Genomic DNA, 62,238 nt, shown 5'->3' on the forward strand with positions numbered 1-62,238 from the left:
CAACAGCGATTTAACGCTCCCACCCTGACAGTACTCCAGAATCAACACTTCTTGACCCGTCTCTATCTAAAAAGTTTAAAATTATATTGATAGTTGTATTTTTTTATGAGAAAGGTTATTTGGATATTTTTAATTTTTTGAGTTTATGCCAAAGACTGTTATCCTCAGAATAACAGTATTTGGCCTAAACTCAAAAAATTAAAAATGAATAAAACGTCAATTAATTTGCAGCAGAAAACAGATCTAAATAAAACATTATTGTAACATTCAAACGTCTGCGTTTGTAAAAACAAACTGGATGAGAGAGAGAGAGAGAGAGAGTCAGACAGAGAGAGGGAGAGAGTCAGGGAGAGAGAGAGAGAGAGACCGAGAGAGGGAGACCGAGAGAGGGAGAGAGAGTGACAGAGAGACAACGGGGGAGGAAAGAGACAGACAGACAGACAGGACAGGACAGGACAAGACAGGACAGAGGGACGGACGGACGGACGGACGGATGGACGGACGGACAGACAGACAGACAGACATATGATTACATCAACACTTACGACTTTTTCACACGCAATGAGGTGCATAACATTCTTATGGTTCAATGTTTTTAAGAGCTTCATTTCTCGGATGCGAGCACGTTCTATGTATGTCGAGTTGTCAACGAAAACCTTGACAGCCACTTGTTCACCATCCAACTGAAAAGAATACGTTTATTTAAAGCTTTCACGTATAAGTTGGAACTCATTGAAAACTTTTCAACATTTTATCTACTAGTGTTTGGTGAAGAAAAAAAAGAACTTTACTGGCTTAAAGCTGCACTCTCACAGATTGAACGTTTGAACAGAAATATGAAAAACTACGATCTGATTTTTGTCAGCAATCTTATATCATTTGTTTGAAGATGTTTACGCATAAATATGCTCTTTCCAAGACAAAAATAAAAAAAAGTTGTAAAAAATGGTATATCTATGAGAATACAGGTATATCTATGAGAATACAGCTTTAAACGTTTTGTTACAGTTAATTTAAACCGATTAAAACCCGTTTTGAATACATGTCTTATTTTTACTTTTGGTTTGTATGAAAACTGTTTCAAAGGGTTTAGAAAATGATAAACATTTCCTGGAAAATATATAACTGAACTAGATAATTCTTAATGACATGAACTCGTATTTCCGAAGCAAACTGTATCACTTGAAGGATGTGCCGTGGTAACAGTTTCATCAGGGCCAATAATCGCTAACGTGAATAGTTTGACTCTGAGATTCAGGGCCAGTCTCAAGTCTGAATTTTTGACTGAAGACTCAATATGGTAAAACTTCATTTTATCGTAACTCTCATTCTAGCTAAGCATTAATGGTAAGGTTTGCTGAATGTATTACTATTTCATTGTTGTACTTTTATTTACATATATGTTTGTAAAAGAAATGGAATAAATATGATTGTTTGACCCTTCATAAAAACCCTTTCAGAGTATGAGTCTAGCTTTGACTTGAGACTGGTCGTAATCATGGCCCCAAATGTTTCAAAATATCTATGATGTAACATTTTTTGACACAATGCCTGACCGCAGACCACGTTATTTTTCACAGATACAGCAACTTTAAGCTCGTTTACAACACAGCTAAAAAATCTTTTTCGAAACATAAGTGTCAAACACAGATTCGAGACAGAAATGAATAAGCGACCAGGTTTATCGGAAAGAATATTTTTAAGAGAAAAAAATCAATTATATCATTAAAAAAGTCCTACCCTCGATCGTGCAAGAAACACACTCGCCGTGGCCCCCCTGCCCAGACTGTCAGCCGTGTTATAAACATAGTTTTCTGTATGATGCAGAGGACTGGTTGTTTCCGCTTGTAGAGGACAGTGTGTCTAAAAAGAAATACGTTATCTTGTAATTCAATTTGAATAGCATGTTCCCTTCGATTAGTTGAAAAATAGTACAACTATATAATTATATAACATAAAATAACTCTCTGATAATACTTTAACCGTTATAAATCATTTTAGAACGTGTATATGTTGACCAAGTTGTTTTTAAAGATTCAAAAATACATGGGCTGCTTTCAACTAAATACCATAACATTCATCAATAAGCGTAAATATTTGATGAATTTCTCAGATCACACACACAGTGCGTGCATAACATGTTGCTTCCGATGATGGCATAAAACAAAGATCTCTTTTTTTCTTCACAAAAAGGCCAGTCTATGTCGCTTCTTCGTTTGATTTTTCGGCGTTTGATTTAATAAAGTTACCTCAAATACTTCGACAACGTGATTCCACAATAATGTTTTGACAGTGCTACATCAGCAGTGTGCACGTATACCACGTGATAAATTGCGTCATAAATGCTACGTCGGAAGGCAATATCTTGCTTCAAACGAAGACTTTTAACAAAGATAACTTTACTTTTTCTTCACCGTTTTAAATGAAACAAAGCGCAGTCTACGAAACTTACAATGCCCCGCCTTCGGTCTTTTACCAGAGTTTGATTGAAAATTTAGTTCCTTAAAACACTTTGACAAACCATTTCATAATACGGCCGTCTGACGGAGCATTGTCAAAATATAAGGTTGGTCGAAGTGTTTGATGAAACTAATCAACTTATCAAACTCCGGTAATAAGGCGATGGCGAGGCTCTTTAAGCAGCATAGACTGTTCTTTGTTTTATTTAAAGAGGTGTAGAAATAGAAAAGATATCTTTGATTTAAGTCTTTGTTTTGCTTAAAATGTTGCTTTTCGACGTAGCATATATGACGTAATTTATCACGTGGTATACACACACTGATCAGGTGGCGGTTTTGTGAAGCGGTTAATCGAGGTGTTTTGAGAACCATTCAGTTAAACTGTGGGCAAAGATTTAAGACGAGGATATATAAGGGGCGTAGGCTGCGCCATTTTTCATTATGTTATCAAGCAGCCGGGTTACATCGATACACAGGAGCGCAGGAAGATCAATGTGGCGGATCCGTGGTCTAGTGGTAACATACTTGACTGTCAATCCCCGTCGCATGACTAGAAATACTAATCGTCTTTCGGGAGGGACGTTAAATGGGGATCCCTTGTGACAGTGCTATACACTGGTGCACGTTAAAGAACCAGGGTAGCTCTAACCAGGGTTACATTCCGTCTGTTCACTATACCCCAAAAACGTAAAATGACTATTTAACAATCTTATCGGAGCACTTGCAGAATGGGCAAGGCCAGAGTGTGAGTATGAACTAGAGATTGCTATTTTGAAAAAGCGCTTGTCTCCCCTATTGTGTGGTCGTAGGTGAGAAAAAATAAATGATGGACATGAAATTTGTAACTTTGGACTGGAGACAAACCAACAGTGAAGTTTGGTTTATTCGATTATATTAAATAGTGAAGAGAAGAAAGTGTTGTTGATTAATCATGGAAAATGTAAACGAAGTTTGCATTGTATGAAGTTCCTGGGCGCAAGCGTTATTCAATTATTGATCGGAAACCATTTTTCAGCTCACAGTCATCGTGACCATGACCTTTTACCTACTGATCACAACATCAATAGGGATCATCTACATAACCAACTTGCATACCAAGTATTAAGTTCTTGGGTGCAAGTGTTCTTTAGTTACTGAGCGGTAACCATTTCTTCAACTCAAGGTCATGGCAACCTTGACCTTTGACCTACTGATCTCAAAATCAATAGGGGTCATCTACTAGTCATGACCGACTAGCGTACCAAGAATGAAGTTCCTGGGTACAAGCGTTCTTAAGTTATTGAGCAGAAACCATTTTTAAGCTTAAGGTCACCGCCAACGTATCATTTTTTACCTGAAGGTAACCTTGACCTTTGACCTTTTGATCTGAAAATCAATAGGGGTCATCTTCTAGTCATGAACAACTAGCTTACCAAGTATGAAGTTCCTGAAACCAAAGGATCTTTAGTTATTGAGCGGAAACTTTTTCTTCACTTCAAGGTCATGGCAACCTTGACCTTTGACCTAGTGATCTCAAAATCAATATGGGTCATCTTCTAGTCATGACCAACTAGCATACCAAGTATGAAATTCCTGGTTGCAAGCGTTCTCTAGTTATTGAGCGGAAACAGTTTCTTCACCTCAAGGTCACGGTGACCTTGACCATTGACCTACTGATCTCAAAATCAATAGGAGTCATCTACTAGTCATGAACAACTATGAAGTTCCTGGGTACAAGCTTTCTTTAGTTATTGAGCAGAAACCATTTTTAAGCTTAAGGTCACTGCCAACATAACATTTTTTACCTGAAGGTAACCTTGACCTTTGACCTTTTGATCTCAAAATCAATAGGAGTCATCTAATAGTCATGAACAACTAGCATACCAAGTATGAAGTTCCTGGACCCAAAGGATCTTTAGTTATTGAGTGGAAACCGTTTCTTCACCTCAAGGTCACGTTGACCCTGATCTTTGACCTAGTGACCCCAAATTCAATAGGGGTCATCTACTAGTCATGACAAACTAGCATACCAAGTATGAAGTTCCTGGGTCTAAGAGTTCTATAGTTATTGGGCGGAAACGAAGTGTGACGTACTGACTGACTGACTGACAGACTGATGGACTGACTGACGGACAGGGCAAAAACAATATGTCTCCCCATGAATGGGGGAGACATAAAGATATTACACGCAAATGATTTTTACATGGAAGGTCACCACGACCTTGACTATTGACCTTGTTACCCCCAAAACAATTGGGATCATCTAGACATCATGACCAACCTCACTTCAAAGTTTGGTGAACCTAGATCAAAGCATTCTCCTGATATTGCACGGAAATATTTTTTTACATTAGAGGTCACAGCGACGTTGACCTTTGACCTTGTGACCCCCCAAAATATAGGAGTTTTCTAAACCTCATGATCAACCTCCCTACCAAGTTTGGTGAACCTAGGTCAAACCATTCTCAAGATATTGAGCGGAAATGTTTTTTACATTGGGGGTCGCCGCGACCTTGACCTTTGACCTAGTGACCCCAAAAACAATAGGGATCTTCTACACCTCATGACCAACCTCCCTACCAAGTTTGGTGAACCTAGGTCAAACCGTTCTCAAGATTTTGAGCAGAAATGTTTTTTATATTGGGGGTCGCCGCGACCTTGACCTTTGACCTAGTGACCCCAAAAACAATAGGGATCCTCTACACCTCACGACCAACCTCCCTACCAAGTTTGGTGATCCTAGGTCATGCGGTTTTCCAGTTATCGATCGGAAACGAAGTGTGACGTACGGACGGACTGACGGACTGACGGACTACCGGACAGGGCAAAAACAATATGTCTCCCCCAGAGAGGGGGAGACATAATAAGCTTACACACCACCACCACCATGTTTCAATGGATATCATAATATATCGTATCGTATAAAAGATATCTTCGTTCAGTCTTCATTTATAGCAAAATATTGCCTTCCGACGTAGCATAAATAATTTATGACGTGATTTATCCCTAGCCTGGGTTACCTGCCCTTACCATTTCATTATCGGTACTCTTGTTGTGCTGAGTTTGCTGGGAACCAGACAAGGTTTATCCCGCGGTATACACACACTGACACAGAGACATGCGATTAATCCGTTGACTTGGAGTTATAAATGTGTCATTAACTATTGAAATAAAAAAACACACATACCACAGCACTCATATTCAGGAGTTCCGCTTTTCTTTCAGGCAAATACGCAGCTAACTGAAAGTACATTTATTTTATCTTATTAGCTTTCGTTATCAATATCGTTCAGTTCTTATAACTGCAAATGTCTGCGCTGTTTATGTTAGCGAAACTAAAAGAAACGCTAATAGAAATTAAAAAGAACAGTGTATATTTAAACAATTCGTAATAAGTATTATAATGCTTTAAATGGTCGTCTCTAATAACTCGATATTGACTGTTTTAGACGAGCGCGTTTAGAACAGGAAAGACCAGAACACAATATTTATCAGCCATTAGGTCATAGACCCGTGTGGCAGATTTTTTAAATTTTATTTCATACATTTTTTATATAAATAGATAAATAAACACATTTTCTATGTTAGCCTTAAGTCTTGTTATGTAAAACATCAAAACATATCGACTAATAGGTTTGAGGATATGAAATTGTAACAACTAACTTCATACCAAGTCTGTATATAAGCTGAATAAACAAGAGCTATCACAGTATGTGACGAATCCTCCCGAATGCGACATTGGCCTTTGAACAATGTCAGTACATACAAAAGGAAGAAACTAGCAATGAAATGTATGGATAAAGCAAGGAATGTTAATGACCAAGTGAAATATATAAAACACTAATTACCTCTCATTGATGTTTTAAAACACCGCATGAGACCCTTGCGTGTGTTCACTGTAATGTGTCAGTACGTGTTGTTGTTGGTCGTATACAAACTAAACCAGAGAGAAACATGTGGTCATGTGTCAAGTTATTTTAAAATATGTCCATACAAGACAAAGTTACAGCCAGGGCACGTCCTTAATGCGCAATGTCCTTATATGCAGCATTCCATAGTAAACAAACTCTAAGTGTGACCTTGACCTTAGAGGTAGGAATACTGGTTTTGCACGCGACACGTCGTCATGATATGTCAAACACATGTGGCAAGTTAATTTAAAATATTTTTTTACAAGAGAAAGTTACAGTCCTGACAAGAGAATTTGAGCCGAACACACAGACGGACTTACCGACGGTGCAGTTATGTACTGAAAATTTAATTAAGGAGTAAATTTAATAATGTAAATTTATATAATAATCAGTGCATACACAGTGTGTGTATACCACGTGATAAACTACGTCATATAGGTAGCATACCAGAAGTCAACATTTTGCTAAAAAAGAAGACTTAACTACAAAATAACTTTTCTTTTACTAAACCATTTTAAATGAAACAAAGGGCAGTCTATGCCGATAAAGAGCCACGCCTTCGTTTGTTTTATTACCGGAATTTGATAAGGTGATCAGATTCATCAAACACTTCGACAAACCAGTTTTCAAAATAATGTTTTGACAGTGCTCCGTCGGACGGCCGTATTGTGAAGGGTTTGTCGAAGTGTTTTAAGAACTTATACTCTCAATCAAACTCTGGTAAAATACCGAAGGCGGGACTCCGTCGGCGTCGTAGACTGCGCTATGTTTCATTTAAAATCGTGAGGAAATAGTGAAGTTATCTTTGTTTTAAGTCTTCATTCGAAGCCAAATATTGTCTTCCGACGTAGCATTTATGACACAATTAATCACATGGTATTCACACACTGATAAAACGCGCGACAAAGCATTGGACAGTTCATCATCAGCGTATGTGAAACAGGTAGATTTGTTGTCCTTATTTATTTAATAAGACATGTGATTAAAAGGATCTTACACACTTGATCATATAAAACACAATTTGATTCAGCTCCTGCAGTATAGGAAATATGTTAATAATCTTCATGAACTTGTTCAATCAAATGTGTACAATATGACGACTCTTGACAGATGACGACTACCGATCCGGTTTATCCTGCCTACCGTGAACTGGTTTCGATCGGTTTCATGTAGCAAGAAATGTTGAAACCGGCTAAAACGACCGACAAAAACAGTACACTTGGGAAGACGTCAGATTATGAAAAAACTAATGTGTGTGTGTGTGTATGTGATGGCAAAGGTTTAAAACCAATACAATTGTATGGCAGGGCATGAGAATCTGTTAAAAGTCTTAATTCCTATGTTGTCTTGGACAAAATTTAAAAGACCTGTAATAAAGAATGACATTACTAACACAGTTAAAATAATTAGTAAACTTTACTATTAACCGTCATCACAGTAAAATTTGTTGCTGTCACTTTTGTTGTCGGCATCAATATCGCAAATGTTGTGAACATCTTAGTCATTATGCACCGGTGAATTGTAACCACGCCCCAAGGTCCGGTGAATAGCGGGGACTTTGATTTTCGGACCAGCCAAACCCGGGTAAAATTCACGCCCTGCGTTGACACACTGCTGTCAAAATCCCCGCCAAATGCCCCCGCAACCCGGGATACTTAGATAAAGCCCATTCCCCGCTATTTTCGGAGTGAAAACAAAACCACCGCCTTCACTCAGCACTGCGGGGCCACCTGGAAGGTAAAATCACGGCCCATTTCTCCCGCTATCCCCGGTATACCCCCGGACCTTGGGGCGTGGTTAGAATGGACTGGTGCATTAGTTTTAACATCGTTATAAATGGCTATAAAGCGCGAGTTTTGCATTATTACAAACACGAGCAGTGATTGTTTTGGTATAATGTATTGCCTTCTCACAGCGTTTTTTTTTTTTCATTTTCCCCAAAAATTCGTGATATTTATATATCACTTTATTACATATTCTATAAATGAATAAAAATGCATTGAATTTATTTAAAACATAATCGAAATCTTGATAAAGACAAGTCCCTTTACAGCATAACGTATGCATAAAGAAGAAATTCATGTTTATTTGCTCTTCAAGCATGATTTTGTGTTTTTCCCAAAGTCAAAATAAGTCCCAATTTTGAAGGAACAGACGGTGAAAAAAAATACCAAAAAAAAGACAGAGAGAGAGAGATGGATGGAGGGAGAGAGACAGAGAGAGTAAAAATATCATAATCAGTACTCTATTTCAATAGTCGTGGTACTACTCAAATATGTAAGTCAAAAAAGCACTGTGAATTTCTCCTCCATCATTTAGTGAATTTGCAGGAAATATGTATTTTGTGATTTCCAATCTATATTGCAAAACTTAATAACTTGAACAAACGAAATTCAGCCTTTACCTGCAAATTCAGACAGTCATTTATATCCTGAAAGTATTAGCCTGTCAATAGTCAATTAGTCCGTAAACAACATGCAATTCCCATTAAAATATACTTATAAGTGTATGTTTTAAAACCGCCGCAATCGCGTATGACCCTTAAAGCCTTTTGCCATGAAAGTATAAATAAAAATTAGACTTGACACATTCATACTTTTACATAAACATTTTAAAACTTTTGCAACACGCTTTCCCCCCATATGAATCTATATTTGGCATGACACATTCACGTCAATTGTGCTAACATGTACAAGAGAAACATCGCGCTTCAACTACCGTGACATTCGCAATTCTTTAGTTCGACAAAACAACAGATCAAATGAAGGCATACTTTTGCATAATATATTTCACAAACTGGAAACATTCAAATTTATTTAATTAATTAGCATTGTACTTACCAGAAGTCATAACGATATTCTTTCCCAACATAATCGAGGACTTTCCATCCCTGCTATTTTTAGAACTTGTTGTTTACTATTACAGGTCACGGGTAACTAGGACTTAAATGTCAAACCAAATTTTGTTTCGCTCAACGGAGTTACTTACCTTTCCTTTAAGATTTATTTTCAAGTGACCGATATCTTCCATTCCACAGTCAAACAAATGCCCACCAATCAAGATAATGATTATATAGGAAATAAAAAGGTTTTGTCTTTCACAGTTGTTTTATTTGTTGTTGTTTTTTTTCAGTGTTGTTATTGTTGTATTTATTTCACCCCGCTCGGGTAAAATCCGTAAGACATTAATATGGTGTGTTCGGATCGTGTTGAGTGGTTCATTTATCATTTTTTAATAAGGTGTATTACTATGGGAAACGCCGGATTCGTTAATGTACATGTGTTTGTGCCTATTAATTGTTTGTTGTGGCAATGAACCGTTATGTTTCAGATGCATTGCTTTTTTCCTATTCTCGTTTTTCTTTTATTTTGAAAAAAAAATACCGGGATTCTGTGTATACTGTGTATTGTTATTAAAGAGAATCGTCCATGGTGTGTTAAATCCCCTTTTTACCAAATTTTTTTTTGAAAAACGTTAGCAACAAGAGTCTTTGCGTGATAGGTTGATCATATTATAACGTGATGTTACCAATGTAGTTGATTAAGGTTAAACATCAATCCAATGTTGTATCAGTCTTTGTGGCCGAGTGGTTCAGACGTTGGGATGTTTATAATTTGTTTCTGGATGTACCGCTGGGATTCGCTCCAAACTAAAGCTAAATATTTGGTTTTGTTCTTTTATTGTATTTTATTCTGAATATTCAGTATCAAAGAGTAAAAGTATTATAAAGTAAGTGTAACAGATGCATTTTTTGTAAAACTTAATTTGGGTCCAAAAATGAACGATACCCTTCAATTGGCCGTGTAGTAACATTCGCAAAAATTCACAAGGATGCAATAGCATATATACTTGTATTACTTAAAATGAATGAATAGTACATTTGATTTGGTAGTTTACCAGTTGAACAAGAGGCTCGACCCCCCCCCCCCATTCTTGATGCGCTGCGTAGGTCCTGGGTGAAATCCCCAACCGCGTCATGCTAAAGGGCGTTGTCAATGGTACTCCCTTGATGGCCGTGCACAACTATCAAAGCACAAGACAGCTGTATTCCGTGTATATGTGATTTATACCGACAACGTCAAATAACCAGGTATAATCAAAAACAACTCAGTTTGTTTCTCAAACAGCTGTTATCTACTTTACATGCCTTTCGACCTTCAAATTCACTAATGATGGCACATGGGTCGATTGACAACGAAACCAGACCTTCCATGGTAAACTTTTAAAAACAATCTTTGTAATAGTTGGATGGCATGAATTAAAATCTTAATTATTAAGAATGGGCTAAGTGGCGAAGCGAACAAGCCCTTTTCTTAATCAATAAGATTTTAATTCATGACATTCAAATGACTTAGAATATATACAACCTTATTGGGTAACACATTGTCAACGCGACATCTGACGCAGCGAGGGTGTATCAAATGAGTTGCAGTGGGCGGACCTATAAACACCCGCAAAATTCTTAATGATTAAGCCTTGAACTTATGATTCCCTATCTGCAATTGAATTGGCTATACACGTAGATTGAATTCTAAACACCATTAAACTAACGAAAAGAATAAATCTTGTTGAGGATACCAGTTTCAGTTTCAGTTTCATTTTATAGGCAATATCAGCCAATTCATTCCTTTGGCCAAACACAAACATTATCATATATACACACAAATGGCCACACAGAAGAACAATTAAACATATTTATATCTGACGAGTATCTAAAAAATAAATGGATATTAATAAATAAAGCAGGTAGGGATTTGTACTGATGGGATGTAACCTACTGTTGACAAAACCATTAATCGTGGACAGTTACTTCCCTTTCATATAATAATAACCAGGCTTTCGACATGGAATGTCACTTCTGTTATGATTGGTTTTGAAATCCTTTCTACGACCATTCGCACTGTACCACTGCCCCTGGCATGTACAGAAGTTGTCAGTTCCTTGCAGGGGCGAAGGCACCTACTACTGGTTCTGCCCAGGATAGATGTGCGGTGGTTGAACTGTCACTCTGGGACCCTTCAATGTGCTCACGCCGGGACCCGGAGTATAAACTACTAACACCACCACCACATGGAATGTATTCAGGTTAAACGTTTGCAATTAGGATGTCTAAAATTGATGTGTTTTCACTGTAAGCATTTAGCTGTTGTCTTAACAGAAGTGTTTGAATAAACATTTGTATATATATTTCCAGTAAAGTCTTTAGTGAATTATTTTCAGGAATTAGTTTGACAAAAAAGTCATAACTCCCTATCTACCCTATATTTTATTTTAAGTGACAACAAAAACCTTTTAAGCTTAATGATGTAACACATTGTTTACAGAGCAGAAAATCTAAATATACTTATTCCATCCAGAAACAAAATCAAATACTTTAGAATGAATTTAATACTCTTACCATTTTTTTTAGATCCGGGATTCTGTACCAAACCGACAAATCACTATTGTACTAAATTAAATTGTACTAAAATGGTAGAATTTGAACATGTTCACTCAAAAAATGGAGTTTTAGGAAATTACGGGAAAATCACTACTACTAAATGTGTAGGGTCGGAAGGATAAATAGGGCCGATCTAGTTAGTTGAAAACATGTAGGCGCATTGAGCGATGTATGATATGGCTATATTGCTTTATTTCAAGCTGCACTCTCACAGATATACCACTATTTTATTTTTGTCTTGGAAAGAGCAACTGTTTCCTTAAATTTCTGCAGACCAAAAAATCAGATCGTAGATTTTCATATTTCAGTTCGAAAATTAATATTTCATGGCTTAAACCGTTAAGAAAAATGCATAAAATATCTTCTTTTTTAACTTAAATATAAAAATCTGCAATCTTTTTTGTCAGCAGTCTTATATAACTGTAATGTCCATGTATGTTCGCAAATATTGGCTCATTCAAGACAAAAAATAAAAAAAAAGTTGTCAAATCGTTCAATCTGTGAGAGCGCAGCTTTAATAAACTTATGTTATTTGATACCAGTATTTTGTAGGGATATCATTGTAAAAGATGCACTCTTACTCACAAATAAGGTTTACCACAATTCATTTAAATGTTTTAGTATGCCAGAAAGGACGAATACGTGTCGAAAGCAATTTCCATTTTATTAAGGTGCAGAAAACTCTGTATTTCTACCTTATGAGACTATAGTAGATCACATTTTCTCCCACCTCAGATAAGTATATCCAATAATTTAACCATGCTAGATATTCTTATCTTGCCCACGGGCGAAGATAAAGTGCCCGGATGGAACTCCTTTTCCATGGTCAACACACTGTAATTACCCCCCTTGTTAAAGACTGTCGTCTGTAGCATCAAGGAAATCTTGTCTTATGGTAATATTTAGAACGCTTATTAATTATTTCTGGCTTCAAATGTCGCCATAAAACAGTTTTCACGCACTATTAAAGAAATAATGCTTCATTCTCCTTAGAACTATTTAAAAAGACCGATTTCACTATTAACATTAACTGGATCACTGCGCGCATATCCATGACAACCACGTGCTATCGCATATCCATACGCATTTATGTTCACTTAACACAAAAGAGTTCCAGCAAAAAATACATTTTTACTTAATTTTGTTTAACTGAGGTGGGAGAAAAAGCATCTATCATACCCGAGCGTAGGGTGTTTTGCGGAAACGAGGTTTACCGAGTTTCCGCAAAACACCCTGCGCGAGGGTCGGGATGAACCTATCTTACACTCTCGGCCATGGAAGATACTTATAATATCTTTCAGCACCCATCATTTAGTATTTATGTGTGTCCAACTATTAAATACACAGTTTCAATCATTTTATCAGTCATTAATAGTTTCAAAAAAGCATTTTTAGTAAGTAGTTAAAGGTTTATCAGTCAAAATTTATATTGGTTATATAAACGTAGTCGTTGAGCTGCATCCGTTTCCGGGGACGATCGTCTCAAGACTGTCCTGGCATATTGCTGGCATAACCGTCGCCCATTTTAAAGGAATTCAAGTTAGTTTGTCCTAATTCTACCTTGAGCACTGAACGATGCTTATAAGAACAAGTCTTTCAAAAAAGATTATTATATCTAATAAACCGTTTTGTAACAAGGGATAAATCAAGACAAAAATATCAAAAGACTATAAAATATTCATTCATCAATAAATCAGTACCTAGCGATCTATTACGCTTCAGTTTTAACAGCAATATGAAGTTCATTGACAGTTATAGGCTGGTCCAGTTCATGAAATGAATCATTGATAAAATTAAAATCATTCGTGCTACCAAAATTGAAACATTAAAAAACACTACTTACCTAAAGCTGAAAAATATTCTTTAAAAGTTTCATTTGATAAGCTATTATATGTTGATATAGAATAAGATTTAAAACATTTCCATCTAGGTTAACGTTTCTTTAGATGTTCTATTTCTTGCATTTTTAATCTGAATGCAGCATTTTTCCTATTTTTACAAATACTTTATACACATGCTTACATTCTACTAATAACAATCTATTTTCAAATTATTTTAATTTCGGTATTAAATCAGGGGGACAAACGTATTTTGTGTTTGCCGAATTTTTAGAACAGAACAGATCATTTATATACCAGAAGATCATAGAACCATGTGGCAGAATATCATACATATATGGCGAACATTACAAAACTTTTGTAAATATATATTTACTTTCGCACTTTCGTGAACTACAGACAACATCAAAACTTACAAAAATCAAAATGCTAACAATAGAATGAATGGTATGTATGTGATTATATTTGATATGCATATATATAAACATAAACACAACATATACACATATTAACACACACACATTCTTATGTTGGATATAATGCAGCATTTCTAAGTTCCAAAGACTTGTATATAAACATACTCAGATCTTATTAAAGATGCACTCTTACTCCCAAATAAGACTTATGATAATTAATATTATTGTTTTCATTTTTCAAAATGGGTTGATAGATGTCAACAACAATGTTTCTAATGAAGGATCTTGAGTTCAATTTGCTAATTAATAAGAATGAACATAAAACATGGTATTTCTGCCTTGTGATACTATAGTAGACCACAGTAAATCTTTTAGCAATCACCAATCATTTAATATTTGTCATGCTTTCTGCTATTATAAACAGGGTGACAAGCTTGTTATCAGTAAACGTTATTTCAGTAAATGCATTATTTAGTAAGTAGATATTGTTATTTCATTAAATTTGATGTGTGTTATAAATACAATTATATGTATTGATTTCAAATAAGAGTTTCACTTTAAAATAGTTTCATTTTCTGTATTGATCAAGGCAATTAATTTATACAGACTAGGATGTTGTCTATAATACCTAGGTATAAATTTCATTCTAAGTTCATTAAATAATGTGCATTCTGGAAGAAAATGGTATTCATCTTCTAATAAGGAACAGACAGTGCATTTACGATCATTTAGGGGCGTTGATTGCGGTCTATTCCATCGTTCCATTTCAATGCTTTAAGTGAGGGAATTGTGTGATGCGGAATAAAATGGCGGTGTTCGAAGACATTTTGGTGTTTTGGGAGGATAATTTCACTTGGTAAGTAACTTTTATCACTTTTCCCGCAATATGAATACGCCTACCCTACCCGAGGCCACCCGTGGAAATTTCTCTCAGTTTTTAAACCTATGCATCTTGAGGCAATTACAAAAATGTTATTGAATGTATAAGCTGAACAAAGTGAATATATGAAATTGCGTGACTTGAAACTGTGTTTTTTAGTCAAAGTGCACCTTTCTTGTACCTCTTTTAGCTATTTTTTGTTGAATTTTTGCATATTTTTTTAAACACCTTTTATGTTGGGCGAGGAAGTATTATGCAGTTTTTGTGTGATGCAAAATCAGAATAAGCGTGAGTGTAATTTAGACTTGGGCTATGAGACATGTTATTATTTATAACCATATTCAATTTGATTTGATGGATCTGAAAATCCCCACTATTCAAGACTAAGGGGGGCAATATACAATTTGCTGGTGCATATAAGCATTTAAATGACCATAAAGGTAGGTCAAATGTAGGTCACTAGGTCAAATCTAAGAAAAGCCTTTGGAACAAACTAGAGACATTTAAAATGAGCTTGAGAATAACACACACTGAACATGATCAACAGGTACCTTAAAATGTCATTTTCCATTATTACTGTTATCACTTCAGACATATCTGAACGTTCACTTTCATATCATTCAAATTCATAGAAACTATTACAAATGTTACTCTATATACAAAACTTTTATTTCAAATGATTCCAAACGAACTCAAACTTATATCCAACGTTCATAACGGTCCATTTCTCTGCAGCCATATTACATGTTAATATATGAATATTCCACCTACTTTTCATTTCCAATCCATGAACTTTGCCTAATCAGGCGAGGGATATCAATTCAACGAATTTGCTTGTTCTTTTTGTTTTGTTAAGCACATGCCATTTCATTTCCTGGGATAATAAAAACAAAATTTTAAATGTATATGGAGTCTGAATTTTGATAGTGCCTGTGTAAAATATCATTTTTAACACATCCGATATCAATCCTAAATATGTCTAAATACAGATGCAAATGCAGTCGTTTCATACTTTTTCCTAAAAGCAGGGTTATTTTTGGACTAGGGCACTTGTGGCCTAGTTCATAGCCGTAAACGCGCTATCTGCAATCTCAAGCCGCATCTGGGGGTTCACTGACGTAATGTATTCATACGCTGTATTTTGATTGGATTGCCGTTAGCGAATTTGAAAAATCAAAGTAGTACCGGAACTGATTACAATAAAAACATCCAATAAAAATAGTTCTCCTAACAATTCAAGCTAACTGTATGTTCTATTAATGAAGCACAAGAAATTCATACGTAGCGAGTGAGTTAATCGGGTAAACCACATGAATGTTCTTGCATACGGTCAGATTATATGCAATAAGAATATGAACATATTGAAAAAGTACGCATCGAAATTGTTCCATTCAATGCTCTGTATTGATAGACTGGTACCCTCTTTCTCTTTTATCCGAAAAGAAACCAGTATCAGCTAACCGCGGTGCTCGTCGCGCATTCGAAATGTCTTATGAATTCATACGTAAAGCGAATAAAGCGTGCGTTCTAAGTAGAAAACAACTAGGATAGTTGGTTTAAAAAAGTATTGTTATCCTTTGTATACAATGTTGGTATTCCGAAGTCAGTCCCTGTTCTTTTTTTCGACATACAATAGTGTGCATGTTTCCGTGATATTTTCTTTTAGATACAAAGTTTCATCGCATGGCACTTAGCACTTTTTTAAATACAACATGATTTTTGGTATTTATTGTTAAAATACTATTAATGTTAACTAAAAACCATATGCCGCGTACCTGTATAACTTTATATTTTTTAGGAAAAGTAAATCAGGGTACCAGTCTACTTTTGACCTCAAAATTTACTCTGATCAGAGCGGCCGAATGATTAAGACATGTATGTTATCATTACTTCCGGATGCTGATGATGTGAATTTCATAGTGTTTTATTGAGGAAATTTATCAATAAAGCCGCCATTGAATGATTACCACTATCAAACGGATTTATTTTCATCTTACCGTGGGTAGCATTTTTAATTTGACACGTAAATTTTCAAGCAATACAGTACAAGTTCGTTTGAAAAAATCATGAGATTAAAAACATCAAATATGCGCATACTTATTTATAAAGTTTCATTCTAAATGAAGCCAAATGTATGAATATGTGCACAGCATCTGTGAATAAGATGATTGTTTACCTATGTGCAAAGAAAAGTCTTGGAGTCACTCTCAGTGTAAGTACATGACATTGTGATAAACCATCGCCATTGTCGGGCATTGATAAAACAATCTTGCATGCTCAATTTTGATTTCCTCTCTTATAATGCACCAGTCAATTGTTACCACGCCTCCCTCGGGGATATACCAGGGAAAAGGGCTGTGTTTTTACTTTACAGGTGTTCTCGTAGCTAAAGAACTTCAGCAAACATATTATATTACCTTTTTGGACGTGTTGTATTTGTAAACATCAAAAAATAAATATCAACATTAAAGTTATGGAAGCCAGAACTAGTGTCCTCGCAATGCCGGGTGATTGCGGTGGTTTTGTCTTGCCTCAAAATATATCAGGGAATTGCTCTTACCTTAGATCCGTGGGGTGCGGGGTTATTCAAGGGATTTTACCACCAGTTCGTTCTCGAAGGGCAGGGATATTACCGGGAATTGGCTGGACGGAAAGTCGGTGTGGGGGAGGGGGGGGGGCTGGTTACAATTGACTGGTGCATACTTTACAAGTTCTTTTTTCTGAAGACGCTTTGTGCTCACTTTTTGTTTTCTAGCCAAGAATGAAAATCAAACATCAGTCAGAGATACAGTATGGTGATGCATTGTTGTTGATAGATCAATAGAAATTTCTGAAATATTTGAGGGAAAGGTATTTGGTTAAATAATTTACAAGCGTAACTTTTGAGTTTTATTTAACAATGCAGTGCCGAATATTGTGGAGATAGAATTGAATTTGTATTAATTAATCGGTTGACTTGTGGCGTTTAGGGAACAAAATTAAAATCAAAATATTCAATAAGGTTCCCTTATCACCCAATGTTGTGGAATAGTAAAGTAATGAAGATTTAATCTCACAACAGTCTTTCTCAAACGCTGACCAGGTTTTTTTATGCTTATGAATAACTAACCACTCGATGTCAGACCAGAAATCATCTTGGCATGAGATTGGATCACTATGGATCATTATACACCAGTCAATTGTAACCACGGCTCCCACATCCGGGGGTATACCGGGGATAGCCGGCGAAATGGGCCATGTTTTTACCTTTCAGGTAGCCCCACAGTGCCAGGTCTTCCCGGAAAATACAGTGTGGATGGGGCTTAAGCTAATGTCCCTTGGGTGCGAGGCATTTCGTGGGGACTTTACCATCAGATTATCTCCGCAGGGCGGCGATTTTAGCTGGGGTTGGCTGGACCGGAAGTAAAAGTCCCCGCTATTCCGGGACCGGGGGGGGGGCGCGGGGGGCATGGTTACAATCGACTGATGCATTAGCTTGTGTATTCAGATAAAGTTAAGAATATATATTTATTTATATATGTTATACTTTGCAATCTAAATCAAAGATTTGCAAAAGGTATCCTTTATCACTAAATGCAAGTATACATAAATGACTGTGCAAATCTTTATGTATCCTCCAAATATGAGTACCTTGCAGGGTGAATGTTATTTGTAAAAGTTATACTAAGTGAGCTTTCAAGATCACCTTTCCAATCGCATACACAATGCAGTTTGAAACCTGGATAATTAAAACAAATCTTGGTTATAGACCATTTCTATTAAATATCTTTATAAGTCACAGACATTATAAGGTACAGATTAAAGGGGCTGTACTCAGTTAATGATGAAAAAGCAAAAATTTAAAGAAAATTGTAGAAAATTGACATAAACTTGGTATCGATATGTACTATTAATGCATTGAAACTTAATGATGATCCCCATAGTTTACAAATGATTTATTAATAGCAGTTATTTCGTGTTTTTCCATTAAAAAAAGATTACTAGGTATGTCCGAGTAGAATTCATTCCTTATGCGTGATCTGCCGTTGATGTTATCACATGATATAAGAGAGTTAGGTATACATCTGGAAAATTCCACCCAGTAAAAGTAAGTCTTCATAGCATAGTGGATATAACACTTCACTGCATTTTTTTTGATTCGGGTATTTTATTTACAATAACGATATCAAAGAGTAAAATATTTTATTAAGTGCCCTTAGATTCGTTACAGGAAAAAAACAACTTTTTGGTGTACAGTCCCTTTCATAAACAACAAGTGAAGCCAATGCCAATTTGAGACAAACAAAAACAAGACAGCACAAAGTTCAAAAGTGTGACCAATGTGAGAATACCTTACATAATTTATAAATTTTCATGAGATTTAGACAATTTTAATGCTAGAAATCACAAAAAAATCATTCCCTTGAATTATTCCTGTCATAGTTTAAAGCTACGCTCTCACAGATTTACCGTTTTTACAACTTTTTTTTGTCTTGGAAAGAGCAAATTTTTGCGTAAACATCTTCAAACCAATGATATCAGATTGCTGACAAACAATCAGCTCGTAGTTTGTCATATTTCCGTTCGAAAATTAATGTTTTATGGCTTAAACCGCTACTAAAAATTTAAGAATAATGCTTAAAAAATCAATTTTGTAACTTAAATATAAAAATATGCCATCTAAATTTTGGTCAGCAGTCTTATATAACTGGTTTCCATGGATTTTCTCAAAAATTGGCTCGTTCCAAGACAAAAAATAAAAAAAAATGTCAAAATGAGAGTGCAGCTTTAAACTCATAATAAAATTTCAATGCACTACATTTGACATAATTTAAAACTGATGAAAAAAATGTTATTTTTAAAAAGCACAATATATCCTTTATGTGACCTTACATTATAATGAATTTATTCAGATCATAATTAAGTGACTTTTCTTGCACTTAAAGGTGAACAAGAAAGCGTGGGATTGAACACTAAATGAAACAAGAATGAAATTGAATGAATCACAAAATATCATCGAAATTATACACACAAATGTTCTTTGATATACAAAAAAATGATTTTTTTCAGACTTTCAAAAATTTAACATTTACTAAATAGGGTTATATAAATTTATGAATACGTTTGTAGGATTTGATATCCTACTAGATGTAACTCGGCTTCGTTCATTTTTCGTAACTTTCTCTCAGTGATGAGGAACAAATTTCATCCACTGCAGTTGTTTTCTAAGTTTATGAAAATAAGAACAATTGAAACAATTGATTAACTACTGTTGATCAGAGCAGATTGTGGGAGGTCATGGTTGATTTCAATTAACCACCAATAAGCCCTGCCAAAATTGGATACTGATTGGGCAGTCAGGTGCTTTTGGTAGGCATGATTAGCATGAATGTAAATTTTAACCATCATTTATGAATGTTTACACAATCATTGAATATGAAATATGTGAAGTATTCAAAAAGAGACCATTTTTTTCAGCTTGTGTAAAAAATGAGAAAATTGTGAAGTAAAATTATTTATTGTTTATCAGGAAACTGTTGAAATCTCATGTTTAATCCTATAGTGATCATACTTGATTGCTATGTTATTGGCACTTATTGCAATATGTTTTATTCATTGCAATATTTATGTAAAACATTAATTATTATGTTGACTTAAGTTTGTTGATAAGAACTAATGGTATAGGTGGTGTGAGAATGATCTCGTAAGTCTTTAAAACCCCTTTTGGTATTGTGAGTTTTTTTCAAAGTAACTGCAAAACAAGTCCAGCTGTATAGAAAGACTATGTCAAACCCTGACCAGATATAATTTCTTGTCTTTTCAAATTACCAACTTGGCAATGGTTTTATCATAACATAGGATATTGGTTTTAAAGAACATGTTAGTGTTTTTGTTTGTGGAATGAAATATCATAAGTGACACTAAATTGAACATAATTTATAGTTCTCATTGATATTACACATTGTCCCAAGTACATGTTGATCTAAGATTTAAGGCTTGGATGGAGTCAGGGCAAGAAAAATGCATGTTAATACATTGTACTTTCCAACGCAAGAACTGTTTGTTTATTCAAGAAAATAAAGCAATCCCCACACCAAGGAACTGCAGTATTACATAACCAGCTTAATTGACATTATGAGTTGGAGTTCAAATTGTGCAATTAAAGGCACATCTAGTTTTCAGAATTATTCAAACTCTGATTTAGCAACCTTAATATAGTTATATGAACTACTTTTGCAAAATGAAAACTTTTTTAGATTTACAAGGACGGGTGAAAAGTATTTGCCAAATTTACAGCAACACCTGATACCTGTTGCCTAGGAATCCAACAAATCCTTGGCACTCCAAATGTTACAGTACTATTCAATTTGGAGTGCCTGGACAGAAAGCTTCTTGATTCTACATTCAACATCTTCTTTCTGTATGACATATTGGACCTGCATTTATTGAGTTATCTAATGCATACAAATTAAGATGGAGAAAATAATTCTTATTTTTTTCCAAGCTACTTCCTTAAGCATCTTGTACATGTATGTAGTTGTCTTTTACAATGATTGTTCAAAGTTACAATGGCCCTGTAGGTTAAAGATGCTCTGTCCACGGGGTAACATGTTTTGTACATAATAGGTTTGTAAGTACTGCGTTTTGATCCAGGAGGTTGTATTCGACTCAAGTAGATTTTTGCAGATTCGGATTTCACAAGGCACAAGCCGAGCAAAATCAAAATCTACAAAAAAAACTACCAGAATCAGATATGACATTCCGCCATATCCGGATCAAAAAGCAGTACTTATAACCCTTTTATTATATACATTACTGATTAGATCACTTAGAAGCCACATCTTTGCATAATAAATTTCATTTTAAGGATGCACTCATTGGCTTAATGACGTCAATTTAATATTGCGCAACATACTTGTTATGACGTGACGTGACGTGACATGGCCGTATTGCAATGGAGCGGAATATCGGTTAAAGTATTTTGTGATATGTATTGCATGTGGATTGATGATGGGTATAAAATAAAGAATAAAATTATGTTTGGTATTCCATTCTCACTAGCAGTGTGATGAACTGCTGACACCATGTTATGAAATTTGATGGTCAAAGTATTTAAAAGACATTTCAATATTTCATACTTTAAAAACGATATTCATCTCATCTTAGTCTACTCAACTTGCTTTGCTATGTACAAAAGTCTGCAGCAGTAATATGAATAGCATTAGACAAAAGGGAGTGCCTAATATTTATCAACAGCACTAAGTTATCATGGTAACATGTTATATGAATTGAATACCAAGCACAAATTAAGAGGGACAAAATTATTCTTCACTTTTTATATAAAAACTACTTCCTAATAGCACTGTGTATGCAGTCTGACATAGGTGTACAATGTAGATGTCTTTTACAAAGATTGTTCAAAGTATGGCCCTATGGTTTAAAGCTCCCCTGAAAAAGAGGTGACAGGTTTTCTATGTAGTATATAATTACATAACTGAAAATCTTCTCTGAAACTGCAAATAACAGTCCTTTGATATAAAAGGATTTGATCAAAGTAAAGAAGTATGTGTGTCAACCACGTAAATTAATTTGTACAAGTCTGATTTAACGACTTTGAGAAATTCAAAAGAACTATGACTTTATCTGATTTAACGCTCAAGCCCCTCCCCACCCCCTCATTCTACACACACTTAACTAGATTTTTCAAATTTCCTTTTCAGATTGCAAGCAGTTTTAGTCTAAAGTTTAAGCTTACCCATTTAACAGTGACCTCTTGTGATGTGAACCGATTTTTTTCAATGCTTAGAACATGGTTGTCAACATCTCTGAATGAAGCCCTAGTCCATCAGTGCATTCAGCACTTTGATTTTATAAGGAATGATCGTCATCATAAATACATTTTAATGAGATTAGAAATTTGATTTATCCATACAATGTTTGTACACGGATGAATAAATAGTGTCCGACATTTTCCCAATGTCCATTAGAGGTTTAATTCAAGATGGCATTTCAACGGGTTTAAGGGCAATTATATTGAACAATCTTTCCCATTTATATTGATTATAAGGACAAAAATCGCTCTTCGCTCGCTTCGGGTATAATAAAAACTGACAAAATTGTATTTTGATTTTTTTTCGCTCGCTCGTTCCAATGTTTTTGGCAAAAATCCGAGGAACGAAACATTAATTTGGTGTGGCCTAATCTGAATCACTGCGCGAATATCCATGGCAACCACGAATTATCACATATCTATACGCATTTATTTTCACTACGCATGTACGCACAAAAGAGTGCCAGCAAAAAATACATTTTTACTTACTTTTGTTTAACTGAGGTGTGAGAAAAAGCATCTACTATTGACGATCGTATAAGATAGATTCATCCCCATTGGTACGCTTCCGCAAAACACCCTACGCTCGGGTCGGGATGAACCTATCTTGCACTCTCGGCTATGGAAGATACTTATAATCTCGGGATGGTCACTAGTTTATTCTCATTGCCTATCTCAAGGATAACTAGGGTCTTGATTTATTTTGAACGTCTGTACAATTAGAATGGCATTTTTATGCTAAATTGATGCTTTACATATAATATATGTGTCAGCCAATGAGGTAGAATTCTTAGACAGTTAAATGACCTGAATTAAAGTTTAAATAATTAGGGCTCGTTCACTACTCTCACTCTGCCCATTCTTGATCATTAAATTGATAGTTCATGTCATTTAACATTCTTTTACTTAGAAGTCATTCATCGTGGCAACAGAACCTTTATTTCTTCTCTAAATTATTCTCTTCCACTTTGTATATCATACCCTAGTGTGAGTTCATTTCTTTTTTAGGATTTAAAATTTCTCTTTTAAATTGCACGGAGGATCGATGATCAGCCCATTACGCATCTAAAGGGTGGGGGCAGGCAATATGAACACTCAAACCATCATCTGCATATTCTCGCATATGTTAAAGTTGTGCTTTAGTTTTAGTCCTAATTGAGCTGGATGGTGATCCTTTAATTATAAACGATATCTAAACATCAATGTTGACTGTGTTTATTGCACAAGTTAATTTCTGTTTTGTTTTAATTCAAATGCCCTTTGATCCATGTCTGCTGGGCTGATCGCAATAGAATCTGCTACCTTTTATAGCAGATAAAATATTGCATTCAATCATGGTACAGTTCTCATTTTGTATTTGCTTCTTGGTTAGACTCTTGTATTTTAGATACTCTAGTAAAAATAAAGGGCGTCGGAACATCAATAATTCGCCCTAATTTGCGAGAGGAGGATTATTTCCCAGTTGTCACACTAGCTAAAAGCTGCTGGCCTGCATTTTCGCCTAAAAGACCACTCTATCTTAACATAAGAAGCGTTGTCAAAAGGATACGATTGAAAAGGTTTTTTTTTTGTGTGTTATGTGTGTAATTTGGCAATTACTTAGTGTAACATCGTAATAATTATATATACTGCCTTTCGAAAATGCGCAAAATACCTTACTCAAAGTTATTAGTACAATCAAAATGTTAGTTTATTATGCCCAGACTATTCGTTTTATAGTTAAAAAAGTTTCAAAAGTACGACGAAATTTTACAGAGACGTAAAACCTTCTCAAAATGTACTCGATGTTTTGCTGAAACGCATGGAGCAGTATGCTGACAATCTGGAAGGGCTAGTTGAGGAGAGAACGCAAGCTCTACTGGAAGAAAAGAAGAAATCTGGGGAGCTTCTTTATCAGGTTTTACCAAGGTATACAACAAAAAAGTAATGTTTATTGACCGACGATCATGGTTATTATACCGAAATATTGTAACCATTTTTCATGTTATTCTATTTTGTATGGTGAAAATCCGACTCGAGGGCGCGTGCAAAAGTGTTCACTAGACTTGACGTGGGTCGGAATTTTACATTTTCTGTCTGTAATGCTTGACATTGCACACGGCCTAACAAGTGTGTTTGAACTTGATTGTGTCACATTTAATCTTAAAATAACATGTCCTATGCATCTCCAACACCTGTAAAAAATGTCACCTTGGTGTTGTCTATATTGTCATATGTTACTTCAGAATCTTTTTTTTCTGTATTGTCTGCAACAGCCTACATATGTATTCAATGTGTGTACTCAATCGCTGTTTAGGAAATCTGTGCAAAGATATTCCCTTTTCTTTGTTTTGTCTATTTGCACACCCAACAACAAATACGCTATTTACCATTTCACAAATTTTACTAAAGAAAACATGTATAAACTGACCATACGAAGACCAATGTATTGAATTTACTACTGGGGGCTTATCAGCAGCCGAGCGTTCTTGCCCCCACTAAATAATTCATGAGCTGTTCAGTCAGCCATGGTCTTGTGTTTGAACTTGATTGTGTCACATTTAATCTTAAAATAACATGTCCCATGCATCTCCAACAGCATTGCAGAATCATGGACTTTTATGGGAACGCTGATGGGTTTTATAATGCACAAGAACATTTTGATAATTCAATTCTTAACCATTCCTATGTGAAGACTGCACATGAGTGTAGTTATCAAGTTTGTGAACAGAGTTGTAAAAACAGTTTAAAAAATCAAGCTTGATGCGCCTACAACCTTTCAACGCTTTCAGTATTTTCATGAAACTATAGCTTTCCCTAAAATAAATTCCAAAATATTTTAACCGGCATCAAACTATAACAGGTAAGTGCATTTCATAACCTAAGAATTGATTTTGTAATTGATTAATTACTATTACAATTAGCTAGTTAGTAACCTATTATCCTATGTACTAGGATGTAACATCATTGCATTCATCTGACAAGTTAAATGCTAATGTAAAGTTTATTAATTGAAACCCGATAGGGTAAAGACAGTGTCTTTTAGCCAACATGTTTCCATTTTCTGCGAAATTATCTATAATTCTAATTACAGCTTAATGTAAGCAGCGTTATCGCGGCGCACATTTCCTTTTACCATACAAGTTTATGCTACCGTAACCAGTCTATCACTATAGAATCTATCCGATGACGTCAGAATTTACCTTGTTACCTCCCTTTTCTTATACAACTTTCGAGAAGGTTGCCCGTACATTTTTTCTCCAATTTGTTTTTAATTTTATGACGGCTTTATCGCCTTTGTGTTTTAAATTAATTGTCTCATCACTTGTTTAAACACCTTATATTTCATTAATTAGACCTGATTGAGCGCAATTTAGGTTTTTATTCGGCGATAACAACGGATTTAGATAGGTCCCTATTTTCGCATTGTGCCTCGCCATGGCCATCGTAGTCAATATTTAAATGATTGCTTGGGTCTGTTATTTTTTTACTTTTTTTTCACATACCAGTTTCTCCTCAACTTGGTTTAAGATTAATAATTCCTCGTTTCTTTTCATATACTTTTCAATGCATCGTGTGAATTTGCGGAAACGAGCCCCACCTGGAAGCCATGTGGCCAGCAGCACGCGCCCGTACCTAGCGGCAGCCCAATCTGTGGCAGCATCGAAGAAGTCGCGGGGCCGTGCAAAACCCGTGCCAGCGGCGCCTGTCACCAATCTTCCCGTCTACGGCACTACAAGCCATCCAAGCACAGTACTAAACAGTAAACTAAACTAAACTAACTAAGAGGAGCATCCACTACTCGCGGCACCTGGTCAAGTAGATGTAGTATCAGCACCGGCAGCGGAGCAGCCCCTACTCGCATCACCCGGCCAGGCAGAGTCGCCAATAGGGATGGTGTTGAATGGTCAGCAACCGAGTTCAGTGCCACAAACCGGTAATTTTGACAAAAAATATATATACAGTTGGTAGAATTCACAGATTTGTATGTTCTTTGGGCTATTTAAATATGCAAAAATGAAGTAAATTATCATAATGTTGCTTATATGCTATAGATTTGTTATTTGTGTAATACATTAACTAGGGTGTTTTCTATTATTTTATATAATATATACAGAATGATATATTTTTGTTGCAGCTTTTGAAAACTAGTGGCGAGATGAAATCAGTGCAGAAGGAATTGATAAAGTTGAAAGAATCACTTTCAAGAAATGAGAGGTGTGTGTATATTGTGGTTAAAAGTTAATATGTTTTATGTCTGTTTTGACTACATTTATGTAGTCCAAATATAATATACTCATTACTGTTAAATAAATGTGAAAGTTAACAAATACCATCATTTTCAAATATTAATGTACAACAATTTTTAATTGATACCCATCTATTTTGGTTTGGTTTTGAAGAAATATGTTGCTTTGAATCACGGTGTGGTATGTTTACTGATTTCCAATTCGAGAGGTGAACACCACAAGCTCTTTCATTAGAGGCCGATACCAATAACACTTGAACACTCACACACTCTTACATGTAAATAAGAATGACCGCCAATGTCAACCAATATGTGTAATTTAGTCGATTTATTACAACTTCTACCGCTCAACAGTTTATATTTTTGTTTAAGGGACAAAAGAGTCAAGATTTTGTCTCTTGAATCCTACTTGGAGAAGCTCAAATCGTCAGAAAACCTTATGGAATCACACCAACAGAAACGAAAGAACCACAAAAGATGACAGTGTTCTAACGTTGAAGTGTTTTAACTTTCAGTTGTTTTAAAGATATTTGATATATAATGTATTAGTAGTTATGTTGTGTGGTAAATTATTTCAAAGCTCGTTACAATATTTGAGTTCGCAAAAAGCTCGTTTTGATAATAAAATTATTGTTAAACCTTGTTTTACTCATTGTATGGGGATATGATCAATACAAACGTATTTTAAACAAAATTGTGATAAAGAAATCCTCCTCCATTCAATTTATTTATAAAACTGTTGGCGCTTATAAAGCAACACGTTTCAAACTCCATTCACAACAGAGTTACTTCCCTTCAGTACAGTAACCACCTTGTAAATCACGTGACTAAGTCACCTGACGCATACAATATCACTGTTAAAATATTATATCGGTAAAGATTTCAGATTATCTGAAGTATGTATCACCCCTATTCGAAGAAGAGGGGGTATATTGGTTTGTACATGTCTGTCTATCGGAAGGTCGGTAGACCAAAGCTTGTCCCAGTGATAACTCGCCAATGCCTTGAACGATGCCCCCACAAAATTGACATGGAGACTGGGCCTGACCAGTAGATGAATTCTATTGATTTTGACGTAATCATATCAAATCAGCTGGCATTTTGGTCCATGCATATTGTATTTAATTGTCCAAATATTTCTGACAACATGGCACTCAGGCGGGGCTTAATGTTTGACAAACATCTCTTGTTTAATTAATGTTTTTTTTTTGTATTTTAACCTCAATGCACCTTGAATATTTGAAATTTTTGATTATAAAATCAACGATCCAATAATTAGAGATGAAAACGCATTTAAAAAAAAATGTATATACATGTAAAGCTGAAATCCATCTTTACTCGTTCATTGTGGCAGGGATCTAGTCTGCTTGTCAGGGGAGATCAGTGCGTAGGTCATTGAACACATTCGTCAGAACCGAGTGCATACAATCTGTCCCGTAACATTTGATCGACTCAATTTAACTTCATGCAACATGGCATATAGCAAAGGATATAATGTTTTACCCACAAAAACTGTGCCAAAACCTAAATGAAAAAATGAAGTTTGCAAAAGTGAAACAGTTTGTTCTTCTGATGCATTACAAACCCCACTGTCCCCACACCAGAATCGATAATGCAGTACTCTGTACACTAAAAATAAACAGGCATTCGTTTTGACACAGTTATTTCTTTTTGAAGCAATTCCTTATCAAACATAAACATGTGTCCTCTTTTTATTTTTTGTAGTATTGGTTAAAACAAATAACAGAATTTTATATTATAAATTATTTGCATTAAACTTGGAAGTGCCGCAAGAAAGAAATGCTTGGTAATTATATTTTTTGTAACCAATTTATATTTCTTATTTGAAAATAAATATACTTTTAAAGGCATGGAGACTGAAGTATTTTGGCACTGCCTTTTCGATTGTGGAAGGATTTTTCCGTTCGAAATCTCTGATAAAAGCTTGTGCCAAAAAACTTCAACTCAGTAACCTTACTAACCATTGTTGAATATTGTAGCTACAAACATGAGGGTGCTCAACGGAAACCAGAGATCCTAATCAAGTACTAATGTTCTGAAATGAAATATGAATACAATACGACTATGTTCTTTATGAATTACCAAAATCAACAATCTGTTGACCCACTTGAAAAGATAAACGGCGTCATGTGCAATGAGGTTATTAAACTTAACACAAATATTGGTGTCTATAAGTGGTGTCAATTAATGAAGTCAATCAGAAATAAAATAAACATGATACTTTCGAAATGTTGTCGATTAATGATAATTCATTAGAAAGCAATTCATGATTAAGCTTTAATATATGCAGTTTAATCTGTATTTAAGAGCTGTGCAAATTTAAGTCAATACTTACTACTACTACTACTAGTACTACTACTACTACTACTACTACTACTACTTATATTTAAATTATGTTATAAGAATCTTGGGTAATCCGAGCATAGCCGAATTTGTATCTAAAACAGTATTTCCGAATCGTTTATTTGGCTGCCAAGGTACGACTATTTCAATAATCAAGGGTTTTAATCATAATATATGAGTTACTAGAAACTCTGTCTTCAGGCATATGAAATAGTTTACACACTAATTAATACATTTTGAAAAATTGACAATATACAGTGGTAATATATCGAATTCACATAAGGCCACATAATTTATTACAAAACTCCCAACTTCTAGAATTTTTAGAAATAATCAAGCTGTACTTTTTCAGTTTCGTTATATTCACTGATACCCCGAATCCCTGAACCAAATGCCAATATAGGCGCGACAAAAGGATCCAAATGTTTGAAAATTTCAGTGTAATTAAATGTTACAAATGATAGATGATAACTTTAATAGAAACTTTAGATTTTCTCACCTGAGTTGCTAACTTGGCTTTAGTCTAGATCAAGATAAAGCTGGGATGAACAGTAAACCCATATAACTTTACGTCGTGGTACATCTTACATTATTTACCATTACATTTTTAATTTTCATATCTTCGTTGTAGTCGTAGTCGGAACAAAGGTGAAAGAATTTATTTAATTTTTGCTGAAGATTTTTAGCGGAACATTCACAATTCGGAACATTGTCCGCGTATAATTAACAAAATATATGAGGAATATCTTCTGAAATGAAATACATTGGAAACAATTGTATGTAAAGATGGTGTCATAGGTTTTCAATAAAAAGAATACCGAGTAAAAATATTCTTACCTTGTTCCTATATTGCAAATGAAGTCTTCCGAAACAGAGACAGGATTTCTAATTACGCCATCATTTACGTCATAAACTAAACAATCATTAATATATTTTTACATGGGCTTAAAGTTTAGAGTACATAGCTATAAAAACATTGACAAGTTTACACGTTATTCCTTTGTTATTTTATATTTGTGTTTTTATAATGAACGACGGAATAAAATTCATTTTGCTCTGCTCTAGGGCCAGCTTGTGATTCGTCTATAGCATTGTAATGCTTAGCGATAAATCGGTAGGTTGGTTTAGTACCAGACTAATGTAGGGATATAATATACTAATGATTCACTCTAACCTGCAGTTATTATGTAGTCTCATAGTGTATATGGATTGAATGTTTAAGAAATAAGCAATTAAATAACAACTGATGAAGTAATAACAGCACCGTACTTTTCACAACATATGGTCACATATTTAAAACGGATAGTTTTAAAGAGTCTTGATCATAGTTCCTTGAATGAAATGAATCGCTGTGCGGTATATACGCAGTCCTTTTTTGAAATCGTCGCAAATATTACACATCATGCAACATATACACAGCACATTGGTAAACATGTGTTGTTTGTAGTTCTTGGTTAAAGGTTCACGATACAAACGTAAGATAGCTTCGGAAAGTGTCACACCACACTACTGAGCTCATCAACCAGCCAATAAGTCTTCATAAAACCTTTCCCCTGAAACATGTTATTGTATGCTTTAAAATTCAACATACGTCATATATAAAGGTAAAAAAATCATATAAAATCTAAAATGCAAAATTAAAACAGCATGCGATATTTCTTTAAGAAATCGTAACATACTGACGTAATGATTTGTCAATTAATTGTACGATGAAAACTACAGGGACGATATCAGCAGTCAACGCATATCTAATATAAAGTCTAAAGGCAAGACTAGGGTATATCACCCATGGCTCCCGTGTATATACGATGTCATTTCAGAAGCACTAGGCGTGAGCCCATTGGAAATGAACAAAGTGTACTTTCATGGGATGTCTTAGATCGCGATAAAACATATCAAACATACAGGCAGTCCCCATATACAGTGTGTGTATACCACGTGATAAATTGAGTCATAAATGCTACGTCGGAAAGCAATATTTTGCCTCGAATTAAGACTTTAAACAAAGATAACTTTCCTGTTTCTCCACCATTTTAAATGAAATTTAGCGCAGTCTACGCCGCCTACGGAGTCCCGCCTTCGGTCTTTTACCAGAGTTTGATTGAGAGTTTAGTTTTTTAAAACACTTCGACAAAACTTTTCGCAATAAGGCCGTCTGACGGAGTACTGTCAAAACATTATTTTGGAAAAAGGTTTGTCGATTTGTTTGATGAAACTAATTACCTTATCAAACTCCGGTAATAAAAAGAAGGCGTGGCTCTTTAAGCGGCTTATACTGCCCTTTGTTTCAAAAGTTATCTTAAATTTAAGTCTTCATTTTAAGCAAAATATTGCCTTCCGACGTAGCATATATGACCCAATTTATCACGTGGTATACAACCACTGATATATTTTAATCAAATAGTCCTAATGTAAGTAGAAATTCCTAGATTATCGACCTAACTTGAAATGCAAATGGAAATGTACCTTGATATCAATTTCTCCCCTTTCTTCTATAACGAACGTGTTAAACGTCGTCAACAGTCTCGTTGTGGCTTCACTTATGTGTATCTTCATTTCTAAAATTTGATATGATGATGAAGTTGTTCTGCTAACTGTGTGTTGGGTTTTGTTTTGTTTAATTGACACAGGTAACGTGTCGATTCATTCGCTTCAGAAGTGCCTGCTTTTCGTACTTTTCAAATCGTCACACTCTAGCAAACTTACTTTATAATAGGAAGCCTAAATGTTACAATTTAATATATATAAAGAATAAAGTGGTGTGTAACTAATCAACAAAAACCCATATGCGTTACATCAGTGTTTGTTAACAGTCACGGAGGACACAACTAGAATACAACGCATTGCAATACGTACGTTCACCGTTGGACTCCATTCTACTGGCAGTGTTGACAGTGTCTCCAAACAGGCAGTATCTAGGCATCTTACGACCAACCACACCCGCACATACGGGACCTTTAGATAAACAGTTTCTTTGGAGTACTACATGTACTTTGGCTTAGATTCTACCTCCAAGCCATTGTCTAGTTAAAAAAACCAGGCTGTATGTCGGAATCTTATGTTTAACTGCGCCAGCGCATACGGGACATATACACTTAGACTAACTATATTATTGTTATAGTCATTTTCTGCTCAATGTCACTGAACATTTCCGAAAACATGCAATAACTTGGTTTCCAACGTCCATCAGCGACCAGTACACACTATTAAACATTCACATAACTATGGTCATGCATGGAGTACTTTATATATTATTATCCCCTGCCGAGGGGAGGGGGATATTGTTTTGACGTTGTCCAGCCGTCCGTCTTTCCGTCAGTCCGTCCTTCCGCCCGTCAGTCCTTCCGTCTTTCCGTCCGTACGTCTGTTCATTCGTCCTGAACCATATCTTCGTAGACATTGATTAGAAAATGTTCAAACTTAGTCAGAATGTTCCCCTTGATCATGTCTCGACAAAAGTGAGTCACATGAGGTCAATGCCTATGTCACTAGGTCAAAACTTAGAAAGATCTTTGGAACAAACTAGAGGCTTTATACATGATAAAATATTCATGAAACTTAATCAAAATGTTTTTATTGATGAACTCTTGGACTATATAAAACTGGGTCACATATGATCGAAAATTAGGTCACTAGGTCAAATCTTTCAAATTTATAGAAATTATTAGAATTGTTACTCTATATACAAAACTTTTATTTCAAATAATTCCAAACAGACTCAAACTGATATCCAACAGTCATAACGGTCCATTTCTCTGCAGCTGTATTACATGTTCATATAGGAATATTCCATCGACTTATCATTTCCAATTCATGAACTTATCAGTCTTATCAAGCGGGGGATATAAATTCAACGAATTTGCTCGTTACTATTATTTTACCCCATTATACTTATCATTTCAGAAAACCGGCAAAACCCTGGTATTTTACGTTCCTTAAATAATGTATTGAGATGGACGTATCGTGGCAAGGCTAAATCAAACCGTTTAGCGGGTTTTATTTGCCAATCGAATGATAAGGAATCAAATATTATACAGATAGGACCAATCTTGATGGAGGAGGTTAACTTCAAGAAAAAAAATGGAAAAAAAGACAAAGTTTTCATTTTAACGTGTTTGAGGTAAAGTTCGCTATAGTATTGTGTTTGGGTTTCGAATACGAATACCTAGTACACAGTGTGTGTACACCACGTGATGAATTACGTCATAAATGCAACGTCGGGCGGCGGCTATGTTTTGCTTCAAATGAAGACTTAAAACAAAGATATCTTTACTATTTATTCCAACCATATACAATGAAACATGGCGCAGTAAATACCGCTTACATATCCCCGCCTTCTGTCTTTTTTTAGAACTTAGTTTCGTTAAACACTTCGAAAAACCTTTTCACAAAACCGCCGCCTGACGGAGCACTGTCAAGACTTTAGTTTGGAAAAAACAGGAATGTCAAAGTGATTGAGAAAATTAATCACCTTATCAAACTCCGGTAAAAATGCGGGGCTCTTTAAGCAACATAGAATGTCCTTTGTTTCACTTTAAATGTTGAAGAAAAAGAAAGGTTATCTTTGTTTTAAGTCATCATTCGAAGCAAAATGTATTCTCCCGACGTAGCAATTATGACGTGATTTATCACGTGGTTAACAGACACAGGTATATTGACTAAATATATACCAGAATGTAGTCCGATGCGTGCATGGAGAGGCGTGTTTGGGAGATGTCGTATTACAAATGTTTGCAGGCTGTCAAGTATGCTGAGAGCAAGTCGAGCAATCTGCCCAACATGTTCGATCCCGTTTCGTTCTGGTAAGCCAGATACAACCATGTACGCATCGCCTATTGTTTCTACCTGGAAACAATTACAGGCATTAAGTTTAAGCAATTAAACATATTTAAGAGAATATACAACCATTTATGACACGTGCTCTACTCTGAGCAAACAGGTGCTATTTTCATTTGTTGAGAATGTTTGCAATGCAAAAAATGTTTTTCAATCCTTTTCTTTTCTTGACAATTACTCAATAATCAGCAAATATTAACTCAAACTTATCCTTATAATCTATGAGATCATAACACCGCTAATTGGTGGCAATGTGTTTTCGATTATATTAATATTTTTGGAACTGATTAGTTCAACCTTTCTGTCTTCAAAAATGTCTTTAAAGATATACTATATAAGCATCTTATAACCATGATCTACCTTGTAAACATCGTAGTGCTCTATGATAGAATCAAAGCACGAGTACAAGTCATTTAAGAGATCCACGACCTAAAACGTAGAGGGTTAAAGTTATTTTTTTTCAGTTATGGTAAATTGTACTGACTAATATAATTTATATTTAAACCAAACATTCCACACAGCTCTTTCAAATCGATTACATTCTATTTTATAATTCGTCATCGCATCAATATCCTAACATGCGTTACTTTTCTCTGAATTTAAACAGTAATTTACATTTAAACATAATGTTCATTGGTAATAAATCTATTTTGAAGTGAAAAATGGCCTTTCCTGGAATGGTGTGCTGTTTGCAGATATGTTAGTAAACCCGACAATGTCGGAAAAGTAGATGGTCACACTCTCATACGACTCCGGACAAACAGGATTGCCAATACGTAGCTGATTGGCTACACTTCTGAAAAATAAAGAAAACTACAGTCTTGAATAGAGATCGAATAAGATGAACAAATGCATATACAAAATAAAATCTTAGGCCTCGATTTGTTTACACTGAACATTCGCAGCCACGATTTGCCAATTAATAATACGATGGGAATTACAGGGAGAAGATCAGCAGTAAACACAAATCCATTACAATGTCCAAAGGCAAGGCTATGGTATATCACCCATGGCTCACGTGTTTTTGCGCAATCATTTCAGAAGAACTTGACGTTACCCCATTGGAAATATATGAAGTGTACTTTAATGAGATGTCTTACAGGAGTATAATGCAACCACAAAAATATTGCTGTAATTCAGCTTTGTGTTTTCCTTATTATTTTGAATAGCTTTTAAAGACTTAATTATGCAATATGTCATTAAAGTTCGATTAAAACACGTTTTGTTTTCATAAAGAAAAAAATCAAGCATTTTGAATGGCGTCACGTCATTTTGACAGTCATCACGTGCTATGCTTGTTGGTAGTAAATACTGTACGGCAAAGATAAGTTCCGCTTTATGGAGTTCGCCATCATAAGATAAAACAGTATAAACTATTGCATCGGCTTCAACGCTATTATATTACAGGTACAAGACGAATTTGATACAGAATATCAAAGACATAGACCTTAAGTGTGAACGTATACTTTTAACCATAAGTCGAATTAGGGGAAATATCAGTTTAAACATTATATTAAGTGATTGAAATAAGCAAAAACATGATTGAATTATAACATATAAAATCAATGTGCGTTATTGCCTGGAATGGACTTAAACACTGTGTTTCTTAGTGAGAAACCGATGGGTAATAGATTATTATAGATAACTTCGTAGAAAATGGAAATGTGTTGGCTAAAAGACACTGTCTTTACCCTATCGTGTTTCAGTCAATAATATTTACATTAGCATCAAACTTGTGAAGTGAAAGCAATGATGATCAGGTTTCAATACATAAACTTTACGTTAGCATTAAACTTGTGAGGTCAAAAAATGTTACATCCTAGTAAATAGGTTATTGGTTACTAACTAGTTTATTGTATTAACAATTAATCAATTACAAAACCGATTCTTAGGTTATGAAAGGCACTTATCGGTTATAGTTTGGGACCGCTTAAAATATTTTGGAATCGATTTTTGGGATAGCGGTAGTCTAATAAATGTGCTGAAAGCGTTGTAAGGTTGTAGGCGCATCAAGCCTGTTTTATTAAACTTTTTACAACTCTGTTCACAATCGTGATATCTACACGCATGTGACGTCTACACATAGGAATGGTTAAGAAATGAATTATCAAACTGATTTTGTGCATTATAAAACCCACCAAAATTCCTATGAAGTTCCATGATATTGCAATGCTGTTGGAGATGCATGCGACATGATTTAAGATCAATTGTGCCACAATCAAGGGCAACAACAATTGTTAGACCCTATACAATGTCAAGCGTAACAGACAGGCCTTTAAGGTGAATATTGTCATGCTGGAAAAATACGCGGGGATTTCACAACACAAACATGGATATAAAGATCCGACCAGCGGCAAGCCTCGTGAACGGCTTTTGCACGCGCCCTTGAGTCGGATTTTCACCATACAAAATGGAATAACATGAAAAAATAGTTACAATATTTGGGTATAATAACCATGATCGTCGGTCAATAAACATTACTTTTTTGTTGTATACCTTGGTAAAACCTGATAAAGAAGCTCCTCAGATTTCTTCTTTTCTTCCAGTAGAGCTTGCGTTCTCTCCTCAACTAGCCCTTCCAGATTGTTAGCATACTGCTCCATGCGTTTCAGCAAAACATCGAGTACATTTTGAGAAGGTTTTACGTCTCTGTAATATTTCGTCGTACTTTTGAAACATTTTTTAACTATAAAACCAATACATTTGGCATAATATACTAACATTTTGATTGTACTAATAACTTTTAATAGGGTATTTTACTCATTTCCGAAGGACAGTATCGTCGATATATTACAACGAGGTCACACTAAGTAATTGTCAAATTACAAATACAAAGTAAACCTTTTCAATCGTATCCTTTTGACTATGAGTCTGATGTAAGGAAAGAGTGGGCGTTCAGGCGGGACTTCATGCCAGCATCTTTTAGCTAGTGCGACAACTTCTGGGAAATAATCTTCCTCTCGCAAAGTAGGGCGAATTATTGATGTTCCGACGCCCTTTATGTTTGCTAAGGTATCTACAATACAAGAGATATAGATGATGGTTTATGTGTTCACATTGCCTGCCCCCGCCCTTTGGATGTGTTATTGGCTGATTTCATCGATCCTCCGTGCAATTTAAAAGAGAAATTTTAAAGCCTAAAGAAGAAATGTAATCTCATCAGGGTATGATGTATAAAGTGGAAGAGAATAATTTAGAGAAGACATAATTGTTCTGTTACCACGATGAATGACTTCTAAGTAATAGTTAGATGACATAAACTACCATTTTAATTATCAAGAAAGAACAGAGTGAGCGTAGCGAACGAGCCCTTCTAAATCATTAAAATTTTACTTCAGGTCCTCTAACTGTCTAAGATTACTACCTCATTGTCTGACACATTGGCATAGCAAAAACTGACGCAGGCAGTGTGTTTCAGATTAGTGGCAGTAAGCGGACCTTTAAACAACCGCGAGAGTGGAAAGTTTTAATGATTAAGTCTAGCACTTAATGATTGCCTATCTGCAATTTCATTGGCTGCAAATGTAGGTTCTATACTAAAAGTTAACACAGCCGAAAAGAAGAAAGAAAAAAGACAAAGGGACATGTTTCCGCCACACGGATGCTGCTTTGCGCCATTACAATTGGTTCTATGATATCACTGCAAATAAAAAATCCAAAAGGATGACTCAGAAATTTTCTTTCGCTTGTTAGGTGCATGAAGCTTACCGTCAAGAGATGTATACCACATCTCTGACACGTAAGGTTCTGCTCTGGTGCATATCTCGTACAGGATTATTGCAAAGCTGTAAACATCGCCTGTCTGGGATTTCTGGCGTGGAGGGTAGTTCCTGAGGTGTTCCGGGGCCATCCACAGCATTTCGGGTAGGCTTACTAAAAGGTATAGCAAACTCGTATGCACTTCTCTTCAATTCATTCATTCCTGAAGAAAATCTAGCAGGTCAACAATATGTACAAATACAAAGCAAGTTAGTTAAAACTCTGTGTTATTAATTTAGTTCAAAAATATATCATCACTAAGAACGATTTATCGATGGCGGAGGCTTGGTGGTTAGCGTATCAAACTCTGGCTTAGAGTGACAAGGGTGCAAACTCAATACTCTATCTCGATGCTAGTACTGCCTGGTTATCAGCAAGGAAATGCTAAATGGTTATCATTTACATTGCATATTTTACAAACTGTACACCATCACTTCGACGTATAATACATCTTACCTTTTCGAATACTTTGGACCAAAAATGAAATTACGACACTAATAAAGAATCACAATATAAGTCTAAGTGTACAGAGGTAATAACATGTATTATTACAACAATATCATACCTTCGTTTAGTATTGTTTGTGAGTTCATTTACAGCTGCTTTTTGAACAATAAATCATTTGTATATCAGGAAAAGTTCACATAAGATATTGCCTTAATATATGGTGTCTCACCATTAACATTGTCCTGGTGCTCTTTCCGGGTGTTGGTATTGTTGATAATGTTAAGTCCAAACCCTGTAATCTTCAGGACAAAACGGCCGTCAATCACACAACGAGAGCTAGTAAGGCGGCCGTGTACATTGATGGAGCTTGAGTGTAGGTAGTACATACCCTGAAATGACATTATAATCTTAAGAAAACAAATTTAAGATCATCTACGTGCATCCAAACGCTCGTCCATTTTACCGGTGGTCGACAATTATGTGCAACATTTATGCCATTAATATGGGCAAATGCACAATATCAACGTTACATATGTACTGAGTTGCACGTGCATATCGATCAATATATGGAACGGTGTCGGGAACTGGTGATATTTATCATATTTGGATTCATTCATCGAACAGCGAATAATCTAGCAATACTTTACATTTTATCATGACGATAATAATTATGTGTTCCTTGCGCATAGCAATGTTAATATACGAATGTAATAATTGGTGTTTACATCTTTTTAAATGTGTTTCACCTTTACGTATTTTATCCTCAACTACCACGAGCTATGGGAATTTGTTAAAAGTGTTTGGTTTTTCCTTTTCATTTATTGAAATTCCTTAAACACTCATATCACACCATATATACCTCAACGATATCATTCAAAAGGGAGAGCTTGAAGTCCCAGTCCAGTTTTATGGATTCATTGTGCAAAATGTCCTGAAAAAAAAACGAAACAGTTCCGCATGTTTAGGTAACAAAACGAACTAATATCAACTTGACATATCCACTTCAACGCGAATTACTAACAGTTTTGGAATACTTCTGACCTAACATTTACGACGCTGATGATTGGTCAAATGACGTTTGTTTGCATTAAAACAGATATGACGTCGATGAAACTAGTGACGTTATTGACAATTCCGTTTGTACAGCCGAATTATTACAAAGATCAATTTCCTTGGGATATTTATTTGTCAGTTTTGTAGTTAGATTATCCAGGAGAAATGTTACAATCAATAAGTGTAAAACATTGCATATTTCAGAATTGCTTTTCCTCTCAGTATGAAAATATATTCGGAAACTGTTGGTCAGTGCACCAATGGAAAGTACGGTAAAAGTCAAAAGCACAACGCACGTTTAGCGATAAAGAGTACTGTACTGTTCACAACTAGCTAGTGAGGTTCTCCGCTCACTCCTGTCATACAAGAAGATTAACAAGTTGCAACTCACCTCTGCAGACATGGCAGTCTACTTCATGTCGTTTGAAAACAAATCGCATTTTTTGAACGGAATTTTCTTATTTAATGACGGATTTATAACAGGTTATAATTTCCTTTTTCAAACCTGAAGGCTTCCCCTTGAGCAGTGTTCTGTGAGAATAGTCACATTGTTGCTGTCTGGACAAAGACCTATTAGTCGTGTCAAATTCTGGCATGTAACGTCACGCATCTAAAACGATATAATTTACCATTACATTTATATAGGTTTTGCATAGACAATGTTAATCAATGTATGCATATTCCATTATTTAATATCCACAATCGTGTTAATGGACACTTTGTATTTATTCATACCCTATACAATAAAGGAATTCCGTTGTGTGAAAGATGTGTTGATGCCAATGGAAATCCGTATAGCCTGATGTAAACTGAAGCAATAATTGATAAGAAAATCAACTTCTTACACTATAATGGAATAATTTATGCAGTTAAGGCCTATATGAGGCATTCTAATCTTGTGCTCTATGTCTTTAACTTTGTAAAATGTAGTTACCAATGTATGAACACTTTTATAAACCCAATTTTGACAGGAGAAAATGTTAACAAATTTCTTTACAAAATCTTAGTTGATAATAATGAAATTCAAACAACTCAACACAAATGTCTGTTACAATATGAAAATGTCTATATTAATTGTAAAAATGTTTATAGTTGTGCATTTAGGTGAACGAAGCATTCTTTTATGAAATGGTAACAGTTAAGAGTTCTACATAGAATATTACCAACCAATTCTTTATAATATAAAATGAAGCTGGTTGAAAATGATATTTGCTTCAGATGTGAATGCTGTGAAGAAACCCTTACCTATTTATAAAATAAGACGGTATTGCAGGATATGATACATAAGTTGAATACTACTGACTCAAGTATTGACATAAGCAGTATGCTTGTATTGTTAGGTTCTGGGAATAATAACAAAACATTGATATACTTTTATTAGAAAATAAGAAATATATTCTTCTGTGTAAAAGAAAGTGTGTTTCAACAGTAATTGGTTTCAGAAATAGCCTTCAGTTAGCATAGAACATTTATAAAAATACAAATATCTCAGATAAATTTAAAATTTAATTGGGCAATTGTAAGAAATTTGTTTCTGTAACTACACTTTTCAAAAGTTGTTTGTACACAAGAATATAACAATGTATCGAAATGAACAATTATATCATTAATATACATGTTTTATTATTTATTTTGCATTTTTTTCAGTCATTTTTGGTCTAGATTGCTTTCTACATTCATAGTATTTGAACTTTTATTGGTACATAACTTAACTGCATTGTTATATCATGCTTGAAAATTTGTATTATTTTATGTCATACTATGTTATGTAAAACGCAAACATATTGGTTTAAAACAAAAATTTCAATATGCAATTTACAATTTACAAAAACATCATGTACAGTCAAAAGCAATGTAGCAATTATAAATGAAATCCAGACAAGTGATGTATGCACATAATACAATTATCTCAACAGAAATTAAAGGGTATAATGTAGTAAATGACAGAGCAAGTTGGAAGTAGGCGAACAGGTTAGGTCATTATCTCTTTGATCTGCAGTTGACGATTAAAGGCGGTAATTATCGAGTTCAAATACCATCATTATATTCATTACACCTCAACATCCGTCCATAACAGGTATGTCACTAGTTTAACGGTACATAAATAAAGGTGTCTGTACTTCACATGACTCAAGAGTCATACTTTTGCCAACCCGGCCCCGATTCCAGAACAGTCTTAGTCTTGAGGCTTTAAAATGAACTCTATAACAATGACGATTCTTTTAATAAATCACATGTAAACCCAAAACGTATTTACCCTATTAACCTTTATTGTCAAAATAGTACAACATTGTTAGTTTACTAGTGTATGCACTTGCTGAGATAATTTTCATTCATTGCAGTGCTATTGTTACAAAGGCTCAAGTATATCCCTAATAATGAACAAAACTGCAACAGAGATAAGTCCAGGAGCCTGGGATCACGTTAGAGGGTCAAGGACGATGGTCAAACAAAAAACCCAAAACGAGAGGCATACAGCGTAAAAGACAAAACATATCACACAATTATCGCACAATGTGATATCGTTTTTAGTAAACAACACATACTGGTTGACATGGAAAGAAAACCTTAGATGGAGTATAAAATCCATGCGAAAATTTATTGAAAATTATTAGATTCTTACCAAACTATTTACACATTTTAAATCTTTTGTATATTGTCAATAGAAAGGAAATGAATCCTGTTTCTGTTATATTTTGATTATTTGTTTATTTCCAAATTCTATAACCTATTTGTGCATGTAAGCTCTCTTAAAAAGTGATTAAACATGCAGAAAAAAGAAGAGCATGTACTGAATGTTTTTGAGTGATTCATTCAACAGATAATAATCATTGCACTTTCAGTCAGCAGTTCATTTCTACGAGTTGTAACTATTATATACCTAGTTATATATATATAGTATGTATGCACTGTGCTGCTTGTGTAGTTTTGTGCTGTTCTGTTATGTTTCTTGTTTGTGTATTTATGTTCTATGTCTTTGGCGTTTATCCAGTGCCATTAAACCGGGTTTATGTGTAAACTTTTCGCTACTGGGCTTGTTTCTGTAGCTTTTCGCATAAATATTAGTAAAATGGTACAGAAAACGAATGGCAGAATCAGAACTGGTAAAACTGACCGCTGAGAAGTGTTTAAGTACGTTGTGGTTTTAGAATTTAGTAGGGATGACACAGATATTGTATATACGCAAATGTGGTGAGCGCTTTACAGGCTAAAATGGAGGAGTTAAGTGGTTGCAACAGGCCTTTAGCTTGTGTTGAGGACCGATACTTCACAATCGGTGAATACATTAATGACGAAATAATGAAATGTTGAGAAATAAGTGACATTGATATTCTTACTGATTTACTTCATGAGAGTGACGTTTCTAAGATAGAGTTTCAATAAGCTTCCCATTTCCATCCCATAGTATATATAGTTGCGATGGTCTAGGTTCCGTTGGTTTATTCTTGTGCGGTTTATGCTTACAACTTGTATCAAGAAAAAGTTTTATATTATTCCATAATACTCGTTTGAATTGGAATAAAACAAAGACAAGTTTGGTCTCCACTTGACCACTCTTTGAAGATTTTTTACTACTGCTTAGAACAAATACATACATGCATACTAAAACACTTACTTGCTTAACACATTAGTTAAGCTCTTACTTGCTGTGTTGTGATACCTTTTTGAGTTCCAGCAGCAGAGTTCTGTTTACGGGCAGAGATTTAATATGCGGTTTCCTGATGTGAACTTGAGTACCCTAAAACAAGATCAGCAAGTAAAAGCTTAAGAAAAAACAAACCCATTGGGTATATAGACAAATCCGAATCAGACTACATTCCTTAAAATAATCCTCAGTTGTTGAAGTTAATTTCATACGTAAATGCCAATTAACTTTATTATTAAAGACATATACGTAGTATTCGTAACACAGAGACAAAATCGTTAATTATTACACGTTGAAAACATAAAGGAAGGACAAATGGTTCTACCTTGTATATGCCGACAGTTTGGAGGCAGGCGCCGTATGTCGCCAGAGATAACGATTTATCATCATCCAACTGTAATATTGCGTACTGTTTCAGTAAATATTTACTTTATAATGAGTATTTGTTCTGATGCTGTCATTGTTTAAAACTCGTTGAAATATAAATCGGTGCTTTGTTTACAGATGTAGATTGAATAAAAAAGAGTTATACACAAACATTTTGAACACTAACGAAGTACTGCAGTTCTGATAAATTACTTCTCGAGCTTGCTTATCAATTCCGGTATTTGTTTGAGTCAGTTCTGTGAATGCACAGTATTCATTTAATCTAATAATACGTAACGTAATGGCTAATCGTGGTATAACTCCTGAACCAACTGAACCAACATTTTAATCCGTAGCGAATGAAACGTTAATAAATACCTTGATACAAGTACTTGTCTAACTATGAGTTAATGTGGACTTTTAGCAAAACACTTATTATATAGCTGTAATCCGACAGAGTTAGTACGTCCTAAGGCTGATTATAAATTAACTCCGGAGAAGCCGGAGTACAAATACAATAAACATGATTCTCTTGCATCCCTTACGATACAATATTCCGTCCATCAAACAAAATACGATTCTGGCCACAGATAGCAATACGACTCTGACAGCGTGAGTACTTACTCTGTTGCGACTTGAAAAGAAGGAAGACGCCATTGTTAAAGAAATGTCCTCGGCCTTGACCCGCCACCACTGGCTGTGTATGTCCGCCTCGGCCTTCATATGTCTGCATACGAATGGTGGATTATATAGGGTATAAAACATCGAATGTATAGATTCTTAACATTTCGTATGCAGAAGTATTGAATATTGCAATACAAAATGCATGTAGGTTTAAAAAAATGGATTTTAAAACAACATTTAAACGTATAATCAAAATGTGAATATAAATGAGCTAGACTTACAATGGCAAACAAAAATATAAATACTTTCGTTTCAAATACCACATATTGATTTAATATTTACATGAAACAGAAGTACACTCTTTATTATTTTGAACACAAATGAGACGGAGGTTCGATAAATCGAGCAAAAGTCCCCGTCTAAGTCGAGATGGGTTTTCCTTTTTCTCAAAACCCACCAAACCGTTTATGGGGTTTTACTTTTCTGGCAAAAAAAGTTTACGTTCAAAACCAATAGCAATCGATTTCTGCTGGACAAAACAGAACAAACAGTCTCATAGCGATACTTTTAATTCGATCGTCCAAGTTGGCTACGCATGTTTTGGTATGATGAGTTACGGGGTTAGTAGTTGACCCGATATGGGTTATGGGGTAATAGTTCCTTCTCCTGTGGCAAGTATTTCTTCGTTAATAATCCGATTAACGAGAAATAAATTGACACCTTGGCTTTATAGCTTACCTATAGATGAAGCAGCCAACAGCTATGACGAGCAATATCGCAGCACTCATACTTATCCCCACGATGGCCGATGATTCCAACTCTGTTTGAGAAAAAGATATATCAAGTAATTAACTCGAAAAATCTTTCTTGTGTGTATGTCATATGGAATATTTTCGCTTTTACTCTTTTATATTAATAAAAAACAGATTGCTTTGAAACTTTTTGTTTGCTCAAAATGTGTGATCATACAAAACAGCTGATTCGTTATATTCAGCTGTTAGACAACGTTTATGAGCACGGTATCTGGTTGATTTCTAACAGAGGGTTGCTATACGACGTGTCTAACAATATACTTAATAAAACAAACTCGGTTGTTTGTACACAAGTTCGGAGCAAACAATAATTTAAAACGCCGAAGAGTGATAAACTTAAATCATGTAAATATTAGGCACACACTATTTGTCAAATATTAGATATAGTTTATTATACATTTATGTATTCCGATTTCTGAAGCTGAATCTGAAACTCAGATTCAAGACGATACGGACCCCAGTTAAAACATCAGAGCATATGGAGTCGTTTTTCATACCGTTTATGAGTATTTCACCTCTCAATGTGAACATAAAAATAAATAACCGTAAGCTATAGGCACAGGTATGGCTTAAGAATTTGCGTTCAAATAACCTTGTCCCTGGGAAGAGAAAATGCTTGTCTATAACTATTTGAAACAGAACGACGTCTTAAATTGGTCGTATTAGTAAGCGTAACAAATTAAATTATATTTCAGCAATCAAATCGTGATGAAGCTTTCGATCAAAACTTATTATAATAGTCCAATATGACATGCGAGATCAGCAGAAGTATACTTGTTGGAAACATTTTTAAAATTGATTCAAATAACGACGTTTATGACAAGTATACAATAAAGTGAAAAATGAGCCGTTCATCACCATTAGGTACAGTGACCTCCAGAAATATAATACACTAAAAGGTTACAGGAATTAAGCAAATAACAGGGTTACTTCATTTAGCTTAAATTGGTCGTAATTCCTTTAGGAACCTAATATACATAGGTTAATTCTAATCATTATAGCTTAGTTTGAAATAAAATTCATTGATATTCTAATGACAGGATTATTTGTACTGGGAAAATTTGATATTAAGATTTAAGACCATTATCAACAAGTCGTTAATGCCAATCATCATACAGCGCAATTTAACTAGATATGATAATTCAATCAACTTAAAATGCCGACAGAGGTCGTAGAGGACTTAGAGACGAATTTCGCCTATGGTTTGTCATTTTGCCGTATCTTTTTTCCACAATTCTGTATCTAGTGTTTTGCAAATGGCCATTTTCTCTGTTATTCGTATATGCGGTGAGTATATATGTCAATTTGTTTCGAAATCATTTCACTAGCCCTCCTTCACATTTTTCAAATCAACTTCAGTGAAATGTAATTATTGTAGACTTACTAAATCGCACACACAGCTCGCCCATAAATCCACACTCAGGTTTGTTTGGTGGGGCTGTGTTACGCCGTGGCCAGTGTACGGGGACATCTGTGATCAACTCGAACGTTTTGGTCCAACCTAGGTACTGCGCTACTGTCTGAGTAATCATGAATTTAAAAACTTGTGTCAGAGTTCTCTATCGTGCGGCTTTATCATTCGAATTACATTATAGAAATTTACGTCCCCTAATACATATTTTACATTATGCATAATCATGTTTGCCACATACAACACACTTTATTCTTTAAAGTTTGTAGCAGAATTGATTTTTTCTAATGTTCTGTATTACATTCAAAACAGTTTTAAAAACACAAACAGTTTTCTAAATTTTATGTTAACAGACTAATAAAACATATGCGAATGTTCTTTGACAAAAGAATTGTACCCGGAACTTTCCAGTGATAGGGTCAAGGTCAAGGAGAGTAAAATCTGTGTCTCGGTCTCCATTTTCGTTGACAAACACCGGGCCTCCAATTCCTGAAATTACTCCTGCTCTGAGAAAACCCTAATTATAATTCAGAGATAGCCATGACACCACAATGTAAACTATATGCTTTAGCATTAAAATAACACAAGTACAAAAATGTTTTGCTTTCGACTTAGCGTCTTAAAGTTAAAACGTTAGAAATACAAATCAAATAAATCGGCTCAATAAGCCTTACTTTAAAAACCGATACACCTGGTAGATATATTTAGGTAAACAAGTTTGCTAATCGTTACCAGCACTTAATATTAATGTGTACAACACTATTTCGGCCGACCTGGAAATGTTCTGTTCCACATTCGTTTAACAATTTGTTTTCCATTTCGGGGGTTCTCTCCGGCAGTCAAACTTTCATTAAGCGCATGCGCATACAAGATAAAGGAATCGTAGTGTCCGATGTTGAAAAGGCTTACCTGAGTAAGAATAAAGAATTAATTCATACCAATGTTATCATTTGTACATGAAGTAAATACGTCACAAACAAACAAATAACACAAAACCCAAACTTGACTGATCTTGGAATAACCATATAAAACTCAAGTTTTACTTTGCAAAACATGCTTTATGTCTTTTACTATTATTATGGAAGTATATATGTACATAGCTGTTCTTTTTTCAAAGCAGTCTGAGATTATTTTAGTGTGTTTTTTTCACCCAGAACAACACTATCTTTCTCACTCTTCTTACTTTTTCTGTAAGTAACCTACCTTTATATTATTTCAACACTCCCCTTTCTCAACAACAATTTAAAATATCATTCACGTAATCTGCATATATACATGTACTCGTATATTACTGATATATCATTCGTTTAATACTATTATGAGCATAATATTTTACTTATGTAAAACTGTATACAAAAGTTAGTTTAAAAAGATCCAAACCGCAAAAATGACCACTCACTTCAGCCCCCTCACTCCATGTATAGTTGTACTCTGTCTTTGCTCTTTCTTTCACCTCCTTTTCAAATCTTAAGAACTCATTGGACACGGGACGTCTTGGCCGTATCACCATCACAGATTCATACGCTAAACGGGCTTCCTAGAATACAATATATATAAATACATCTTTCACTGGCGATTCCAGAGATTGAATGTTAAAAGGCAACATTGGGTATGTGCAACCTTTACTTATCCTGATAAATACATATAATGTCATGCCTTGAGTTCGGGTACTGTGAATTGTGAGCATTGTGTATTTTAGTCGTTTGTGATTATTTTTTTCTACCAATTTGATACAATGGGCCTAACGTTAAGATCTTTGTTAAAGTTAACAACGTGATAAAAGAGATCGTTAAGTTTTAAACGTGAATTATTTGATGATATGATCATATATTTCGATAAACCAAGTAATGCATATAACATGTGCAGCATCTGTAAACTCGATTTGAATGTAACGAATGAAAGAAATGCTTCTTACTAAAGGATAACATCAGTATTCTGTGTTTGTATTAAAGGTTTGAATTTAAACATTACTTTATCTAGCGAGTCTCCTCTAAACCAATCAGCAGTGCCGGTAGAGGGATCACCATCTCGTGAAAGAAAGAAGATAAACACGTATTCGCCAAACGGAAGTGACGCCATTGCTTTTGTCAGCAGCACAATTTTCCGTAACACATCACCGTGACATGAGACTATAAAAACTGAAATGCAGAGTATATACTGTGTGTTGCTTTCTGATTGGTTGTATTATGGTAAAACTATTCACTAAACTTCAGTTTTTCATGCCAGAAGTCCAATTAATCTTTATAGGTGTTAATTTTCTGAAATATTCTTTATTGAAACAAAAGGCTATTGGAATCACGCAATCCTTTCCAGAGAGATTGTAAATCCTGGTAAACAAGTTTCCAAATTCATAAACGATAACTCAAAATTTACGTTTCTGGATTTTTATTTTGTATTTTGTCTCTTGACAGATGAATCTGTATTTGAGTTATGGAAGAAATGCATTTTAGTTTCAACTATTTGTTTTACAACGATTAAGAAGAACATTGTATTAGCTTAAGATTAGTCAGGCCTCTTTGACTCGATAATGCGCAGGTATGCGGTCTTGTTTTATTGGAGGAACACCGCGATAACCCATTTGTCCGGCTTGGGGACCAAAATTCAAACTCACAAACGCCCGAACGGGAATCGAACCCGGGTTGCCAAAGTGAGAAGTGCTAACTATTAACTGCGCTAACCATTCAACGGGAATGCATTTGAAAACCAAACAAACCCCTACTTGATAAAGCCTTGTCGCAATTTCAACCGAATCAACTTAATTGAAAGTCTTAATATCGACATGTTTTCATAGATGTCAACTAAAGATGTCAACTATGCATTGTAAACATAAAGTCAGTGAAATTAAATTTGAAATCTAGGTAAGAGTAAAATGCCTATATCTGTTCATCATGTCAGAGAAAGAGGCACGGTTCTGCATGTCTTGAACTGTCCTCTCTCGTACACAGTATACATTTTATTTTTCGGTATTTCATCCTAACCTACATCTCAAAAACAGCTTGTGATTGAGAAATTGTAAGTGCGATACTGCCGGTGACACAGGCAGGTACAAGCTTAACAAGCAATGAAATGAAACTATAAAACCGGCTTACAAATAGCAACACAATTCAAACTTCCAGAGACAAGCACAATCGAAAAGTCACTATTAAAACCAAATTTTAAAAAGCCATTTGACAACAAAGAAATAAGACTTAACAAGAACAGAGCATTTTTAAATGGCCATACTTTTAGAGAATAAGTGAAGAATATATTGCTGCTGCAAGAATGGCATGTTCAGTGCATCTCAGGAGGACGATTTCGGGTTTCGACATTTTCCAAAATAAATTATCAAAATTTAATTGGTTTGTAGGGTATTCTGGTCGCATAACTTCTTTAAAACACAAAACGTGTAAAGCCGACATTGTTTGACTATTATACTACAAGTTTATAAACTAAAGACCCCAAACTGTTAGATGCAACAGACGGTCTGACCGGGCATTTTAAATTATTCGTGACTCAAAAAAAAAAAACAGAAAATACTTTGAATAAAATTGAATAATTGATTAATATTTGGATGAAAACGATCCCAGTATTCTAATCAATATACGTTTAATTTATTAAACGGGCATAGGTAAACGTCGAAGTCCAAAGCCCGAAATTTGGCCATAGTTAACAGTTTAATTAACGCATCCGGAACATTAGAAGCTGCTTGCATCAAGGAAAAACAAGACTTCAAAAAAGTATCTTCAGTAACAGTCAGTGCTCAAAAAGCCTAAACATTTCTCACATAACTCGAACATTAAAATAGAGTAAAGCTACTCCCCTACGAAACGAACACAAAGAGAATACGTCATGCAACGAAATACCAGTAGGACTGACATTTTTTTCAAAGCTAACATCAAAACAATTTTAGGAATTAATAGCAATAATGATAGACCTTTTTTAATACCAAATGCTGGACAAGACGGGTTAAAAGGTGCTAAATAGCTCATGTAAATAAACGCCCAAAATAGACAAAGTTTGTCAGAATTGCATTTGAATCCAGGAATTGTTATATTACTACCGTCCTACCAGATTTCAGAGTAATAACCAGTCCAAAATCACAAAATTGTACATTTTGTCAACAAATACATTTAACAGGATCAAAATAAGATGTCGTAACTGACACTTTATTAGATTTCCGAGCAATAGTAAAGCAAAACAATAAAAACATACACCCTATAGTTGCCTGGTAGGGATCGGAATGGCCCATTACCACACATACACGACATTGGATAATGGCACACTAAAATAGTTCCCTATAATTAAATCACTATAGGTTTAAATATAAAGAAAATGTCATAAAGGACATGAGATAGAAATGAATGAAATTCTCAATTAGAAACTAGAACATTTGAAGAAACATTGTTATATGGAAGGTGGTCCGGGAGCGATAGCGTTACTCTTTTCGGAATAACCTTGCTCGATATAAAATACCAATACATGGGGTCACCCTTTCCTGGGTTGACGTATTACAGAATACACCTTTTCCCAGTACTCTCGTTTTAGTATCAAACGCAAGGAAATTGAGCTACTGATTACATAAGATTATGAGGCCGGAATTTGAACCCGCGACCTTTCGCAACCGAAGCGAACAATTAACCACTAGGATATGGGCTTGGTGTTCTTATATTCAATCTGTGAAGAAAAATCAGGTAAGTTAAAGAATAATCAATTTTTAGAGTAATGAATACAAACTAAATGTAATAAAAACTGCTTACCTCTGGAAAGTGTGGCTGCTTTTTTCATCAACCTCTGAATCTCCGCAGTAAGATCTGAGGTCTTGCCATGAAAAGGAAGAGGTGCGGAGCGGATGTGCTGGGCTAGTTCATCGAATGATCGCTGCCGAAAAGATTTCAATGATATGAAAAACACTTTTTATCATATTAAGCTGTATAATAATTATCATAATGCTGCATTGAAATTGCTGGGACAAGCAAAGCAACTTACTTATGATAACGTTCAAACGTTTGCATTATTGATTTATTATGAACAAAGGGACAAGCAAAGCCAGAAAGAGTGATGTTGTATTTATTATAATGTTGCATTCAACCTACAGGGACGTATTTATTATACGATGTTTCGATGATCATTGACGTAGATTAACGTTGCATGTACACTACAGGGACAAATACAGCCACTTACGATGACAATCACTGCGGAAAATAGTTTAATATACGGGAATGTACTGAAACCCGTACATCCAACGTGTACGGTAAGTGTACGGAATGTTGAATATACGTTTGTGTTTGGAGCCGTATATTAATAAAACTCGCACATCTTGAGCATTTAATAAAAAAATAAATTCTGTAATCAATTTAGGTCTTTGTGTGTTTAATTTGATAGCAAATTTTATACCATTCACTTAAAAAATCACTGTTACTTAGATAACCAGGAGGGTGTCAGTAAAAATCTCGTTTGTAGAGAATCTAATGCTTTAATGGGTTTCGACAACTTTGATGAAATTAAAAAGAGGTCTGAATGATGAGAAATAAATAAATTGGACAATACTGAGTTGATTGACTAACGAGTTGTACTTATACTATTTTGATGGATGTACGGCACCGTCCGTCTCCGTATATCTTGAGCGTACGAAGGACATGTACGGTCTCCGTACATGTTGAAAATATGGAAATTTATGCTCTTCCGTACACTTTGAGAGTACGGAATTATATCATTCCCGTACACGATGCATATACGGGCGTGTACATTTCCCGTATATTATAGATGTTCGCAGATAAACCAGTTCCCGTCCACACTGAGTGTACGGGATACTATGGCTAATCGGAAATGTACTCTTTCCCGTACACTCATGTTATAAAATAGTTTTGAATATTGTAATCAAGTAAGGTTAAGTATTGTTTCATTTGACAACATATATGATATGAACAACATTTATACCAATGACGTGTATACATTTTCCGTGTTTCACAGAGAAACAGGAATGTGTAAGCATTGCACGTTTTGTAGAAATTGTAAATGCATTTTGGGGTTTTAACAACCTTTGATGAAGTTAAAGAGACATCTTTATGATACAAAATAAAACGATTTGACAATGCTGAGTGGTGTTAATTTTGACAGCATATATGATATGATCCACATTTATTACATATACCATTATCGCAGAGTAACAGTAATCGCGTTTTGTAGAAATAAAAATGTTTTTATGTGTATTAAAATCCTTTAAAGAAATTACAATGACATCTATTGATACAAAATAATTGAATTCGACAATGCTGGGTGGATAAATTCACGGATAGGGCTTGGGAATGTTTAGTTTCCCGTACATGCTCAATGTCCTATATATTATGGATGTACGGAACTATACAAGTAACACTACCAGTACGAAATTGAAACACGGACAAAGGTATAGTTTACAAATTGTATTGAAATAATTAATACACTGCACAAAACAAAACATATTTTCATAAGTGTAAACACCTTCAAATCGGCCAGTGTTCTATACCTGACTTTTTTCCGGATCGGGCCGGAGATTTCCGTTGGTCCGGACACTGTCCGGTCCGGCCAGTCTTTTATACCTAACCGATAACTCACAGTATAACAGAACTGTTTTGAAAACAGCCAAATTATTAAGTTTTCTTAAAGCGTTAGTATTTTAGTAACGCCTTTAGACATAAACCATCAATGTTCAAACATAAATATGAAAAACTGTGAACTTGTCATTTGTCAGCAGTCTTATATCACTGAATTCCAGACATTTACGCAAAACTGACTCATTTTAAGACAAAAAATGTTGTCAAAACGGTCACTCTGTGAGAGTGCAGTTTTAAATACTAATTATTATGCATATAAAAGAAATGAACTGGATCAAAATCAATGTAATTGTGTTAATGTCAGTAGTTTGGCTTTCAACATTTTTCTAATCTTTCTCTCAATTATGAAGAACATATTTGTAATAAATATATCGAAAATGCGTATTACACTTCTGAAGTTCAGACTGTCGGAGGTCATGGCTGATAGAAACGGGCAACTGATAAGCCACGCCTTATTTGGACGCTGATTGGTCAGTCGGGTATTGGCCGGCTAGTTTGACTGACAGCCCGCGTCATGTCAATAAGTGACATGATCATTTGCTTTGAAAAACTACATGGCCATTGGGTCATAAAACTATACGAAATACAAATAAAACACACAAATTCTAAAACTTATTAATTAATTCGACAGACTGCGGGAAATTGTATGACCGAATTATATATAAATAGAAATAATTAAAAATAAATAGATGCATAAATAGCCAGCTTCCTTATCTCACTAATTATTGTATTTAAACAATTGTGACAACAGTTTTGAAGAATCCTGATAAAATCCGCTCTGAGATCATATCTTAAATAAGAGGCATCAGTTTTTAAAGAAAATAGACTGATTACTTATTAAAAACAAGAACAATAATTATAAATTTCAAGTTTGTATGTTATTGAAAGGTTTGATTTGAAACTTATTGTTTATCTTTGTGGTTAAAAAAAAACAGTTTAACTAATAAATCAAAATTTAAGAAGCAGCAAACCATATTTTTTGTCTATTCCTAAATTTTTTAAACGGCTCTAATTGTTAGCTTACTTTTTTCATAGTTTGTTTCCCGTTATTAACTTTATTTTCATTGATTGCGGTTGACCCTAACCCATCTATTGGTATGAGGGAGTTACAATAAAAATGCCCTATCTTTAATGTTGCACTCTCTTAGTTGACATGCTCTACTAATTTCAGTTTCGTCTGAATGTCAATGTCTTCATTTTTGTCATTAAGATAACTCATAATAATGATCTCAACTATTTGGAAATCTGCCGAAAATCTGCCGCTAGTATTAAAGTAACGCTTTTAGCCATACACACTCAATTTTTCTTTTTCGCTATGCATATTTATGCGACTATAAAGATTTCAATTTGCGATAATAATAAAAATGATAATAATACTAATAATAATAATAATAATAATAATAATAATAATAATAATAATAATAATACAAAATAAAACAATTTTAATATTAAGTTTACATTTTCAAGAAATGTGTAAGTTTCAGCCATTATTTAGCGCCTGGAATCGATATCATCCATGTCATTACAGGAGCCAAATAGCAACAAGGAATAATACCCAACAATAATGAGGTAGGACAACGAGCTAGCATATTATTAGATATAATAAAGTATATAATTATTATTTATTTTTGATGGGACTTTGATTTTTAGTTAGTTATTATGTCTGTGAACCGTGCATCGGTATTTATAATTCGAACGTGAATCATTGAACGACAGGATAAACTACATCGACAAACACAGCCAATTACGTTTATCTTTGACGTAGATGAATAATGCATTGACACTACATGGACACACACATTGCCAAACACAGCCACTAACGGTGATCATTGACCTAGAAATATGTTGCATGTACACTTCATGGACAAACATAGCCACTAACGATAAACTTTGACGTACATGAATGTTGCATTGACACTACAGGGACACACGTATTGTCAAACACAGCCAATTACGATGGTCATTGACGTAGATGTATGTTGCATGTCCACTACAGGGACAAGCAAAGCCAATTCAAATGATCTTTGACGTAAATTTATGTCGCAGTTAATGTACGTGCTATGTGTATGTAGCTGTTATATATTTGTATATATAATTAAAATCATTGATCCGGGTTTAGAACGAGTGAGATATCTACATAATTAATTATAAAGGTCATCTTTACTATACACAATTAGCCGTGAAAATAACTCTTGCAAAAATAGTACTGTTTTGCTACCATCATATTATTATAATTATATGTAAGCGCGTGGTATTTATATAAACTAGAATTATAAGTTGCAAAATTAGGTCATGAGATTGGAAAATTATTCATCTTCTAATTGCACCATTTGGTTTGATGTATTGGGGAACCTTTCATTCAAATTCTATGTAACTATAAAGTTTAAGGTGTTATCTTTATGTTGTTTCTAATTAGGTTTTAATTTGATAAAAACTATTATTATAGAACGTCAGCAATATTTTGCCAAGGAATTACTAATAAAAACTGGATTGATAACCTGAATAATATCTACATTGTTTTTATTTTAAGTTCCAGAAATAAAAAAGGTGAGATATTACAAAGGTTCATCAAAATATGCGACAACAGCTTATGCCAGACTAGTTAAGTACTGCAATCGAAACTACGATTTACTTCCTAAGAAGCTCATCTTTTGATACCATCGTATATATTGTAAGCAATAAAACTTTATATGACAAGTGAAAGTTATAATTGTATCATTTGATAGGACAATTCAAAAGCAGAAACTAAAATACTACATCTAGAAATCTTTCTTCTCTATTGTATAACTTTTGTCAGTAAACTTTATCAAACATGTTCCTGTTCTAACGCACTTTACGTGCCATGTGACCCTATCCTTTTCATCGCAGCTGACCCAGCCAGTCCTTCTTTCCCTCTAACTACGATTAAAATAACACTTGCTTAAAATGCGTTTACCGTCATATCTTATAAAACTAACTTTCGCCATTGACAAAAACAATATTGTGGTTTAATCATTATTTTTCAATTGAGATACTTATATTATCTATATATACTATTATATAACGTATCTTTTAGATCCTGTCTTTTTAAGCATGACCTGTATGTCTAGTTGTGCTATGTCTATTTTTTCCAAACTGTTGGCCGAGTAAAACTAATATTATTGTTTAAGCTACGTTTACATTTTTTTAAAACGTTTGTATCGACTAACCTGTAGACTTGTTCCAACCAGATTTGGAAAGTATACGTCCCTGTCATATATATTCGCAATGTCGGTCCAACCAAAGGCGTCGAAAACGTCGACGTAGAATTTAGCAAACATATTAACGGTGAACGACAGACGGGATAGCATTGAAAACTCTGTTTTGTCACCGAGGGATTCGTCCGTTCCTACATATGTGAGGTGAGGAATGTTCCATGCAACGGCCATTCTGGAAACAGTCTTTACTGACGGGGTACACCCTAACATAACAAAAAACAAATCTTTAATAGATTTTTTTAGATATATCCGTTTCTTTCATGCTTTTCAAAGAAATACGTTTTATCAGTGAAATAACAACAGTGAAAATATCAATTTGAGTTTTCACTTCAAACTAAGGAGTAAAACTATTCACATCAAGAACTACTTTAAAAATTCATTGTAGTTACTTCCCTTTAATTAGAACTAAACACATCACCTTTAAACTAGACAATGTTGCAAAAATAATCGTTTAATATTTGTAAAAGTTTGCATAAGTTAAATTTAAGATTTTTTTGGAACTAAACAACTTACCGTTTATAAGAAAAATGGTAATCATGTTCTTCAAATACTCAGATAATTTCAGATTAGTCCAAATAATGTAATATTTAAACAAAGTATAACAATTGTAGTGAACTAGGAGGCTGACTCCTGTTATAAGAGACGTAAGAAATATCGAGATATTTGGTTAGTCTATTTGCCATGTCACCTCAATAATTTCAAGACATCTGCGGAGTCTAAGATTATATCTGGGCTTTGAAACTCAACACAGTCATGACTGTTTCTCGGTCACATTGGTCGGTCGTAGTACACACACACATTGTTGGCGAAATAATGGACACAACAAGGTCAAGCCCAGTATCCCAAAAAATAAACGAGACTGTGTTTAAAGACATGCTAGATTAGGCTACACAAACAACAAACATGATACCTACCTGGTCCAATGATAACTAAATGAATGACCTACCTGGTCCAATGAATGAACTACCTGGTCAACAGATCAACTAACGAGTGACCTACCTGGACCGATGATCACATGTGGCTTATATTTGTACACAAGTTCAGCTGTCAGGGCGCCCCATTTTAAGGCAATACAACCTGGCACATCACAAGGCATTGTTATAAACTCCTGAAATTGTATGATAATCTTACTGTAATATGACTACTTATGTAACTCTATCTTGTTTCGGAAAGTTTCCTTTATATCCAGATAAATTATTGTCTCGTCTTTTCCTTGTTTTATCATTGCGACTTCAAACAATGTGCATCTCTATATGTTAATTGTATATTCATTCTGGTCTTTCGCTTCTGCTCCAATAAAATTGAAAAACTAACATAATTATCTTTTCAATTAAAGGGGCAACAGGACTATATAAACCTCCAGGTGGCGCTGGTGCAAACTTTTGTATAGTTTTATGCATGTTTCACTTCAGGGACACAAAATAAGCAATGCCTACAAAAAGTTTAGACATGGAACTTTGCAGGCATGTAGAATGACGTAAACACCAATGAAAAATCCTTAATTTGTGTTTGAAAGATTACTAGAAACATGACTTTGAGAAAAAAATCTAACTGTCAGATTAAAAATTTGAATTTGCCGGGGGAGTGGCTAATTGGTGTTCTGGGGGTTATGAACTCTCTGTTGTAAACATTACCACGTGCTGGTGTTTACATTCTTAGCAGCTTGCTTATAGCAGACGACATGCCTCACTATCAAATACTGAAGTAACAAAAGTGAACAAATATTGATAAATTTTTATTCCACATTGTTTAAGCATATCCAGAAATTATTGATTGATATCATCAGCTTCATATGCTAGATTTTTAATCTAATTGTTTTCTATTATATTAACACTTTTTCCTTTAAAATAATTCTGGTGAATCTTATGTAAATATATGACACTGTTTTCATATTTGTTTCCTTTTTTTTTAAATTCATGAACCTCATTGCTTCAATGGTATTTACTCCTTCACTTCTCTATCAAAACCTTGGTCATCATATCCCAGCCATGTAAAATGAATATCTCCTATTGTTCTTCAGTCATGTTAACTATACATCTCTCTTTGTTCTTATTATTTTGTTCCATATTTTGAGTCTTCTTATTCTGCCCAAAGTAATTATTTTAACAGAAGGCAGTACCTAGTTCCATGACTTGCAAATGTTCATGTATAACTGTGTTTGGGTTCCCTCCTTTTTGACTCAAATGTGCATTTGATTTCCAGTTATCAATACACAAACCAGATTCCAGCCAGTGACATTTAATTATCAATTATAGGTGTCAACACAATCTGAATTATGTTATGGCAGACTAAACTGTATCTGGACTGAGATCGTATACAATAAGGTTAATTTGTACTAGGGTTGTGGATGCATTCAATAAAGCATTATGATAGGATGTTGACAAAATAATTAGTTTTGTATTCCAAACTGAGAATATACCTTTTTTGGACTGAAATGAGAATGTAGATTCTAAACATTTGAAAGGGGTGTCCGATACAAAAAAACAGATCTAGTCGAGCTTACAAAATGCCAGTTAGAAACAGGAAACACTCATTTCAAAGAAAACATCTGGAAAAGTTGGCTTGGTCATCTTTATTTCATATAGAAGATAGTAGTGTGGGGAAATACATCGTCTGCTCTGGTCAGCCCTGTTTGTTTACATTTCTCCAGGGTGTGCTAACGATAGAACACTGAGTTTAACAGACATAGCTGAGGGAATTAACAATAAACCACTCCCCATTTACTCGCTGCCGAGGCAGGGAATGTTGCCCCTTTAAGGCAAGAACACTTGTTGCATTTTTGAAGTATTATCTAAAGTAAAGTATTCCAGAGGGTTAAATTGCATTCTGTAACAGGACCATCCAAGAATTGAGTTCTGGGAGGTAAAGGGTTAATATTGTTTTTATATTAATATGCTATGGCCAAATGATCAATTGCATCTATTTCCTTAAGCTATAAAACTTGTAATATTAAGAGAAGTATCCCTGATTCATGTTCCTTGGAATCTTTAAACACATTTATCAAAAGAATGAATATATTTAAGTGGATCTTATTATGTCAAATGCATTTATGAAATCAAACAAATGTACACGCTTAATCATTTTGCACTTCTAATCATTTTGCCATCGTTTTTTTAGCTTTTTTGGTCATTTGCTGACAGTTTTCTTCATACTTTGATAAGATTTACCTTTTGCGTTTTATCTTTATTAAGAATTGTTGGGATAAGAGTGAGGTTTGTGCACATAAACTGGTTTAAACCCCCAGTAAATTTACATTTTACTGACCGTTCTAAGGCGGTACCTAACAATTCTTGATAGACATATCAATTATTTATATATATATATATATATATATATATATATAAATATATATATATATATATATATATATATATATATATATATATATATATATATATCTACTTAGGGCATTAAGGAGACCGTATGTATTTTACGGCATTAAGGAGACAATTTGTATATTTTTTGTTTTATACTTTATTTTGCTTTTTTGTTGATAATTTAGTATTGAAATGATCATTTATTATGTGTACAAGATTTAGGCTTCTTAAATTAATTAACAAAAAATATACGTAATTTGCGGTCTCCTTAATAATTTGTAAGTATGTTGCAGGTTTTAAGGGGACAGGTATATATGTCGAAGGGTTTATGGAGACCAGTGTATATATTATATTATTTTTGAGGCATTAAGGGGACCATCCATATTTTATGGCATTAGGGGGACAAATTATATATATCTTACTTTTGACAGTGAAGGCTCCCGTAACCTTAAGAGACAACTTTGTAATAGTATTTTTATATAATTGTGTGTAATAAATCCACAAACAATGACCGGTCGAAATGGGAGGACTGCAAATTTCATAGGATATTCATCGGAAATCTTTTACAGACCATCTCATTCATTAAATGAAATTCAGCTTCAGTCACTTGGTATGTGTACCGTTTGATAAACAAAAAATATAATGGCCAGGGGCGGATCCAGGAATTGTCGTTAGAAGGGGGCGTTACTAAGGGGCGTTTGCAGGAGGACTGAGGGTTACTCAATCAAGGAAATTTTAACAATTTGTAGTCGGAAATGATGCATTATGTGCGTATTTATTTTCTTCTCATATATTGACACAAAAAGTAAACTTGGACGATTTTAAAGGCAGCGCACGCCGATTGCGCCCCCTTCTCAATCCGCTAGTGAATGGTGACTTAATATTTGATATATTATGGTTAAATAGAACTTTCAGTTGAATTATATAGAAACTGTAAATGCTAAATACAAGTTCTGTGCTTGTAAAAACAATAAAAGTTTCGTCTGCACAGGAATGTGTCTGTTAACGCTTGAACAGTTAGCTCACGATTAAAGAACATTGTTCATTGGGTTCATTGTGACCCATGGAAGTTCTTTTTATTAAATTCCAACTTCCCCTTAAATTTTACTTGCCTAAAACTTTAACCTAAGTCAATCAGGGGCCATAACTTGTATTATGGAGTTATGTAACCTCATTGGCTGATGGTCCTGAACAATTGTGTGAAGTATTAAGTCAATTGAATGAAGGGTACAGAACGCCTTAACAAATAGGCTACGGAGACGGTTTTAATGCATGTACTCAATTGCAGATTCAGGGGGTGTTGGGGGGATCGGTCCCAGCGCGCGCGCCGCCCCCACCCCTTTGAATCGTCCGTTTATAATACGTTCTCAGTCAATATCGGGAAAAATACAATATTAAGATAAATTTGCACTATTTCGGACTATAAATGAGGGGAGTCTAACCCCCACCTCGGTCCAACATTTTAAGCCATTCAATTTCTGTTCTGAGGGAGGGGCGGATGTGGAAAGATTAAGCCCATGAGTTTTACGTACCCCTTCTTAAGTCAATTCCTGGATCTGCCACTGATATCTGTAATCAGATTTGTTGTTTCATAATGTTATAGTTCCTTTAAACAGTTTAAACCTTTTATGGCATCAAAATAAACAGACGCATGTTCAGTAAAAACATACTCTGTATACAACGTTCTCGTATATTTTTCCTCGTAATGCATCTGAAAACACTTACATGTATATTTATTTTACTCCTTGGTACTGAAACTGCAGAAATAATAGTAACCAGGTTGATTTTCTTTTATACTTCAATTGCATTTTAAAAAACCGATTAAAGTATTAAAAATTGATCTTGTTCAAGTTGGGAGCAAGCACATGGGGGTGCAGATAACACATAGAATAAAAAACGGATCGCTTATCCACTCGCCCACAGGGACTCATACTAAGGTGTTGAATATTTTACCCTTAATGGAAGTTATTGGTTTATCACGTGATTATGTCAATCAACTGATTGTGCAACAGCCTTTTGTTGAATCGGGTTAGTAACGCATTTCAAAATTTTGGACTTCAAAGACTATATTTTAGCACATATCAACATTTATTGAAGGGTTTCAGCCATCAATAGCTTGGCTTTAACACTTCGTTTGATTCGCCATACTTTATTTCGTAATAACAATCTATAAAATCCAAGTAAAAGATGCATTTTCAAAACACTTAACGCTTCGCTTATATTCACTCAAAAACTCATGTTCGAAAGATTTAAAAAAAGTATGTCATAATCATATCCTCTTTGGCGGCTGAGTTTCTTAATATTTAAATCTCTTATAAATTTGCCAAATAAAATTCAACATGGGTAAACAATTATAACAAATAACGTATTTTATGTATTGCAACATATTTATAAAAAGATAAAGTCAATTGAATCAAATGAACATTTTCAATGTACTTTCTTTCTCGCGGAAAGTGGACATTTCATCTTACTCCAACAAGTGTGGGGTATGGTTGATTCTCTTCGTGACTGAAATCAACTTTTTTAAACACTTGGTGCATTTCAAATCTAGTCCATATAAACAGCCCCTTCAGATTCTTTGACGATTGCATTTCCATGGGAGATCACTGCGTATGATAAACATACAAGTGTTGTTTAGCCACACTGTGGTTTCAATTATGTCAGGGGCGTAGCTACCCCTCTATTCATGTGAATTCATAAATGTGCTGGGGGTTCAGGGGCGTGCCCCCTCAGAAAATTTTGAAAACCATGGTGCAATCTAGTGCATTCTGGGCGTTCCGATGTGCATTATTTAGTACTGGAAAATAACCAGTTTTAGATTCATGTAGTCAAGTTCG

At 34.7% G+C, this 62,238-nt stretch overlaps 1 protein-coding gene and 1 pseudogene across 1 annotated transcript in view; both read right to left on the reverse strand.

Annotated features, from left to right (window-relative positions):
• LOC128223611 (inhibitor of nuclear factor kappa-B kinase subunit epsilon-like) overlaps positions 1-1,312 on the reverse strand; it is a 2,925-nt gene extending 1,613 nt beyond the window's left edge. The window contains exons 1-3 of the mRNA XM_052932885.1: positions 1,175-1,312; positions 546-683; positions 1-66 (exon numbers count right to left, since the gene is read on the reverse strand). The exon at positions 1-66 is cut by the window's left edge and continues 64 nt beyond it. Coding sequence (XP_052788845.1) covers positions 1-66; positions 546-683; positions 1,175-1,312 — 342 coding nt within the window. The remainder of the gene's footprint in view (positions 67-545; positions 684-1,174) is intronic.
• Positions 1,313-30,821: 29,509 nt separating this feature from the next.
• On the reverse strand, positions 30,822-57,180 carry LOC128223612 (atrial natriuretic peptide receptor 1-like; annotated as a pseudogene).
• Positions 57,181-62,238: the final 5,058 nt, after the last annotated feature.

The sequence above is a fragment of the Mya arenaria genome, chromosome 17 (genome assembly GCF_026914265.1).
Source record: "Mya arenaria isolate MELC-2E11 chromosome 17, ASM2691426v1".
NCBI classification, from domain to species: Eukaryota; Metazoa; Mollusca; class Bivalvia; order Myida; family Myidae; genus Mya; species Mya arenaria.